Below are 72089 nucleotides of genomic sequence, written 5' to 3' on the forward strand. Positions count from 1 at the left end.
AAATTAGAACAATTCAATTTCATGTTTGTTTGTCGAAAGGGGTTTGAATTTGCCACTTGACAAAGTGGGCTTAAAGTTTGTGAATTTGCCACTACAAAGTGGGCTTAAAACGTACAATCTTTGAATCATTCCAATTTAAGCAACAAGCCTTCATCCACAGACATTCAAACAGTTTATCACTTAAGCAAAGTGTGCGGATCCTCTAGAGTAACTCTCTAGAGTGATCTCCTAAAGTGGATGATCGGACGGCTCTGCTTAAGCCTCACCAAAACGACGTCGTTTTGGTGAGTATATTCAAAAAAAAAAAAAAAAACATTTTTTCCGATTTCAAAATTCCCCCCAGGCTGAAGAGGTATATCAGACGAGCGGGAAGAAGCAGAGCCATGAAAGAAGGAGAGAGGAAAGAAGAGTTAGAGAGGCTGCTCCGTCGTGCATCCCATCGCCCCACCGTCGCTGTCGCCCCGCTGTCGCCGCCGTCCCACAATCACCACTGTCCTACCGTAAGCTTCGGTCTCTCATCTCATTCCCTATTCCTCTCTCTCTCTCTCTCTTTCTCTCTGTTCTATTCTTGTCTACCAACAAGTTAGGGTTTTCTATTTCATGTATTGCTTAAATCATTGATTTGCACCCTTTATACACATATATGTGTGTAGATATATATGTATTTCAATCTTATTTTAGTTTTGCTTGTAGATTTTACACTCAATAATCTCTCGAAAATTGGTATATGAGTTTGTTCTTTGTTTCGTTACCCTCTGTTTGGTTACCTGGAAAACGAAGAAAAAGAAGGAAAACACCAACATTGTTGTCTTACTCACTCAGTTGGAATGCTAACACACCAACTGTTTGATAATTTGCTCCTTCGAACTCTACACACATCACGCCCAATCCAACCTCAGTTTCACTATTTGTTCTAGTCCATTAGCTGTTAAATGAACTCTTCATAGCTCTGCTCAACTTTCGTACCTGACCCAAATGACACTAGTGTTCTTTAGAAAAGGTAGCACCACCTTCACACCAATGGTGAATTCTTGTCCTTTAGAAACTTCCATTCTGTTTTGCATCTTTCTCTTTATAGAAGAAAGAATAGTTTTTATGCAATACAGCTATAGTCCTACTCTCTTTCTATTTTCTTGTATTGGAATTGTCAAGTTTGGGTATCTGAAAAGATAAAAAGAAAAAAGAAAAAAGAAAAAAGAAAAACCAGATTCAGATTCCTTTTTCCTTCAAAATTGTCCTCTCATGTGTTCTTGAAAAGATAGATTACCTCCTCCTTCTTCTTCAACTGTAGTAGCCTGTAAAAAACAAGTAATCACAAGAAGAGGAATAGGATCTAGAAAATTCAAGTAGAATGTCTAAGTTTTGACATTTCTAAATTCTTGAGAAATAAATCGGCAGCCTTTTATTCTTGAGAAAAAAATCTGTTTTGATTTTTTATGCAGACAAATCAACAGCCTTTAATATGTTGAGTTAATTGTGTATTGAGATAACATTTAAACCTGCAGATGGACTTATTTACATATTGATTAACATTAAAGCCTATGTAGTAGAAGATAACTATGTAGATGGTTGTTCCTATCTCTATTGTCTATTTAATCCAATGATTAACATTCTATAATTGTTTGTTATTGCCATTATATATAGCATGGCATCTGAACTTAGTGGGAACCTTGAAAGCATCCCCATTCATATTTTGAGAAAGCAAGACTTACAAAATGGTATCCCTTTAATTTTCTAGCTATTGATCTACTTTTAGAAATGGAGGTTTCAACTATTCTCAAGGAGTAATAATTTCAACTAGAGCAAAAATCAACTTCAGTAAGTTGAGACTAAGGGCTAGTATGCTCTCTAGACAGGATCTCCGTAGCATTGGATTCTTTAATGTGATTATATTATGCTTCAAATTGTATGATCATGTTCCTTCTTTAATGCTGTTTGATGTGATTATATTATGCTTCAAATTGTATATGTAGATATGTAATGAGTTGATTAATTGAGCCCTTGAGTAGCAACTCAATAAGATTACTATACATTAAACAGTGTGCAATAAAGGGACCAATAAAGGGACCAAAACTAAGTAACTAGTGTGAAAAAAGTATACCAAAACAAGTAATCACAAGAAGAGGAATAGGCTCTAGAAAATTCAAGTAGAATGTCTAAGTTTTGACATTTCTGAATTCTTGAGAAATAAACCAGCAACCTTTAATTCTTGAGAAAAAAATCTGTTTTGATTTTTTATGCAAACAAATCAGCAACCTTTAATTCTTGACATTTCAGAAATATGTTGGTATTTTTAATGCAGAAAAAAATGGCTTTATCTTCTATTGATAATACGAACTTAAGATTCAAGGCAAGGTTTTGTAATTGTGGAAGAATAGCCTCCGTGCGTACTGTACAAACCAATGCGAATGGAAATCAAGGATGTGCCTATTTTGTTTGCCCAAGAAAATATGTAAGTACCTGTTATATAAATGAATCTGTTACTTTTTACAAATTTCATTTGTCCTTTATTGATTAACTGATTCTTGTCCAATGTAGACTACGAATGACCACTGCAATTACTTCAAGTGGTTCGCAGATGATGACGACGATGACGATGACATTACCTTATCAATCCGTGCCAATGCTAGACCTCCGACAGATTCAAGAACAGAAGAAATTAATGATCTAAGGAGAAGGGTTCAAAGGATTGAGAAGATTTTCAAGGCAATGACTTATGTCATTGTATTTTGTGTATTTTGGTACTTTATCATGTAAATGACTCAGTTCTTAGGTTTTGGAATTTTTTTTTGGTGCTTCAAAATCTGATGGTTTGCAAAAACAAGTGTGTAACATGTTTGATTGAGATTATATGTTGAATAAACAGTTTGTGAAATCTATTACTTCAGGTTGAATGTTGTATAACAAGTTTCTGAAATGTTGTATAATGTTGAATATTGAAATGTTGAATAATGTTGAAATATTGTATAACAGGTTTCTGAAATCTATTGAAAATGTTGAAATGTTGAATGTTGTATAACAGTGTGTATTATATGTGATGGTTTGAAAAAAAACAGGTATATTGATTAACAGGTTGAACATGAGCTATTGAAATGTGTTCAATGAACAAGTTTGTGTAGGAAGTTCTATGTGAATAAATGTCATGCAGAATGGGTATCTACAGAAGACATGATTCTCATTTCGTGGTTCTGTTTTTATATTAGCTACTTGCATAGATCATTGCGCAAAACAACCATTAAATCACCCAAAAAAGCAAATACATACCAAATGTAACCTACAAGACTTGACAACATACTGCATATATGATTCCAATGCAAAATTATGATGCTGATAACATAATAAAATGAACAAATGAGTTCCATAACAAATCCCCATAGGTCAAATGAACAAATCCCCATACATAATAAAATGAGTTCCAGAACACAGAGCGAGGTCCAAAACAGAAAGCTATCAACTTTGCTTATATTGAACCCAAATTTCAGCATAAATTCAGCATTATTTTGCAAGAGTGTGCAGCAATTTCAGCATTATTCAGCATAAATTCAGCATTATTCTGCAACATTTCAACATTTCAGCATTTCAAAATTTCAGCAAATAACTTCAGCAACATTTCATCAAACTCAAACAGCAGCATTTCAGCATTATTCAAGCAACATTTGAACAGAAATTTCAGCAAAATTTAAGCAACAATTGAACCCAAATTTTTAGCAACAATTCAACATTTCAGGGATGGTATCAGCAAATTTTTAGCAACAGTTTAATGAAAGGTTTTGAATATTACATATCCAACAAAAAATTCACAAAAATTTCCAAAACAAAATAACGCTAAGATGTTGGCGTGTGATCCACATCCCCATGCCCACGGCCACGCCCACGACCATGACCATATAGTACCTACAAAAAAAATAATAATATTATTACATCAAAGGAACCATAAAATAAAATGGAACTTTAAATGAATGAATGACAAAATAAAAGAGGAAAGGTAAAAAAATAAATTACTTCACTACATGCGGGACTATTTGAAGCTTGCTAGTGATAACTACTTGCATTGTTAAGCAATGCTTGATAGGTTCCATGGACGGAATACATCGATGGCATTGAAAAATGCATATTGTGATGAAGAAAACTTGGCTGCAACAATAACAAACACATATCACTTGCAACAATAACAAACACATATCACTTTAAAATGATAATAGTCACCTACAAATCCCTACTAAAACTTTTTATTAAACCAACTTACATCATAGGCGGGATACATAAATTGAGACGAAGAAGTTCTAACTTGAGGAACACTCGGCGAGAATGGACGAAGTTGAGGAGCACTTGAAAATAAAGGAGCCGACTCAGGAAATAAGGGAGGTGCTTTAGGAGCACTTGCCGAAAATAAGGGAGGAGTTTGAGGAGTAACAAACATAGAAGTTTGAGAAGCATTATGTGAACTTGTTTTATTTTTCTTTGCCAAGGCAAGCTCCAAACCACCTTTTGTCCGCCTTCGTCCCTTGCTAGTGCACTCTTTTCTCTTGAGTCCTTTTGCTTGGACTATATTTTTATCCGCTACACCATCCACTTCAAAGCTTTCAGGGCATGTGTTGGGGAGGGTTTCTTGTTGAATAGTATCTGAACAAGGCATATTGAATTTTGCGCTTAACATGGTTTCAATATCTGCAATTAATTCATCCACTTTCTCGACCGTCAAATTATATGTTTCCTCACTTTCAGAAGCTCTACACGCCACTGATCTGAATATTGCCATCAATGACCTATAACGTGAAGTTTGATGCAATCTTACATCAACCTGAATATCATGCCCACACTTATCTTTCACATTTTCAGATCTTGCTTTTTTAGTCCATCTGTTCAGAATATATTGTAAAGGAATCTCTTTCAATTTGAGTCTTTCTCTAAGGATCTTCAAACAATGACTATAAAAAATGCCCTTCATTTCAAACTTCCTACAATTGCAAGTGACCGAATCATCACACTCCTGCCTCACCTTCCTCACCTTTATACCATCACTATCAAGAACCGTATAAACAGTACTCTCACCATCATTTTCAATTTCTTCAATGTTGACTTCAAGGGACTTGACATACTCATCCTGAAATTCTTCAAAAATTTTATTTGTGTAAACATCTGCAGCTTGCTCCATAATCTTCACTTTAATATTCACCCTTGGAAACTTTTGGCAGAGAGCATATTCGGCTTGTAACTCTTTGTACCTTTTCTCAGACAGAACTCGATCAAAATGCATGAAAAATTGCATTAAGTTATGATCAGACTGAATGAAATCCTTCAAGAAAGCATTAAAGAATTCACTAAGTTGGGTGCTACTCATGCCCGCACCCCATGCATTTCTAACATATGGCCAACCCCATTTTTCCTTGACCCCAAATGTTAACTTCAACCAATGATTATCTCTTACTTCATACTTGTCAAGCATTTCCTTCCATTTTAACATAAACTCTTCCTCATCCTCAATGTCGTACATAAACGTGTATAAAACACTCTTCATCCCCTTATCCTTCATCGCCTTATCCTTGAAGATAGAATTTGCATGCCTTAATGCATTTTGCATCAAATGCCAAGTGCAAAGGCGGTGGGTTGTGTTAGGCATGACAATAGGTATGGCCTTAGCCATTGCAGCATCCTGATCCGTAAAAATTGTTTTTAGAGCCTTACTTGACATTGCCTCCAAGAATCTTCTAAAAAGCCATACGAAAGAATCGGCGGTCTCATCATATATCAAAGCTGCACCAAATATCACAGTTTCCCTATGATGGTTAAATCCAACAAAAGACACAAATGGTCTATGTGCACTATTTAACTTGTAAGTAGTGTCGAAAGTGACAACATCACCAAATTGCCCATAATCCATGATCATCTGAGCATCGGCCCAAAATATGTTCGTAATCTGCTCCTCGTTATCTAATTGGACCGAGTAAAAAAAAGATAGATTCTTCAATGATTTGTCACGAAAATATTGCAAAATGCTACCTGCCTCCCCATATGCTAAACTGTTTTGCCTCTTCGTTCTCAAATAATTTTTTTGGTCAAGTTTTGTAAACCCAAGCGACTCCCTTCCACCAACTTCATTACCCATGAGCTCAAATGCAGCATTAAGACGGATTCCAGATTTTTCGACTAAATCTATTTCGGTTGCCTGTGATACAAACATCTCCCTTTGGGATGGTAACATATGCGTACATTCTACTGGTACGAAGATATGATTATGTTGTTCAAAAAAATCACTAACAAAAAATTTCTGAATATTCCTATCCCACTTAATGACAAGTCGAGCTTAACAACCAGTCCTCACTTCCTGCCTAGGATTTTTTGTTAATGGATCTCGCTTGTCGACAACCCGAAATCCCTCCTTATTACAAACAAATTGCCTTGAAGTGATTTGCCCCTCTTTGCTCTTGTTTACATAACCCCTTCTAATACTAAATCCCAACCTTCCTCCATAAGTATTATAGAAATCATATGCTTCTTGTTCTGTATCAAATGTCATGCGAGCTCTAGGCTTCCAATCACACTCACCCCCGTCATTCTCATGATTGTCAGGTTCCATATCAATGTGCCAAGTCACTTAAAAAATAAAGAAGTGCTCAATATTAGCATAAAAACTGTAAATTATGTTTGCAAAATAATACAAACTGAATAAGATAATCAACGAATAACAAACTGAATAATACAAACTAAATTATGGTCTTTGTTATGTATGACAGTGTGGTTTTCATTAAGATGTTCACTACAGTAGGTATTCATTGTTATGACAGTGTGGTTTTCATGAAGCAGATAAATTCACTAGTAAAGCATTAGCTACCTTTCCATATTTCTAACTAGTCATTTTCTATAATCTGAAATCCCATGTTAGCTAACTAAGATTTCAAAGGAAAATAAGTGCAACAAAACTAAAATTTTGAGCTAAAACATTATATGCCACCTTAATTGCCATGAATTTTACAGCTTAAAAAGCTAATATGATTGAACTCAGTCAAGTAAATGAGCTGGTATATGACTGTCCACAGTCAAGTAAATGAGCTGGTATATGAGCAACTATAGAAATTTTCAAGATTTCGCGAAGTTTACACAAAACCCAAACAAGTTCAACGATCAATTTCTGTCTAAAGTAAAACCAGTGGCCCAATTTATCGAACACTCCAACTGCAATCACAAAACACTTTCCAGAGCAAAACCCAGTCCACCAAACACAATTTTGAGCAAAACCCAGATCACCAAACACTTCTAGAGAAGAACCCAAATCGCTAATCACGTTCACTGAACAGGTTTGCTGCAAGAACCCCAAATCAACAAGCCACGCTTTGAGCAAATATACCAAAACTCCAAAATTTGGCAAGAATGTTGAAAAAGAACTCACTCAAAATTCATGTAGAGACACTTCTAAGGCTAATCCTAATCCTTTTCAATTTAGACAGATCAAGAAACTTCCAGTAATTGCAAAGAAAAAAATAAAATCAAATAAAAATTAATCAAATCAAATCTGCAGATAAACTAAAAAACACTACTCAGATAAACATACATACATACATACATACATACATACATAGATTTATGGAAAGAGAAGATCTTTGTACCTATTCTGTTCTATGGAGTTCAACCGGATGCACGACGGCGGCGACAGCGGGGCGACTGCAACGGTGGGGTGACGGGATGCACGACGGAGCAGCCTCTCTAACTCTTGTTCCCTCTCTCCTTCTTTCGCATCTCTGCTTCTTCTCGCTCGTCTGATATACCTCTTCAGCCTGGGGGGAATTTTGAAATCGGAAAAAATGTTTTTTTTTTTTTTTTTTTTTGAAAATACTCACCAAAACGACGTCGTTTTGGTGAGGCTTAAGCAGAGTCGTCCGATCATCCACTTTAGGAGATCACTCTAGAGAGTTACTCTAGAGGATCCGCACGCTTATGCAAATAGCTACATGGTAGGATGCTAAACATAATAAGAAAATTATGTACAAGCGGGATGCTAAAGCATAAAAACTCACATATTTACCGACGTCCCGCGAACAGCTACAAGACAAAGTTAGTAAAATATGCATGATCCTATATACAGAATCCTAATGCAATTCATACATAAGATGCACTAAAGACTCGGCTTCTAAAATAGGACATGTGAAACATTGCAAAATATGTGATAGCGCACATAATCACGTAAAAATTGATTAAATCCACAAATACAAATTTAACCGAATCAAGATGCATGAAACATGGATGTAAACTATGGATATGCATGGCATATCAGATATATACATATGTTCAATTAGGGAAAGCGATTAAAAAATAGAATAGAAAGGAGCGGGGTGGGGTGGGGGATTATTACAACAAATAAATTATTACATATTCAAACGAGAGAGAGATAAGGGAATAATAAAATAAATGAAACCTCACAAACACTCAAAAAAAAAAAAAAAAAAAAGATAAAAGCCTTCATCACTGGCACAGTCCACTGTCCACTCCTTTTTTCCACTGGAAATGAAGCCCAACGTTTCAAACCCCCCGGCCACTCAGCCCATGTAAACTCATCTTCAATGGAGGCCCCCACCTCAGCAGCATCACCGCATGATCTCAAATGATTGTATAATTCCAACACGTGGCACTAGCAAAGAATTTGCCCAAATTCATATAACAAGCCCATGTAGCTAAACTCAATACCAGCCCATGATTTAACAAAATTACCGTGGGCCCATTCACCCCATTTTCCACTCACCAGCATATGATAATACGCACAAACCTCAGCCCATGTAAACCCACGTTAAGCATCCATTGAAGGGCCCACCTTTGCAACACCCATGATTGTGCTTCACTTCCTTTTCTGCCATTGACCCATTTTCACCACCATATCTATAGCCATCTCTCTCTCTAGGCAGAAAAATCGCAGAGTGTCTTCAGAGAGGGAGCCAAATTGAGTTGTCCCTGTATCTCTGTGTTTTTACTTCATGGCCGTGAAAACCGAGAGCTAGAGAGTGGTCTCCATGCATGTGTGTATCTGTGTGTGATAGATGAGAAAGAGAGAGAGAGAGCTGTCTTGTTTTTCCATCTGTGTATATTCAGCCCGACTTTGGTTGTGACGGTTAGTAATTCGGCACCTGATGGAGTTGTCACAATGGGCCAAGTCACTAGTAGCTTGTTGAATGAAGAAACTAGAAGAAAATCAACGGGTTCCTCTCATTCGGAAGCAATTGTTGTGAGAGGCCGAAGCAAAACAAGGGGGGGAGTAAGACTCCTCATGGTCGTGATCAAAGCCGTGACAAATCAAAAGATGGTTCTTTTTCAAAGAAAGACATTGAGTGTCATTATTGCCATGAGAAAGGGCACATGAAGCGGGAATGCCGAAAGCTCAAGAATAAGGAGAAAAGGCGTGACAAAAAGTGTGGACAAGAAGCAAGAAGACACGATGGCAGTTACTACCAATGATCTCATAGTCGTTTGTGAAAATGATTGTATCAATTTTGTGGGCCAAGAGAGCAATTGGGTGATTGATTCCGGTGCTTCTTTTCATGTGACTTCTCGAGTTAATTTCTTCACTACCTACACCGAAGGAGATTATGGTTTTGTGCGAATAGGTAATGAAGGTTTGTCCAAGATTATTGGTATGGGTGATATTTGCTTGGAAACAAATTTGGGCTGCAAGTTGTTGCTTAAAGATGTGAGGCATGTTCGCAACATTCGCCTCAATTTGATCTCTACTGGGAAGCTAGATGATAAAGGCTTCAATAACAAATTTGGTGATGGAATATGGAAGCTCACAAAAGGTTCTTTGATGGTGGCTAAGTGCAAGAAGACTCATACACTTTATTCGATGCAAGAAAAAATTTGTAAAGGTGTTGTCAATGCACTTAAAGATGATACTTCTACCGAATTGTGGCACAAGCGGCTTGGCCACATGAGTGAAAAGGGGCTGCAAGTATTGTTCAAGAAAGAGCTTCTACCCGGTTTGAAAGGTACACATCTTAAAACATATGTTCATTGTTTGGCAGGTAAACAACATAGAGTTTCTTTTCATAAAAATGTTGCTTCTAGAAAAGAAAATGTTTTGGAGTTGATTCATTCGGATGTTTGTGGTCCTTTAAAAGTGTGAACACATTGTGGTGCACGTTATTTTGTTACTTTCATTGATGATTATTCAAGGAAAGTTTGGGCTTTTCTACTAAAAACTAAAGATCAAGTTCTAGAAGTATTTAAGCTTTTTCAAGCCATGGTTGAAAGAGAAACAGGGCAGAAATTGAAGTGCATCCGATCTGACAATGGTGGTGAATACATTGGGCCATTTGATGAGTATTGTCGCAGCCAAGGTATTCGACACCAAAAGACAGTTAAGAAGACTCCTCAACAAAATGGCATTGCCGAGAGAATGAACCACACAATTGTAGAAAGAACAAGGTGTTTGCTTTCACAAGCTAAATTGCCAAGATCCTTTTGGGGTGAGGCAATGAAGACAGCGGTTGACGTGATCAATTTGTCTCCTTGCTATCCTTTGAATGGTGATGTTTCTAAAAGAGTTTGGACTGGCAAAGATGTGCCTTATGAGCACTTAAGAGTGTTTGGTTGCCGAGTTTTTGTTCACATTCCAAAGGATGAGAGGTCCAAGCTTGATAGTAAGTCAAGACAATGTATTTTTCTTGGCTATGGGCGTGATGAATTTGGGTATAGATTGTGGGATCCGGTCGACAAGAAAGTCATTCGAAACCGTGATGTTGTGTTTCTTGAAGACCAAACAATTGAAGACTTTGGCAAAGGTGATCAACCGGAGCCAAAAACTAGTGATCTCATTGACATGGATCCATCTCCTTCATCTTCAGTTGATGATGAAAATGGGAGAGATATGCAGCCACCTATTGAAGATGTGGAGGATGATACTAATCCTAATGAAGTTGAGCCAGAAATTGAGGAAGAGCATCAAACTCAAGAACCACCACCACAACTTGAGTTGAGGAAATCTACAAGGGACCGACAACCTTCAAGAAAGTATCCTTCCAATGAATTTATGTTGATTTCCGATCAAGGGGAGCCTGAGAGCTACCAAAAAGCAGTTAAGCATGCAAAGAAAGGTGATTAGAAAAAGGCCATGGAAGAGGAGATGAACTCCTTAGTTGAAAATCACACTTATGATTTAGTGAAGTTGTCTAAGGGAAGGAAAATTCTGAAAAATAAGTGGGTCTTCAAATTGAAGAATGATGGCAAGAATCTGAGGTACAAGGCACATCTTGTTATGAAAGGCTTTGGGCAAAAGAAAGGTATTAACTTTGACGAGATTTTCTCACCGGTTGTAAAGATGTCTTCTATTCGGGTTGTACTTGGCATGGCTGCAAGTATGAACCTTGAAGTTGAGAAACTTGATGTGAAGACTGCATTTCTTCATGGTGATCTTGAAGAAGAAATTTACATGGAGCAACCGGAAGGTTTTGTGGAAAAAGGAAAAGAAAAATTTGTTTGTAAATTGAAGAAAAGTTTGTAAGCAAGCCCCGTGGCAATGGTACAAAAAATTTGACTCTTTCATGATGAATAATGATTTTTCTAAAACCACTTCGGACCACTGTGTGTTTGTGAAAAATTTCTCATATGACAAATTTATTATTCTTTTGCTTTATGTTGATGACATGTTAATTGTGGGTCAAGATTCTACCATGATAAACACGTTGAAATTGGAGTTGAGCAAGTCTTTTGCTATAAAAGATTTGGAACCGGCAAAGCAAATACTTGGTATGAAAATTGTTCATGATCGCAAAGAGGGGTTGATTTGGTTGTCTCAAGAAAGCTACATTGAGAAAGTTCTTGAGAGGTTCAACATGAATAAAGCAAAGCCGGTTGGTTGTCCACTTGCGGGTCACTTCAAGCTTAGTTTGAATCAATGTCCTATAAGTGAGAAAGACAAGGAAGAGATGTTGAAAGTTCATTATGCTTCAGCAGTTGGTTCTTTAATGTATGCCATGGTTTGTACAAGGCCGGATATTGCTCACGCCGTTGGTGTGGTGAGTCGTTTTCTCTCTAATCCGGGTAAAGAACATTGGGCAGCAGTAAAATGGATTCTAAGGTATCTTCGAGAGACTTCAAAGGTGTGTTTGTGTTTTGGGGATGGTAAGCCGATACTTGATGGGTTCACAGATTCTGACATGGCTGATGATGTTGATTTTAGGAAATCTACTTCGGGGTATTTGATGACTTTTGCAGGGGGAGCTGTGGCATGGCAATCTAAATTACAAAAATGTGGTGCTCTCTCAACTACCGAAGCTAAATTTATTGCTATTACAGAAGCTTGCAAAGAAGAGTTATGGTTGAAGGAATTTTTGCAAGAGTTGGGTTTGAAGCAAGAAAAGTATGTGCTTTATTGTGATAGTCAAAGTGCTATTCACTTGAGTAAAAATTCTACTTTTCATTCGAGATCGAAATACATTGATGTGAGATACCATTGGACTCGTGATGTGTTAGATTCGAAATTGTTGCAACTCGAAAAGGTTCACACGGATGATAATATTTCGGATATGTTAACTAAGACTTTGTCGAGGGATAAACATTTGAAGTGTCGAACTTTGGCAGGTATGGTTGAAATCTCCACCTAAGTCAGTAGGGGGAGAATTGTTGGGTATACCTCCTTATTGGAGTGTGGGACCCAATTGATTTTGAAAAAAGAGTTTAATTTGGTTTAGTATTAATTATAATATATTTTTATATATTATAATTAATTTGTGGAGACCCAATCCAATTTGGAAACAACTAAGGTTTGATAATAAACCCTAGATTCACAATATTGTTTTTCTGAAGAGAAAAAGTGGGCGGCTGCTATAGACACAAAAATTTGATTATTTGGTGACTTTGGTTTTTGTGGGTGAGCAGCAGGTTTTGATCAAATCTTTTGGTGGGTTTGGTTTTAGGCAACACCATAGAACTTTGGAAAAGTTTAATTGGTTCTTTGTTTCAGTTTCGGTGTTGATTTGGTTCGTTATTTTGGATCTTTTACAACTCTGGTTCTGAAGATTTTTGTTCATCTATTTGGTGAGGTCTTTCCTCTTGTTTATTTGTGATTATTTAGAATTCACCTAAGGGTGGTTTTGTGAGATCATTAGTGTCTCGTTTGTAATTGTTTGGAACTTATTTGGTTGATAGTGGAATCAGATTTCGATCCGGTGGACGTACCTCACATTGAGAGAACCACGTAAAAATTCTTGTGTTGCTTCTGATTTAATTTTTTCGCATTAGTTTTTATTCCCACTGATTGATTTACTTGTGGGGAATCACATGTTTTCCCTAACATTTCAGAGAGGGAAGAGTTGTACTCTCACAAGCTCTCTTACATTATTCACTCACGAGAGAGACCTTTGCATTTTTTTCTCTGTCATTCTCACATGCTCTCCTCTCCTACATTATTCATCCACGAGAGAGAGACTCCAGCTACATGTGTCTCCCCTTTTTCGAAATTCTATCTCACCCAACCCAATCAAAAGAGAAAAGTTAGGGATTATGAAAAAAATTTCATGAAAATGATCATGAAAGATTTATGATCCTTAAATTATCTTGATTAGTGTGTGGTGCTTTATTTTAAGTGTAATTCAAGAGTCATAAATCTTTCATGATCATTTTCATGAAAGTTTTTTCATGACTTCTCCCCAAAAATACCCGACCACACTCTTAACTTTTCTTTTTTTGTTTTTTTTTTATTATTTTCTCTTTTTTTTATTTTTATTTTCTAATTTATAAAATATACCAAAAAAATACCTAAAAATATGTACAAACACCTAACATTATATAAAATTATAAAATACTACAAATTAAAAATATTTTAATGATATAAAAATAATTTGGCCAAAATGGGTGAGGTTTGGGATTAAAACTTCAATCTGATTTTTCTACTAAGAAATTCATAAAAGAGCATATTCCAATTTTCATCAGGGGGTGTGCAAAAGAAAGTGCATAAGTCTTAAGGCCGGTCAAAATAGGGTATCTACAATGACGTTAACTTATATGCAGATACGCTAAAATGGGTCTTAGCACAATACACAGACAGTACAGAAACTTGTTTAAACAAATAAATAAAATAAAATAAAAAACAAAAGTCTTAAATATGGCTCACCAAACTTGACCACTTCTTAATTTGGGAACCTCCTCGGGAGGCATGGTGGTTGGCTGACCAAAAAAGAACCCCGAGCTAGCAACTTAAGCCTCGTCCCGTGCCTAATCACTTACATACATAAATAATACAGTAAGCTGGAGCCCAGTGAATAACAACAGAGTAAAGGAATTTATGAATGATGTCCAAAACAGATTCAGAAAACAGATTTCATATCAAAAATAGATTTAGATTCACATGCTTATACAGATTTCATAAACAGTTATACGTGGTACATCCATTAACTAACAGATCATTTGGCCATAAAGACCCATGTGCAAAGTAGGTGGTCATTAAGACCATAGTCAGTATCGACGACCATAAAGGTCAACATCTATGTGCACATATAGCCATGGTATAGTTACCTCCAGGCGAGGGCCATGTGAACATAGACCTCAGTATTGTTACCCCCGGGCAAGGACCACATGAACATAGACCATGGTATTGTTACCCCCAGACAAGGGCCACATAAACATATTGGCCACGGTATTGTTACCACAAGCGAAGGCCACATGATCATAAGGATGCCACAAATACGTTTTAGAAAAATGGACATTCATTCATGATTCATAAAATAGCAATTCAAAAAATAAATCATATCATTTCAATTAGAAAATACTTATAATCAAACATAACTTAATAGAGTTGTTACTCATAGATAACTTTAGTAACAGAATAGATCACTTGGACAAAATAGATCGATCAAGTGGGTGCTGACACGTGACCTACGCAAACACATGACAGATACACTTCAACATTTGTCCCAAAAGTGCTTAACTTATCATTTTTCTTTCTTAAGGTGTGTTTTTAACTCTTATCCTCATTATCATGTCTTAATTAAGACTTAAGAATGCCTAGGATGCAATAAGGATGCCAAAATGGACCTTGAAAACACTTGTCAAAATTTTTGAAATAAGGCAGTTCGCTCGAACGCAACTTTATTCGCTCGAGCGGGCCCCTTAGCCTGCAAAAGTTCTAAGAGCTCTTATTTTACGCCCGAGCGCAACTTCTGGTCGCTCGAGCCAAGAATGAAAACAACAAATTGATCGCTTGAGCATAGATTATGTCGCTCGAGCAGAGTGGTCATGTCTACAAAACTTCTGGGAGCTTGCATTCTTCGCTCGAGCGCAGCTTCCACCACTCGAGCGAAGAATGTGAATTCTAGAATTTCCAAATTGCTCTCTAAGCTCCAAAACTCAATTTCAAAGCATCAAAACACATTCTTTTGAACCCAAAACTTGAAAAAACATATAGAAAATCATAAAGCTTCATGAATTACAAATCATTTCGCAATATCAAGCCCAAAAGCATGCCAATTGTATAAAATCAAACTTAAATTATATATATATATATATATATGACATGCATATAATGACTTGGATGCAAAACTTTGAAAGCATGATTAAGTGAGATATTTGCTTAAGAACATGTTGAATTTTCAAAATTATACTAGAAAAACCGCATGCATGTAGAAATTCTTGGTGATTAAGCTCAAAATGTAAGGAAATATGTATGCATGCATAGGTGCTCTTCTTTACTTCTTTTTTAAGTTTAATTCATGCATTGATTCACTTAATTCTCTTGAATTCTTTCACTAGTCAAGTCAATTATAGCTAAAGGATTGAATTCTCACTTTAGATGTTCAATGTGCTCTAGATGCTAAATTCTTTGAGTCTCCTAGTCAAATTTCCCAAATCTCCTTATATTTCCTCTCTAAATTGTTGAGTTCATCCTCTAGCTTCCCTTCTACTCCTCTCTCACATTTTTTAGGCTTAGAAGATGAGGAAATGGAGGAGTATGTAATGTTCTAGAGTCAACTTAGCCTTATATAGGCTTGTTTAGGTTGCCTTAATTAAGCTTGGTTTAGGACTAATCAATTGGTATTAATTTATTTTAATTATTTGATTTCGTATCAGTTTTCAATTAAACCTACCATAAAATTTCAAAAATCCCAAACAACATATAAACCTAAGCAATTTTATATTCGGTGGCCGATAAGGCTTTCAATTCACATACTGAAACAAAAATTAAAAAAGATCTTTCTACAACAGACAGATATAAGTGCAAATAACACATATAACACGCAATTAACACTTAATTTCTTATTAGGAATTCTTAATGATGGTTTATCCGTTAATTACAGGTCGGGGTTGTTACATGCACACAATACAATTCCGTTCAAATATTTCTCTTTCCCGTTAAACTATGGAGTTTGTTTGCAAAACAATTACAAAATATATGTCCATGTTTAGTGAGCTAGAGAATATTACAAAACTACTACATTGAGACACTCAAAGCAAATTACAAAACTCAAAACAAAATAGAAAAGGAATTCCATGAGTTCTTTACAACTTCAAGACTACAAAAGATTAGACTTCTAAAATAAATAAATATATATATATATATATCTTTTCCTTCTTCTTCTTCATAGACGGGTTTGGGGCTCTTCACTTCTTGAAATGTTAGTAAAATAGGAATGAGCAATGTTTCCCAGTAAAGAATAACTTTATCCAAGTATATAAACATTTTATTTAAATATGCATGACCATTATTAACACCCAAGAGTTCATATGTGTTTGAAACTTTATTTTACAACACACAATTCACAATCAACCTCCATACCTTTTCTGTCCTCACACGAATGGCATGTGGACCCCTCAAAGCTTTCCACTTTCATCGTCCTCACACGAATCGGTCAGTGGACGCCTCACAACATCCCCACATTCGCCGTCCTTACGCGGACCAAGCAAGTGGGCACCTTAAACACAACCCCATATTTGTCGTCCTTACAAGAACCGAGCAATTGGGCACCTCAAACACATTCCAAAACATGAACATTTTACATACAACACTAACAACTACAAGGATTCTCAAATTTCACTTATCAATTTTTCATTTCATTAAAATCTTGAACAAACACTTAGGGTTCATGAAAAATTTAGGGCTTTTCCTTTCAATTGTTTATTTACCTTGATTCAAGTATGTTTATTCCCTATTTCATAGCTGAAAACATAATCCATCATCAATTTCAAACAAATACTTTATCACACAAAACCCATATATATATAAATATATCTCATTCATCTCAATAGTCCTATTCATCACAAGATTCACACCTATTTGGACCAAAATATAAATATACATGGGTAAAGGTAATCTTACCTCAAGATTGTGCGGCGAAAGATGAAGGTCCACTCGATGAACTTTCGAAACATGACGATCTATTTGGTTCAAAATGTAGCTCTTGACGAGTAGAACAACTTTAATAAAGACCCAATGATCAATTTTTGTTCTTTCTAGATGAAATCTAGAGTTTTCTTCTAGGGTTTTGAGAAGAGAGTTGTTAGAGAAAGAAGGAGAGTGAAAGAAATGATTTGGAAAAGTATTTGGAGTGCAATATAGCTCAATTGCCCCGACCAGACCGCGTGAGCGAAGTACCAAGATTCAAAGGGACCGCTTGAGCGAACCTTCCACCGCTCAAGCAGTAAACATAAGGTCTCAGAAGATTTGCAGAGTTACAATGAAAATACTGAGAGCTTATATTTTACGCTCGAGCGACCAATTCTTTGCTTGAGCGATCTCGCATTCAAACCTGCGAGATACTAGAAGCTGCAAATCTCCGCTCGAGTGACCAAATGACCCCTTGACCAGTCACCCAAAAACAACTGTTACAGCTTACCCCCTTAAGGAATTTCGTCCCCGAAATTTGCATAATTCCAGCCAAAACAATTCCAAAAATTCCCAAGAAAGATTGATATCACCATAACAATAATTTCAACCATCACCATTTCTCAATCAAAACAAAATCAAAGCTAATCTCGAACAATAACCTGGAAATTTAGATTTCTTTCATTTATCTCCTTTTACAACCTCTCTTACAATGATCCAAAAATTACAAACAACAATTTTACATGTCATTAAATAAATCTGAGTATTTTTCACGAACTTCAGCTTGTCGCTCTCAAGTGGCCTCTTCTACCCCATGGTGGTGCCATAACACCTTGACTAAGGAAATAACCTTGCCTCTCACGACTTGTTCTCATGCATCTAAGATTTTCATCAGTCTTTCTTCATATGAAGCGTTCTCATCCACCTCTAAATTCGTTCAATCCAAAACATGGAAAGGATCAAGTTCATACTTGCGAAGCATGGAGACATGAAACACATCATGCACTCTGGATAATTGCAGGGGCAATGCAAGGCTATAAGCTACATCTCCTACCTATTCTATAATATCAAAGGGGCCAATAAACCTTGGTGACAACTTACCGCTTCGCCTAAATCTCATTAAATCCTTTCTAGGTGATATCTTCAAGAATACGTGATCGCCTACATCAAAAGAGATGGGTCTTCTTCTCCTATCAGCATAGCTCTTTTGTCAACTTTGAGCCGTAACTAACCATTTTCGAATGAGAGCTATTTTATGTCTAGATGTGGTAGGGGTCATGGTAGGTCTCGTTAAAGTGGTTGGGATATCCCGGCTCAACCAGAGATCCCTCCTCAAGAAGAAGGAGTAGGTCAAAACAATGTGGCCGCCCCACCGGCCCAAGACGCTATGGGAGTGCTGGCTCGATAGATGGCCAGAGCCCTTAGGGAGTCAATGGATATTCTTAAAGATGAACAAGCTGCTAGAACAATTGAAGGGGAGACTAGAGTTTCATTCCTGAAAAAGAAATATTTCCACTCAAATCCTGCCGAATTCCTTAGGGGTACTGAACCATTAAAGACGGATGACTGGCTTGAGCAAATCACCAAATCTTTTAAGATCTTAGATAGTCAGGATAGTGAACTCTAGATGGCACTTACTAGTTATCAGTTAAAGGGGGATGCCGACTGTCACGACCCAAACCCGCCCCTATGGGTTTAGCATCGTAACCAGCCAGTAATCCGTGATTACCAAAAGCCTGCTTAACAGTAACAACAATAATACAGAGTAAGGGGCTGGCGGAAGCCAAACAGTAAATAAAAGATATCCAATGAGCTGTGAAAACCAGAATGCAAAAACACTTTTATGCACAAGCCACATACATAACCAAAAAACATATATACATACGTCATATACACATAACATCCGGGTTAGGGACCAAATCCCTTCAACATTACTGTACAGTCGGAAAGTTTTATTTATCTATTACAAAACAGAGACAAAATGGTGAATCGGAAACACCCCAAAACAGCCTTGGCTTGAACAGACTTGGAACCTCGAAGTGAGGCACAACGGTTGGCTTGACAAAACATAAGCTTACCTCGACACTCCTAGCTCCGATCCGGTGTCTGGACACCTACATACATATATAAACAGTGAGTTAAAGCCCAGTGAATAACAACTGTGTAAAGGGGTTAAGAATGAATGTCCTTTCATTAATTAAAACAGTCATTTGCATCAGTGAATCAGTTATTCAATCAGTGGCTCATATTTCATGCCATATCAGTCATTTAGAAATCATAACAGTCATGCGTGGTACGTCCAATAGCAAAACAGCCCAGTGAATAACAACTGTGTAAAAGGGTTAAGAATGAATGTCCTTTCATTAATTAAAACAGTCATTTGCATCAGTGAATCAGTTATTCAATCAGTGGCTCATATTTCATGTCATATCAGTCATTTAGAAATCATAACATTCATACGTGGTACGTCCAATAGCAAAACAATATAGTAGGTCTTAATAGACCAAACAATCAATTGATAGCCATCAATACAGTAACAGTAGTTCCAAGGAAAAGAACTGACAGAGATCTCTGGAACAGTAGTAGTAACAGTAACAGTAACAGTAGCAGTAACAGTAACAATAATAGTCAGTTGCTATGGATGCCACGAGTACAGTTCATAAAATAGGACAAACATTCATTCAGTAAACAATGTCATTTCAGGAAGCCGTACAGTTAAGCATTCAGAAAATAATTATAATTTAACATAGCTTTACAACATTGTTACTCACAGATTACTGGGCTACAGACAGGCTAGTCAGCGTCCTCAGGTGCCAACCCTACACAGTTACAGAACGAACACATACTAAGTTACACACTTCGAATTTAATAACTTGGCCCCTATCTTGACTTGGTGTGGTTCTATAACATTAACCTCATTAAGATGCCTTAAACATGGCCTAGGAATGCCTAGGATGGGGTGAGGATGCAAAAATTGCACTTTAAAACACTTTTCAAAATTTGCTGAAAACAGGGGTCTCGCTCGAGCCTGGTTTTTCCCGCTCGAGCGGACATGCAAACAAAGAGGATTCGCTCGAGCTTGACTTTCCTCACTCGAGCAGATTGCAAACTCATGAAAAAGTACTGGTTGCACGTTGTTCATGCTCGATGGACGCTCGACCCACGATCGAGCGTGAGACTCAGACCCTCGTTCGAACGCAGATTACCTCGCTCGAGCAGACTGCAAATCACATGAACTTCTGGGCATATCATTTCAAGCTCAAGTGTGACTTCCTACGCTCGAGCAGAAGTGCATGTACTCAGAGTGTACACTCGAGCGTGAAGTCCTCTGCTCGAGCGTGGATCAAAAATCTAGAATTTTCAGATTGATCCCCAAGCACAAAACTCAACCTCTAAAGCTTTAAATTCAATTCTTTTGGGCTAATTTTCTAGAAAACACTTAGAAACCCATAATACAACATGTTTCAATGATCATTTTATAAAATCAAGCCCAATGGTGTGACCATTGAACACAATTTTGAATGAAACTTTATGAACATAGCAAGAGCACAACATGCGTGAGTCCTTAAGAACTCCAATGCTCCAAAACATAACCAAATGCAAGATTGAGCTCAAAAACATGGTGGATTTCTAGAATATGACCAAACTATGAACACGCATGTGGAAATTCTTATGAAAATGACCTCAAACTCAATGAGATGGACATGCATACACACATTGCTTCTCAATACAACATTTAAACTAATTCTAGACTCTAATCACTACTTCTTCCAAGAACCATACGAAATTCCTACCTTAAGTCTTTAATTCCAAGTATGGAAGTCTAATTTTGCAAATCTTCTTCAATTCCTCTAATTTTCCAAGCCAATTCTTGATGAAATCAATTTTCTCCTACTCTTCCTCTCTCTCACGGTTTTCTCAAGAAGATGGATGAAGAAATGATGTAAAAACAAGTTCCAAACAATGACTCTTAAGGTGGCCCACTTACTGGTAAAGATGTAATTACCTAAGTTCAATTAGTTTAACATTATTTAATCTAATTTAACCATTCCAAATCAAATTTTAATTAAACCTACCATAAAATCCTATAAATCCTAATTAGCATATAACATTAGTCAATTTCTGAATCGGTCGCCGATAAGACTTTCAATTTGCAATTCGAAATTAAAACACGAACAGATCATTCAGTAATCAAACAGATAGAAATGCATTTAAAACAATACATTCATGCAATCAATTCAGGATTTCATCGTAATCAATTACTTATCATGCTTGATCACAGTTTAACACTAATCAAAAGTGAGGGTTGTCACACCGACCAATGGTGGAAATATGCCAATGGTCAAATTGAACATACCTGAAAGGCGTTTTCTCATGCCTTTCAAGAGAAGTACCTCCCTTCCACTGCGAGGGAACATTTACAGAGAGAGTTTGAGGAACTTGAACAATCTGACTCCACAGTGGTGAAGTTGAGGCTACTTTTACGAGTCTGTCTCGTTTTGCACTCGACTTGGTGGCTACTGAAGAGCGTAGATGCCTAGAGTTTGATAAAAGGCTGAGGCTAGGAATCTTAATGAATGTGATGGAAAATATGATCCGGGTTTATGACAGATTGGTGAAGTCTGCTGCACATGTGGAGATTATGCTTGAAGGTGAGGAAAAGAAGCGGAGATATAAGAGATAAGGGTTTACCAAATCTTGAGGGGGTTTTATGGCATCAAAGATATAGAAGAGTTCTACATCTTCTCATCAACCACTGTTACCGGCCGCATCATTAAATCCCATGTCGGGAAAGAGTACGAATAGTACGGGACAAAGTGGAACATAACCCACATTTGTCGTTCTCACACGAACCGGGCATGTGGGCATCTCAAACACATTCCAAAACATGAACATTTTACACACAACACTAACAACTACAAGGATTCTCAAATGTCACTTATCAATTTTTCATTTCATCAAAATCTTGAACAAACCCTTAGGGTTCATGTAAAAATTTGGGGTTTTTCCTTTCAATTGTTTATTTCCCTTGACTCAAGTATGTTTATTCACTATTTCATAGTTGTAAGCATAATCCATCATCAATTACAAATAAATACTTTATCACACAAAATCCATATATATATAAATACATCTCATTCATCTTAATAGTCCTATTTATCACAAGATTCACAGCTATTTAGACCAAAATATAAATATACAATGGTGAAGGTATTCCTACTTCAAGATTGTGTAGCAAAAGATGAAGGTCCACTCGATAAACTTTCGAAGCACCACATTCTATTTGATTCAAAGCGTAGCTCTTGACGAGTAGAACAACTTTAATGAAGACCTAATGATCAATTCTTGCTCTTTCTAGATGAAAAAAATTACACTAAGGAGTTTTTGTGTATATTACATTAGGAGTTTTTTTAGAGTATTATATTAAAGTGTTACGTTTAGAAAAAATATACTAAGGAATTTTTGTGTGTGTTACATTAGAGTATTACAGTGAAGAATTTTTTTGTGTTACATTAGAATGTTACACTAAGTTTTTTTTTTTTAGTGTTATATTAGAGTGTTATGCTTCAAAAAAGTGCATTAAGGAGTTTTTTTTGCGCGTTACATTAGGGTGTTGCACTAAAAAAATTTTGGGAGTGTTACATTGAAGTATTACAATTTGAAACTATACATTTGGCCAAAACTTATTAATTAATTTTTGCACTCCTTTTGAAATGTTTAAAGAATCCCACATCCTTTTGGAATGTTTGAAAAATCTCATATTTCAAGTCATTTTTGTACTCCTTTTAAAACGTTTTCCAAATAAAAAAGATTTTCATATAAAAATTCATCCAAATTTGATTCCCATTTATTGTTTACCATACCTTCCGAACACAAAAGAAAAAAAAAAGAAGAAACATAATAGAAATAAGGGTATAATCATAAATCTAATTTTTAAATAATATATGAAATCTACCTTTCCAAAATCAATGGGACTAATTGGTCTATAAGAAAATCCTTAGGATTAACTGGATCAGCATTCCAAACGATGAGATTTATAGGTAAATTTTTCAAATTATTTCTACCTATTAAACATAAAATTATATAAAAATGATAAATCTTTTACATTTTTATATTTTTGCTAAATTAATGTTTAAAACATGTTTAGATGATGATCGTGTTATGGGTGGGTTATGTTCGTTGATTTTTTGGATGATTATCATGTAATAGATAGTTGTTTTTGTTGTTAAAAGATATTTTTAGATTATTATCATGTAATGGATAGTTATCATGTAATTGATAGTTATTAGGTTTTTAATCTGTAATTGATATGTTCAATATATGAAATATTTTTAGTTTTGAATTTTTTGATTTAATAGATTGGTTTAATAGTGACATCAAAATTGTCAACATGTTTGACTTTTCAAAAAATAGAAAACTAATTTAACAAAAATAAATATCAAAAAAATTAATTTTAAAAAATTATTTCTACCATTCCAAAAGATAAAATTATATAAAAATAATGTGTTTTTAATTTATTTTTTTTCACCAATTTAATTTTTAGTTTCCTAGAAAAAAAAATTTTAAAATAGATTCTGAAAATCAAATCAAACAGAACTTTATAACTAAGAAAATGCCAAAATTATTCATTAAAAATAAGGTCATTACATTTCAAAAATTATTTAAAATAAGGTTATTTATAGTATCAAATTTTTTAAAAAAAGTTCCCTTATTATATTTAACAAATTAAAATCTATTTATCTATCTATATCTAAAGCAAAGGCTTGAGGCCTGAGTCGGTGTTAAACGCTCTAAACCAAGACCTTCATTCTGATAAACAAGATCCTTAGCGATCATTTGATAGACAAGATCAATTTGATAAACAAGACAAGACCTTAACCGCTTAAGTGACACGTGTTTTCAAATCAAAATAAAAATTTATATATTTCATATTTAACGCCATATCCATTGTAGACACCTTAGCCTCCGTTTGGAAAGTGGGTTGACTTTTTGACTTTTTTGACTATTTTAGCCTGGGCTAAAAAGCTTGGTTTGGGAAGGGCTTTTTGGCTTTTTGGCTTTTTTGACTTTTTTTGTGAGAGAAGAATGTAATGATTATGGGTTGGATGTGATGTTTTGTTTGTTATGGCTAAAATAGCCTATTTTGTTTTTTGTGGCTAAAATAGCCAAAAAAGCCTGAAAAAGTCCTTGCCAAACAGAGGCTAATTATTATTATACAAAGAGAAAGTCCAACTTGATATTTACGTCTCACTTTTTTAATTTTGCCAATCTACCCCTATATAATGTCACTTGTTTAATTTTGCTAAAGTACCCCTATAACAATTAAGTGGGGGTAGTTATAACCTAAATCTAGGTTTTTTGTTTTTTGTTTTTTTTTTTTTTTTTTTGAAGTTTCTGATCTTATTTCAAATTTTGAATTCAATCATACCATTTATAATTTTTTGTTTCTTAAATAAATTGATCATATACACGCATGTGACACCACTTCTAAGTATATATTTGTACATACAATAATTAATTAATACTAATTGGAACTAAGGCAGAAAAAACAAGGCAAAGAAAGCAAATGGAACTCCATTTTCATGTCGGTGGGTTGAGATAGCCACATAAGTGAGAACAATCCAACCACACTGCTAGCAGATATACTACTATTAATGTATGCCAATATATACTATGCAATCAGTTCACAGAAATTATGAAAGCTCCACATCAGGGGACTCCGGAGATTCTTGATCAAGGTTCGACCAAACTAAGAAAAACACCACCGAAACCTCATCACAAGGGAAAAGGGCACAGAGGATCCGTACTCGGTTCGCCTCTTTTCCCCAATTACCAAATTGACTTCAAGCTAAACATCAATGTAATTAGAGAACAAGAGAAGAGAAAGTATTGGAGTGGATGTTTGTCATCATATCATTGGAGTAGGACCCTCTTCCATTCCAGTATCAACTTGGGTAACTCCCAACATGATTCCAGTCAGCATAAGCTTGCCAGCGTCAGGGAAATCCTTGTGCTGCATCAAGATTGCTTCAACAGAACAACCCGTATCCTTCAGAGTTTGTAGCTCCAAATTTTCTTGCCTCAGTGGCAGCACTTTGTCAAAGCCACCTTCAAAAGCCTCTGCTTCAGGTCCATAACACCTGCTCGAAGCTTGGAAAAGCATTGTTTCTCTCAGAACTTGTAAGCACTCGTCATCGCTCCACCCCTCGGCTATAGATGTTTGATAGATTTTTTCCCAATCGTCCTGATTGGCTACATTCCTCCAGCACTCCTCCAAAAGGCTTCTGTTACATTTGAGAAAGGAGGAACTGGTCCATGCAAACAAATCGAAAGGCTGTAATGAGAGCTCTCTATTTTGACTTTTTAGGCACAGCTCAATAAGGTCTACTGGTGGAAGAAGCCGATTTCCAATGTTTTTCTTTTCTTCATCATCAGGAAGAAGTTCTAAAATCTGTTCCTGCAAGGAGAGTAACACAACAAATTACACGGAAAAATGATCAAAATTTGGAATAAAATAATTTCCTGCATTCTAATCAATAGCCTTTTATTATCCATAACATTCAGAGTTCTTCACTGATAATTAGAACCCTCAAAAACAAGATAACAGCCAACAACATAATTGCTGAATTAGACAGATTCATTGCTAGAGAAAAATGTACAATCAATTGTAGAATGTACTAGAAGCTACTTGTATAGTATAGATTATAATCAAAAATATTTTCCAAATTTTAGAAGATTTTGAGCTGTTCGCATTTACAAGGTGGAGTTTGTTTTGGCTGCCACAACTACTACTAAAAAATAGGAATTTGGCGATTTTCTCTTCTTTTTTTTCTTTCTTTTCTTTTCTTTATTAAAGCTTCCAACCTCAACTAGCAAGCATCTGAAGGTTTGGCATCTGAAGGTTTGGCATCTGAAGCTAGATGCTTCTGCACTTATGCCAAACCAACCGAAATAAAACAAAACGCACTAATGTAGTTTACAAGAATCAAACTCAACCAAACATAGTCTTAAGTTCCATCAAATGGGGTCGGCAACATGAATCCTTCTTCTCCACTCAACTCTATCAATGGCCATTTGGTTAGTCAAGTTAAGGAGATTCATATCTCTATTTACTACACTAGCCAACACTATTTGAATAGAGATGCACAACTAAATTTCATCAGTAATAAAATTTTCCAGACAAATTTAGAAACACCAATCACCAAAGAAGAAAATTATTTCGAAACACCAATTACAAAGGGGGAAAAAGGAATAATCCCCAACATGGAAATGTTATTCAATAGAAAGTTTGTGTGATTATCAATGCCACACACATTGATAGTGAATTTTAGTTTACTTGACCAAAATAGAAATTCCATGATGGTTTGAAATTCACTACTTCTAATGAGCCAAGTTTAACCAAACCATAATGATTGAAGGTACCTAAGTCAAAGGAGAACTGGTCTAGAAGTTTTTCTATATGGCTAACAGCTAAGAAAAGACTTCCAAGGGAAGCATTCAAGCCAATTCATAAATGCTCAACACAAGTAAAACCCTAAAAAATGGCCAGCAAGTCCATTGATTAAATTGATAAATGAGTCATGCACATTCAAACAACATTGGTGATTGTGATGGGAAAATCAAATTATATTGCGTAAGTTTATAATTACAAAAAAAAGATTAATAAATCAGACAGCACAATCACAGATAAGGTTCCAGTGAAAAAAACAACGCAAATACTTATTCCATTTCAACATACCTGCAATTTCAGAATCCTCAAATCAGCTTCAATGCGCTTCAACTTTTCGTCACAATCAGCATTCTTTCCTGCAAAATATTAAATAACCATCATTCTCTTCTAAATGAAATGTACAAATACAAAAACAAAATCAAAATGATAAAATAAAAATTATACTGGGCAGGAGTGAAAGATATTGACAGGTTCAAACCCCAAAATAAACATTTCAGTCTGCCAAAAAAATAACAAAATATTCGGAGCTATCTGGTGAAAAAGGAATAACCTATAGACACAGGTACTTCAAATTCAAAATCCTCTTGCAAATAAGACACCACTCTAACCCCCAAAAAAACAAAGGAAACCATGTAAAAAAATATTTATGTTCTATATAGCACCGTCCTTCACTGCTATAAGTGAGCATCACAACATTGACTCTGTTTGTAAATATATCTTGATCCATAAAATCTCTAATTACATGCAGTAACATCCTAATATTAGCCAACCAAGCAATGCAACACTTGTACAACAAGAGAATATAGGGAAACAAATATTATAAAAAAAATAAAAAAGAACATGCCCCAACCAACCAACCAACCAACCAACAATAACTATTAGTAATGATACACGTTTCTAATTTGTTTCCCCAACAAACTGATACCCTAAGAAACACGAACACCTCTAAGAAGGTGACGTATCCATGTTGTGTGCATGTCGGATACGGACACTCTTTGGACACTCTTAAGGCACGTGTCCGACACTCTTAAGGCACGTGTCCGACACTCTTCAAAACGTGTCTTATTTTTTAAATTTCTTTAAAGACTCGGACACTCTTTGGACACTTGGAGGACATATGTGTCAATCGCTTAAACACACGTGTCTATCAATTAGACACATGTGAAACTATTTATAAGTTTGAACAAAACAACTTAAGATACAATAATAAAATAAAACCCATATAAATTTATAGAAATTAGTGTTATATTACATTTTTATTATCTTTGAGTGACATATTTATATATATAACATATAATAAATATATAAAATTATATATTTCATGTGTGTCCCCCATGTGTCATGTCCTACATTTTTTGAAAATTCACCTGTCGGTGTGTTTATATCGTATCTGTGTCGTGTCACGTGTCCATATCCAGGCTTCTTAGCTGATACCAAATGGGAACTAAGATTGATTCACTTAAGTAGTAATATCAGCAGCCATTCCAATCATCTTATGTGGACAAGTTCCATCTTTCCAACTAGCATCAATTTTCCAATAGAAGTCTCCAGAAACAACTTTAAATTAGCTAAAGATTAATGTTCATCTTGCAGGGCAACTTTGATAAGACTTTGATGAAAAACAGTTCACCGATGGTTGAAAAGGATCACAAATTCATGTGCAACTTCAACAACTCCGACAATTCACTGAATTAAATGCAATAAACTGAATTTGAAACGACCAACAGCATACAAAACTTGTAGGTGACCTAGGAAGCCTATATTAATTTTTTAAAACAAGTTCATACAATTCATCATTCATCATGAACTCGTCTGTGTTTGCACATCCACCGCTATTATGGCCCACTCACCCCACCAATATCAACTTCGGGCAATTAGCACGCTCATTTCTCTAGTTTATTATTTGGCAAGTCCAAGAATAATTTGATGCTGCTACCAAGACCATTCAAAATAATATCTTACCATTCGAAGTCATGCTTCAACAAAACAGAACACAGATGACCAATCACTGAATATTAAGGTTCATGGGAGGATGTTGATTATTACTTTGTTCATTGGAAGTTGGTCATGCAGCTTTCTAGGCTTTTCTTCTTCTTCTTTTTTATCTTCTTCTAAACTTTATAGGCTTCAAGGTCTGGTTTTCAGAGGTAGGATTTGGCTATCCTTTGCTTTTGTGCTTTCGTGGGTATATGCTAATGACTATCTTTTTACTTTCAAACAGCATGTGTCAAACAGCAATGCTTACAAACAAAGTTTCAAGGATGATCTCATGGCTTTTAAACAGAATCAAAATCAAAGCAACACAGCTCTTTCATGCTGAATTAAGAAGCCCCAAACAAAAGATGGTGCACAAGCATAATGAAGTGCATGAAAGCAATTCTTGATCAAGGATAAGTTGGCAAAGAACTGGAACAACAGAAAAAGGTGCTACAGTTATATCTGGCAGGGGTAAGTCTTGGAGCTAGACAGTATAAATGAAAACCTGCCACTGCAGCAATCTTTGAGAGTTGCAGAAAACGCTTTCTTTCTGCTAAAGTTGGCTCCATTTTTGTGCCGTAAGACTCAATCCCCTCTACAGCTTCCGCAATTGAGTTATCATCTTGAGAAAGAGCCAGTGCATGAAGGTTTTCGGAAGCTGAGCAAAACTGATGAAGGAACACTTCATGAAGCCATAGGAGATCCCGGTGCTGCTTTAGAAAAGTAGCTAGCTCTTCCTGGAACTCTTCCCCAAGTCTTAGAAGCTTGGAAAACTGTTTGCTGTCATACAATTGTTTGAACACAAAATAACTGAACCCTCCTTTGGGTCCCATGCTCTCATGCTGCAAAGTAAGTCATTAGAATTGTCAAGGCAAGTGGGCCCATAAAATAAGCCAAGGAAAGGCAGACAAGGATATACATGCATAGATAGTGTCCAAGTGATAAGAGAAAAAGAAAATGTTCAAAGAATAAGGACATCATACTTTATCATCCAGAAACCTTAACTACTAAAAATAAAGAACAAAAGTATAATTTTCTTTCTTACCATAAGGTTTCTAAGGAGTTCTGAATCATTTAGATCACAGCATATATTCCACATAGTTTGATATCCTTCATGCCGTTTTGCAATAGACAACAAATGTAATGAAAGCTTTCTAAGATTTGCTTCACTTTGCTCTTCAGTTCCTTCACTTGAGTCCTGCAAAGACAAGAAGGCTATACTTAATAAGAATACCTTAGAGTTCCCAATCTTCAACAATAAAGCACCCACTCATGAGTTTCCTTTTTGTGAATTGACTCCACCTCAATCTGCTTAGAGTTGATTGCAATTAAAATAGGTTACGTGCAATACTGATTTTCTTTTCTTTTTTCATGGATAAGCAGGTTTCAATAGCTAGATGCGCATAGGAGGTACTCGAAACTTTACCCAACTGCCTGTACAATAGCAGTTAATGGCAATTTATAAAGAGCCAGGAGGAAACATCAGTCTTGCTTGAGCAAAGCATAATAGACAATGCAAAGCTTGCTGACATGCGGATGGCATACTAACAATGAAACATATGTACAGTATTTATGTGATGACAGCTACTGACATGTCATGCAGCAAGTGGCCATTCTGACTAGTGGCACTGGACAAACTCAGCCAGTGGCAATAGCAGGCACCAACTTTGAAATGGTCATGCCTTGAATAGAATATTACAATCCTAGGAGTTTTATTTTATTTTTATTTTATTTTTATTTTTTTTTGATAAATAAAATTACCATCCTAAGAGATGACTTCAAGCAACACAATAAAAATATACATCCTCCCAGTTAATGGCAGTCAAAGCATAAAGTAACTACTTGTGAAAGAACAGAAGCAGACAAAGTTTGTGCCTACTGCTTTGAGGGGATGAATAGGTCAAGCTCAAAGAAAAACTATGTCAATTTAAAATTCAAAAGCAGCAGCTTATTAAATCAATTTGCTCAATGTACATATATCGATTGACCAATCACTCAAAAGCAAGCCACACAATAACAAATAAGAACAAGACAAAACAATATACGTGGAAAACATTAGTAACAATCCCTAAGGAAAAACCTCAGCCACCTTAACAATCAAGAACAACACTCACAAAATAATGATTTACAACCCAACTGAGATGCATTCAAATCTTGTCATCTTGACCATGAAGTTCAACTTTCACCCACTGGTGGCTCCAACCCCATTGGCCTTCTCTTAATGGCTCGTCCATAGAATGATAAAGCCTTAGCACCTTGCAGCTATAACTGTCATCAACCTACCAACGAACTCCACACATTGACCTCCATTATATGCGGCTCTAATCACAGTCAGCCAATAGCAAGGATGCAGTGCAAGTGAGTGTGTGGGTTTTTTTTTTTTGACAACTAAAAGGTAAAATTTATTAAAAGCCAAGCATCAAGACGATGGAAACAAATAACACCCACCCCTAAACATGTAAAGAATCTATAAAATCACAAAAGAAAATAAATCCATAACCACTCTTCCCAAAGCCCAACTATACAAAACTACCAAGAACCTATTCTTCAAAAGAGGATCTCCACCCCCCGCTCCAACCAAAGCAGCCACATCAAGCACAAAGGTACAAGATCACAGACCTTATGGAGTTCGGAGTTCCTTCTATGGGATTAATATAGCAACAATTTCTTGATAGGCTAGGGATTCCAAAGTGACTAAGGCCTCTAAACAAAGTTTCACTAGGGTTAGAACAAAAAAACCACAACCCTTTATATAATCAGATATAGAAAAGGATTTCACACATTTTCCAAATAACAGTGTGCCCACTTGTGTGCCCTTCGGGTGAGTATTGAGCAGCTCTCTCTGCATCCGCAGTACCCGTGTGGGTGCCTTTCAAGAAGGTATCAAACTGGAGTCTATGGACTGCTGCAAAGAGCTGCACGTGGCACCCACACAAGTGACCTTCCAGTGGGGCTCCCAAATTTGTCTAACGGATGGATAAGTGTAGCAGAAAAGAAAATACAGGGTCATTGCCTTCGATACTATAAAAATATAACCCAACCAGTCTAACCTCAGGGGCAGACCCCAACCAAAATGCGGGGTGGGGCAATAATAGTTTTGAACTTTTTTACGATATAATACTCACAAGACGAAGTATAGGTCAATAAAGATGAATTTTATAAAGTAAAAACTATGCCCTAGACTAATTGCAACATGCTCAATGCAAATATACATGACGAACGCTTGGAGCCACTGTTGCATTGTCTCTGAAAATCTTTAATCTTTAGAACTCATATACTCTACTCTCAACCAAGACACCCTCGCACGTGTTTTTTGTTGACAGAAATTGCTATAACGCTATCATGTAACAATAACAACTTGACTTGACTACAATACTCATATCATGCCAATGATGCCACAAAAGAAATAAACATACCAATCCATGTAACCGTCACTACATCTTAAAGTGAGTTCTACTTTTGAAAATATATTTCAGTATTTTGGTGCTTGGACCTTTATCTTCACTACCGTTACTAAGCAGTTGCACTACGAGATTTTTTTTTAATATGTTCCTATTATTTACCTCTAAAATACGAAAATAAGTTATAAAATATGCATTCAAACAGCCCCTAGGGTAAACGCCTCATTTTGACTGACGTTAAAACTTTAGGCGCTTGAAAACTTTCCAATAATGAAACGGTAAATACTTTATGCCAAGAGATATTTGAAGTTGTTACGAGCTGCTGTATCACCCCTTTTTAAGCCAAAACCATCTTTTTGCGAAAACGACCATTTTTCCCTTGAACCCATTTTAGCCAAAACCTAACTCTTTGGTCCCACTTAGAAGAAAAGGAGAGGGGAAGGTCCGATTGAGTCTGAATTGATGATATTTTCAAAAGCATTGACCTATTTTTCATCTAAAAACGCCGATTGAGAATTAATGGTGCTTACTTAGGCAACAAGCATCCCCAGAAGACGAAAGGTTGACTTGGGACCTTGTGGACCAATGGGTTGACCAACACACAGTACATCGGGAGAGTCAATTTGCACGTCGTATGGAAAATCCACACGTTGCATGCAAAATCCGCACATGGAAACCCCACACGTTTGCATGGAAATCCGCACCTCATTTGCACATGTCCCTGAGCTAGGCACATGCATGGTGTGCCCGCACATGCTTTGTGTAGTTGCACAAGCCTAGTATGCCTGCATATGATCCCGACACCCTAGAATTCTATTTCGCTTTAGACTGTTGTTGCGTTTTGGACATGATCCCGAAAGCGATAAAGCAACCCTAGCAACTCCTTGCTTGGCCCCCAAACCTCTCCTTGCCTATAAATAGACCACCACCACCCCTTCTCTCTTGAAGGGGATCAAGAGTTTGAGCTTCTTGAAATGTTTTACGAGAATTAGAAGTGTAAGCCTTGCACCCTTAGTCTCAGTTCTGAAATTCCTAACCCTAAACAGTAGCTCTACAACTAAAAGTAGTCTAGGTTTTGAAGAAAAGTTTATCAAAGCAAAGCCAAAGCTCTAAGGAAGCTTTCAAGCAAGGATTTTTACTTTTTCAATTGTGTTCTTCAGTTTGTTTCAAACCAGTGGGTAAGTCCTCTGATTTTGTTTATTTTAAGTATGATTAAATCATGTTTTTATTATTAGATCATGGTTAGGGTGTTAGCATGCATATGTGAACATGTAGGCTATTAGAGTTGCATATTTTTCGCTTTGTTTTGCATGTTTTAGTTAGATATGTTGTTAAAATTGATGTCTAAAAAGAAATAGAGAATTGTATTATTGATTGATATTGTGTTGTTCTGTCTATTACAAATGGTTCCTTATATAGATGTAGGTGTAGTGGATGGTGGTAGTGGTGTAGTGGGTTAGGTTTAGTGGAGTAGGTGAGGTGGTAGTGGTGGTAGGTGATGGTAAATTCTAACAGCCCCCCGCAAACTCAAGGAGGATAGAAACTAACCAACTTGAGTTTGGAGAGAGTAACAAAACAAGAAAATACATAAAAATAAAAGAGGATAAGAGACACTGTATGGTCGTGTCAGACCATTGGTGAAGACACTGGATGGTGGTGTCATAACGTTGTAGAGGACACTGTATGGGGGTGTCATAACCATGTAGAGGACACTGTATGGTGGTGTCATAACGATGTAGAAGACAGTTTATAGGGTCATGTCGGACCGTTGTAGCAGACAATGTTGTGACAGTTTACGGAGTCTTGCTGGACCCTTGTAGAAACTAACCGGAATCAATGTCGGGACAGTTTACAGAGTCTTGTCGGACCCATGAAGGAGCTAACCGGAATCAATGTCGGAACAGTTTACAGAGTCTTGTCGGACCCATAAAGGAGCTAACCGGAATCAATGTCGGGACAGTTTATAGGGTCATGTCGGACCGTTGTAAAAGGCTAACCGGAATCAAATGTCGGGACAGTTTATAGGGTCATGTCGGACCGTTGTAAAAGTTGCACCCTCAAAAGGTGTGCCCAATCTTTCAAAAGGCGTGCCATCAAAAGGCGTGCCCAATTCATCAAAAGGCGTGCCATCAAAAGGCGTGCCATCAAAAGACGTGCCATCAAAAGGCGCGCCCATATTGTCGGCGAGCGTCGAGCGGCGCATGATGCGCGTGTCTGCCGCTTCGTCATGTTCTATATAAATCAATGCGGAGGCTGAGGCAGAAAACCTGCTAAAATCTTCTGAAAAACTCTTCCTTGCCTGAGAGAGAAACTCTGTAATACGCTGTAACCAACCCGTCTCTGAAACACTCAGCAACATGGCCTCTTCTTCCCATCCAGCTACCCAAAACATGGTCTCCTCTTCCCGTGGTCTGCTCACGCTCTTTCCAGAACTGAACGAGCCCACAAGAGAAATAACTGGTGCGGTGGCCAGTGAACCTCAACCAAACACCTCTGGTTTTGCTCCGTTGAACTTTCCGATGCGGTCGGTGGAGCAAAAAATGGCGGTGCAAACTGATATTGAGGCCAATCAGTATACTCTGAAGTCATGTGTGGAAACCATGACTGCGGTCACAAACTTGTCGCACCGGCTGCAGAGCAGGACAAATGAGGTGCAACAGTTAAACTCCCAACTGGCTCTGCTCCAACGCATGTATAAGGATGCGCGAGCAGAGATAAGTGTGCTAAAGGCAGAAAACAAGGAGCTGAAGCGGAAGGCCACCGTGATGTTCCGATTCGGAGGTCCACCATATGCGGCAGTGGAGGAGTATGAGGGAGTGAACGTGCTCGGTGGACAAGGAAACACGGAGGCAACACCGGCAAGGGCCGTCCAAGACGGAGGCAAAAAGAAGAGACCGGCTGCAGAGTAGAGAAGAAAAAATCCCACTGTGGGTGGGGTGGTTTTGTTTGTGTGTTTTTTGTTTTTTTTTTTGTTTTGTTTTGTTTTTTTTTTTTTTTTTTTTTTTTTTTTTTTTTTTTTTTTTATGTAAAATGGTGAACGGGGGGAGCCCCGACATGAATAAAAGGAGTGTGGTGTGCAAGTTCGTCTTCTGCCTGGTTGGTTTTTTTTTTTTTTTTTTTTTTTGGGTGGTTGTGCAAAAATAAAAAAAGAAAAAAATAAATAAAAATAATAATAATAATAAGAATACAATAAAATAGAGAAAGAAAACAGAGAATATTTGTGGGGGGAGGATGTGCAGGCGGTGGAATATATTAAAGAGGTTTGGATGAGTAGGTGCAGAGAGGAAGATTAGTTTAAAAAATAAAAAAATAAATAAAAAAGGGGTACATGATGATGATGATAAAATGAATTATATATATATAGATAAAAGAGAAAGAAGGTTTGGGCGGTTGATTAAAAAAAAAACAAAAAGAAAGATGGGTTTGATGATTATGCTTGTTAAAAAAGACTAAAAAAGACACCACTATCGTGAGCCTCCACAGATGAAGCAGAAGGGGCCCCACGGTCAAGAACATCTTCCCAAGTAGGAAAAACAGATGTGAGAGAAGCAAAAGCCCTGTGAGAGTTAACGGCTGTGGTGTGCTGCGAGAGAACAGTACTTACTAAACCATCCAGAACACTTTCATTGGAACCAGAGGAGGACTGATCGTCTTCCTCCTTCAGGCACACCCAAGCTTCAATCCCACCACCATCAAAGCGATCCAAGAAATATGTACAATGCTATGGCTGTGGGAATCCTGAAACTGAGATAATCATCACTAAGGAGGAGGGCTGAAAAAGAGAGGCTCAAGGAAGGGGCAGTGGCAGATTGACACATCTGCGGAGGCTGCTCGCCTGCGGATTCAGGAACAACTGAGTGCTGTTACAGCTGGTATGGTGATGCTTTCAACCAATGAAGAGAAGCTGAATTCGGCTAAAAACTCTCCCGAGCGTGAAGAGCAATCCAAGGTTAGCACATTTGCGAACGGAGGCAGATCGGAACATGTCTTGCCATGGTGGAGAAGCTGAGGTTGATTTGGGGTCTGAATATGGCGCAAGTGGCGAAGCCGGACTTGGCGAAGAGGACGGAGGTGAGCTGAATGAGCCAGCTCGACTCGCCGGTGACGCCGTGGACGACGGCGATTATTCCGATGATTCAGTTATGGGATTTGTGGCAGCGAATGGAAGGTATGTGTAGAGGTCCGGCGGGCGGCCAAAGCGAGACTGCCGCCCGTCGGTGAAGCAGAATGACTAAGTTGTTAACCTTGCTCTGATACCATGTTAAAATTGATGTCTAAAAAGAAATAGAGAATTGTATTATTGATTGATATTGTGTTGTTCTGTCTATTACAAATAGTTCCTTATATAGATGTAGGTGTAGTGGATGGTGGTAGTGGTGTAGTGGGTTAGGTTTAGTGGAGTAGGTGAGGTGGTGTAGTGGGTTAGGTTTAGTGGAGTAGGTGAGGTGGTAGTGGTGGTAGGTGATGGTAAATTCTAACATATGTATAAACAGCATGTTTAGGATGGTTAAACCTTTATATTAGCATGCACATAGCCCAGTTTAATCATCATGTAATATTCAGCATGTTAGATTTGTTATGTGTTAGTTGTTTATTTGCTTTGAATCATGTTAGTAACACCTAAACCGGGTTTAGGTTTGCATTGTGTATGTTTAGTAGCATGTTTAGGATCATTGTACATTATTTCATACATATTTTGCATATTTGTTGCTTTGCGGTGGAATTCGGGTTAAGTTTCCTTGTCTTTCATAGCATATTGCTTGTTTGGTGCATTGTTCCTCAATAATGCAAGTTTACGTGTTTTTGGTGCTCAATTGTGTATTTTGAATGATTTTTAATGATGTCGCTTGAGTTGATTTGTATTTATAACCATATGAAATAAAAGTCTTATCTTATGTAAGAAAATCATTGTTTTGTGAAAAATCTTTGGCTTGATGTGGTTGTATTCATTAAATCCAACTTGAATGATGTCTTATTTATTCAATCACCTAGTTGTTAGATTAGTAAAGGATTTAGGTTAACAATTGACTTTATGGAATTATTTGACCATATTATCTCATAAAATAAAGGATTAGTAGAGGCCAATCACTTGAATTATATGAAAGGGGGTGCATCAATTAATAACCTTCCCTTTTTGTACCTAAGTTCCCAAACCGAGATGTTTGGTTATGACGGATTAGTGCCTATATTATGTTTTCAGAGTCCTAAGGATTTTTAGTTTCCCATAAAAATTAAGTGGGGACTCTTTCGATGTGGGATTTAGGTTTGGTACAACATGTGTGGAAACACGCCTAATACCCAAAAAAGAAGGCATTGCACTTGGTATTTTAGCATGATGAGGAAGAAGAAGAAACAATTACGAAATAATGAATACTCACAAAAATTGAGGGGACAAAAATGATATCAAAGAACCTTAACAGTAAGACAAGTTTTCTAGCACAGTGAAGTATCCAATGTACTTGCATAACTTTCTCAACTCAAGGTTGAATCACATTAAGAATTAAGTTCTAAAAGCATAGTCCCAACTACCACAAACAATCAATGAACCTAAATGACTATTATAGAAGCAAGTTGATTTTATGAGGAAGTGCCAAAGTATCCAGCAAAAAGAAGTCTGAAGTCCACACATGCACTAATGTTGTGTTTGGTTGGGGGATTTGGAAAGAGAAATGAAAAAGGCAAGTGAAATGGGAATAAAATATACCTATATTTCACATAGTTTCACACACCTTTTTCCTTTCCTTTTCCAAATTCCTTTCCAAATCCCCCAACTAAACACAGCGTAAAAGAAATTAAACCATATAATATTTATACACAAGGTCATTTTTTTAATGTAGATGAATACACAGCCAGGATAACAAAAGTAAACACATAAGAGCACAAGATTAACCTGGTATCTGGTTTCAACCAATCTTTTCACCAGCTGGTAAAGAGAGTCAAGAAGAGCATCTCTCCTTTTCCAGTATTCATCCAATAATCCTCTGTATTCATCTTCACGCTCAACTTTTGCCGTAATAGCACCAGAATATGCCTCAAGTAATACTTCAGCCAGTACTTCTAAATTAGAATAAAAATCTGATTTTCTAGACATATCAAGATGAGACATTTCATTCAACAGCTGAAGCATGAAAGAGGCAATGCTCCACAGGCCACTTCTTACCACTGGTTGACTATACCATGGTGTTAAACCCTCAGGAGCGGGATACCACATGTGATACTCATTTTTGTATTGCGATGCTGTGCGAAGCAAAGTCACGCATGCATTTGACAGTTCACAAGCTCTTTGAATCTGAACCACAAGTGGCATCTCTGTGCTGATCAAATAACCTAGTTGTTTTTCTAAGCAATAAAACAATTCTTCAAGATCTGAAACCTTACTGTAGAATACTTCAATGTTGTCCCTATCCATAAGAAGAACAGTATTCCGACGGGCTCGCTCACCAACTAATTGAAGCAGATCCCAAAGGGAACCAGAAATTTCACTTTCTGAACTAGAATAGGGGGAACCAACTCCAGTTGAACGGTTCTGGCTAATCAAGTTTTGCAGTTCCCTGAGCTGAATCATGGCAGCAAGCTTTTCACCATGTTCCATGATAGTATGCAGCGATTGTCCTGACAACAAAAAACAATACCCTAGGCTTAATGGATGCATCAGAAAGCAATCATAACAATTATATAATTGAGCACAATAGAGAATAAGCAGCTGCTCGCATGATTTACACAAGAATCTTACAAAACAGAAACCATATTCATTACTTGACAATTAAAAAAGTTGGTCATTGACTCATTTCTGTTCCAAAGATGATAACAATTATATAATTTGAGCACAATAGAGAATAAGAAGCTGCTCGCATGATTTACACAAGAATCTAATGAAACAGCAACCATATTCATTACTTGACAATTAAAAAAGTAGGTCATTGACTCATTTCTGTTCCAAAGATGACATTTTGTTGCTCTTATATTACAACATGGCCTAATAATAACAATACTAAATCTAGATAAAGTCACACTCAGCACACCTACAGAAGTGATCATGTTCAAACACCAATGACTTTGCTTCTGCAATTCCTACATTACTAACCAGCAACAAGAACCATTAGACTAATAAGCATTTCTTAGGCCTAAAGGTTCAATACATATGAAATATATGCTAAAGATAAAAGCTTCATTAAACAAGAGCTTTCAAGGTTAACAAACACCAGATGTGAAAAAATAATAATATTAATAGCATATATATATATAACAAACATGGATGCAACAGGCAATAAAATGGACAAAAGATCGTACTCTGTCTTGAACACAATTCCTCATGGCACTTGGATAAAGCAAGAAACTGGAGAAACTTTTGATGCTTCTGCTGCTTATCCATGAGTTGAGTGGACACAATAGCCAGAGCCACAATCTCGGTACCTCTGGTTGTTGTCCAATGTTTAGCTAGGGTGTCAACAATTGATTTGCTTATCCGAGCAAAAACATTTGTTTCTCCATCCCTTTCGAATGCCCCAGAACTTCGAAGCTTATCAAGTGAGCCATCAACCTTCCCAGATAAAAGAAAATCATGGAAAAGATTATTCAATAAAGCTTCTGACTCTTCATCTTGAGCAGTCCGACGTGCAATTCCAGTGAGAACTGCCCTTTGTCTGTCTCCAGCATCCCATGCTTCTGAACTAGCCCTTCTAGGTGCAATATTGCCTGCAAATGTAAAGTTTCTTCTCTCCTCCTGTGCAGATCCTTCATTAGAGCTCCCTTTACGTGACAAGCTTCGCTCAGGTGGTTCAACTCCACCAAGTAAAACAGCCTTCTCAGGAATTGCCCAAACTCCAGCTTTCTCGGTGAGCACAGCCCATGCCCCATCTTCATCATCCTCTGAGGAAGGGAAAACTGAAGCATCTAGAACTTTTCCAGCATCATAAGGTAGATCAAATTGATAGAGTCGGGTGGAATTTCTCCAGTAATGAGAGACTGTAGCAGTTCCATCACCAGAGAGTATAATAGCAGATCCAGAAGGCTTTCCCCCAACCCGCAATCTCAAGGAAAATAAGAAGTCCTCCTCTTCTACTCTTGCTTTGGGGATTATCACTTGGATGGGAGCTTTTTTCTCCAAAACCCTCTCTTGTATTGGCACAATATTTTCGGGGGAGATATTTACCCCAGACCTATATTGCATGGTCAGAAGTGAGTACTCTATGTAGCTTGAACTGCTTAACCGGTCTTTGCAGAATGTGGCAATGAGAATGGTAATTACTTTGCCATGGTTGTCAACCTGCAGATCCAGAGGCCAGATCCGTTTCTGACCAGCCAAATTCTTCTGGATGCCCAAATCACCATCAGCTCCTATAATTTCATGAGACCAGAGTTTCAACACAGTTGTATCAGGAGCAAGTGTAATAGTGAAACACTGTATCTCATGATCCGTTAGTAAGAAAAACTGCCTACTAGTTTCCTCTGCATAATGACGTGAAGAACGCCAAATCAATGACCTTGGATACCCCTTGCTCCCTACAAGCTGACTGCTATCACTGCCTTGAGAAGCTGAACTCAAAAGGTCCGAATAAATCTTTTTCCTGTGAATGCCAGCGGGGCTGCAGAAGAATTGCCAAAGCTCACCATTGGAACCACATGCAAGAGCAACACAGATGTGTCTGCTACCAGGGATCGCGGAAGCAATCAAAGAGTTTAAACAACCTGATCCAGCTGAACTGCTTCCTGGCTTGCTGTGCTGCCGTTTTGGGGTGGTCTTCCCATCAGTAGGTGAATATGTCATCTCTAATTCATCAATAGATGCAAGACTTGTAATTGGAGAACTCCCACCTTCAGAATATATGTCTGGCCAGTATATAAGAGTTCGAGTTCTCTGATTACACATAACAATACCAGCAGAGTTAAACTGTTGAACAACTTTGTCTATGTTCCTACGTGTGCTATGCCAATTGACAATGAAGAGCATCCAACTGTTACCGGTACTAGAATTTTTTCCAATCCCTCCGTCTTCCAAAATGCTCGGAGGAAGATCAAGAACAATACATTTTCTTGAAGATGCAGGTGACAAGTAACTCCAAACAAAGAGCCTATTCCCACAAACAATCCATGCAAGGGAAGATTCCTTGTCCATTCCACCAGAGATGCACAATTCACCTGCCGAGGAAATACAATTATCCCACCACATAAGAAAGTAGCCTTTAAAATTACTAAGAATGTTGAGAAAATACTGAAGCTAACTGCACTAACCAGGAATACGCTTCTGCAAGAGATTGGCTTGTTCATCACGAACCATTTGGGGAAACTCTCCAACAAAAACAGGTTGAACTGGATCTGAATCATCCACTTTCTCACTTTTCTTGACTGGTGGAATTCTGAATCAAGTTAACAACAAAAATATAACAATTAGTCACCAAATTAGTGAACATAACTTGACACTGAACCTTTGTCATTTCTCCAGTAATGAGAGCCTGTCGTAGTTTCATCACCAAAGAGTATAATGGCATTAAAATAGCTCATGGACTTTGCTTTGGTATTGATATTGTTGAATTATGATTGGTTTTTTGGTTTAGTAATTTCTCTTTCTAGATATGGCGTTAAACTTTGATTTGTAAGTTGAATCTCTAACTATAAATCATTGTAAATAAATAAAAAATCAGCGTACCCCAGCCGTACCCATATCCTATTTTTTTAAGGTTCTGCCGTATCGGTGTACCGACACCCATGCTTCATAGGTAGCATATCATACCATACTATGGGTATTTGAATAACAAATCAATGGCCTATTCAATACTATTATGATCAAAAGGTTAAAAATAAATCAATTATATTCTTTTTAAGCAAACAATAAAAAATATGAAAAAAATGTGTTCTTTAGCTTATTAGAAAAGTGCACTTTTGTGCGCTTCACTTAACAATTAAAATTGCTTTTGTTGTTGCGCTTTACGCTATGTAAGTCGTGCTCCCAAGAATGTCGAACATTGTTGCTATTAAGAGATTCAGCAAAGAAGTTGTCTGTGAGACTGTGACGGTTCAATAAGTGTCACGTCACCACAAAGTGTCCACAAAGTATCCGTAATTATTAAATTTTACTTTCAAAGTAGGCACATTGAAGAAGTGCTAGGCAAGTTTCTGGGAGTGTCTGAGAAGTGTCTGTCAAATATGCACATGGCTCCTCCTTAGAAGTTTATGTGCTATTATGTTAGGTTTATCTTCTTAAGAATGAGTTTCTTAAAACCTAGATTTAAGAAAGCATACTATTAATTACTTAATCTTCTTGAGTCTTTATTTTTATCTTGAGAAATCACTTATATTAACACAAATAAATCAACATCATGCCAATAAGTATTACCCATTCAAGGAAGTTTGTCATTTAGAGTTATATGCTCTTTACAACTCGTTGGGCCATAAGTTGTCAAATTAGAATACCAACTATTGCTTCATTGAATTTTTGGAGTGGTACTCCTATCCACTATTGAAAGCAAGATTAAACCTTCGGAAACATAACCAAACAGCAACTACTTTATCAGAAGTTATTGAAGAAGGCAGAACAAATAATATGAAGAATTTTCAGATACCATGCGATCATCTTTCTGCCAAGTGATGAGCTAATCATGCAAGTAAACCACTTCACACCAAATGAAGGAGTGTATAATATATACTAATCGAAAAAAAAAAAAAATGTGCACGTGTCTGCAAGTGTACAAAACAAAAAATGGTTTATACAAACAAAATTCTGGGCATCATCACGCAACCGGATAATTCAAACATTTCCTTCCCAAGCACAAACCATCCAAAACAAAGCCATGAGTAAGTCCATATTCACTAAATTTCTAAAGCTCTCTCACATAAAATACGGAGACTCCTGGTTTCCTTCAATTGTCAATGAACAGAAATAAAATACAACAAAACTATGGACCCAGAGCCAACAACATAAACCAAATCTGGCCATACATATCAGATGGCAAGGCAAAGGCCCATTATAAAAATACAATTTCACCCATATTGCTCCTCCTATATTTAATATAGTTGGTTTTGTGGTCGGTTCTGTGTGTCCGTAGAGCTACTGATAAAAATCAGTCAACAAAACTCAAAGCAGAACACTTAAATTAAACCAATTCACCGATTCCATAATAGCAATTCATTTCATTACTCAGCTACCTAACTTCAACTCGAAACCCTAAAAATCAAATCAACAACACCAAACACACAACAAAATGCATTACCACAAAATTCCAATTCCCGGCGCAATCTTATTAATCTCATAGCGGAACACTTAAATTAAACCAATTCACCAATTCCATAATCGCAATTCATTTCATTACTCACATAACTTCAACTTGAAACCCACACTGTATTTTGTTGGAGATTTGAGAAGGAATTTAGAAAGGGATAAAGAAAAGGTGTGTGAAACTAACGCTGTGTTTGGTTGGGTGATTTGAGAAGAGATTCAGAAAGAAAAACGAAAACCTATATTTTCCCATTTCCTTTCCAAATCCCTCTATTTTATTCACATTTCACCAACTTTTCCTTTCCCTTTCCAAATTACTCCTCAAATCTCCAACCAAGCACAAATCTCCAACCAAACACAGCATAACCAAACACAGTGTAAGGTTGTGTGTAGATCAGGGACAAGGAAAATGTATGTAAAATATGAAATATAACTACATTTCCAAATCCATGATCCAAACACACAGCCTAAAAATCAAATCAACAACACAGAACACACAACAAAATGCATTACCGCGAATTCCAATTCCCATCACAATCTTATTAATCTCATGCCTATCTAACAAAACCAAACCAACAACTTCAACAATTAAAAAGCATTTGTGATGAAATGTACATTATTATAGTTTGTTTGAGCATATGTGAGTGGTGGTGGTAGTACCTGGCGAGAACAGATAAGCGAGGAGCCCATGGAGCAGGAGTGCCGGTGGAGGGGCGGTTAGGGATTGAATTGTCGTGAAGAGATATGCGATTCTCTGCAAGAGGAGTGATCGGTGAATCAGGAGGGTGACCTAGACGACTAGTACGGTCTTTGCGACCGCTGATATTGGATTTCTTTGTCCCCGGAGAGAACATTGCTGCGCCAGTTGAGTGTCAAAAGTTGGAGAGAGAGAGAGGGAGGAGGGGGTTAGGGTTTAAGAGGTACAGTGTATCGTGAAAATGGAGGTCAGGGTTTTTAGAATGAGAGAGGGGGAGAATTTGAATTTGGAATCGACGTTCACGATCGCTAACAACAGAGGAAGAGTGAGAGAGAGAGAGATGAGAAAATGAGGGAGTGGTAAAGTTCAGGAATTGGGGAGTTGGCGGCAGTTCATTGGTTTGACTCAAGGAAAGTCAGTGGAGTGGACTAAGTGGAGAGAGCATGGTTTCGTTTGGATAGATTTTTTTAGTTTGATTTTTTATTTTTTTAATTATGTTAGTTTAGTTTAAAAAAATAAAAAAAAAAAATTGTTTCAAAATAAATTCTTAATTTTTTTTAATTGATTTAATGATTATAAGAAAAAAATAAAATGATTATAATCTATACGTGATATTTTATCTTATTAATTAAATTAATTTATTTTATTTTTTTCGCTAAGTTAACCACTTTAACTTGTGCTAAACGACCACTAATGTGTCTCAATTTTTTTTGTTAGGTCAAAAATAGTGTTAGTATGTTAATATAATTAGAAAAAATCAATTTTTTTTGTTAGGTCAAATATAGTGTTAGTATGTTAATATAATTAGAAAAAATCTACTATTACTCTAATAGTTCAAACTGCTGTTCTCTCGCACTTATTATATCTTAAGATGTGACAACTAAACCATTGGACGCACCCAATGCAAATATATCCCGAATTCTAGAGCATTTTAATTTCAAATATCAAAATCAAACAAAAAATAAATGATAAATTACAATCACTTTCCTTAAGGCTTCTATAATTACAATGGCGTCCTCTCCTTTTTCCAAAATTACACTAACCTCCTATGAGGTTTATTTTTACAGTCACGCTACGTAGCTCAAAAGCTACGTAGCTCGAATCCCCCTAATCGAAAACGTTGTCGTTTTTTTTTTTTTTCTCAAAAGCAGAAATCAGGAGGAATAAGGAGAGGAGAGGAGAGGAGAGGAGGAGTCAGGGCCGGAGGCGGAGGCGGAGACGGCGGCCGAGCTAGAGTTGGAGCTGCTGCTGCGACGAGCTGGCGGCGAGGCGATGACGGCGGGCCGGAGCTGCGACGACGACGGGGAGCTGCTCCGACCACCAGCTGCTCCTCTTTCCCTCTTCTTCTCTCCCTCTCCCTCTCCCTCTCCCTCTCCCTCTTCCCCTCTTCTTCTCAGATCGGTTTCAAATCGAAAATGAAAAAAAAAAAAAAAAAACTAATGCCCAAAACGGTCGTTTTGGGCATTAGGGGGATTCGGGGGGCAAAATCCTCGAGCTACCAAACATTATTCTTATTTTTATTTTGCAGATTCTCTCTTTTTGTTAGTTAACATTTCTTTTTTCTTTCCTTTTTTTATAAAAGTTAATGATTAGTTGTTAAATTATCACATGAAGGAATTTTAGTTTGGAATGTATAACATTTGAAGTGATTATCTATAAATTAAAAATAAAATAAATCAATTAATCATTTTTTAATTAAACAAATTAGTATGAATTATTGGAACCAAATGAGGAATATAAGAACTTGTATGTATGTCATGCAATAAATTACATATATTTATAGTCAAACCATGTGAGTATTTAGAAATATTATTTAATATGGTATCCCAATTTGATTTTTATTAATTTAGATAATGAAACGCTCATCAATTTTATCTTATTTTTTTGAAGACAACCGAACTATATGATGCTAAGTATTGATTAAAAATTACCAAATAACTTCTCTTATATTTATGTAATTAAATTTTTAATTTGTTTTATCATCACTTTTGTCATAACAATAAGTTATTCTAAAATACACATTATTTTATGTATACCATATACAAGTTATAACATTTGTGATATTGATTACCACAACTATCATAACTAAATTTTTTTCAATCATGACTAAAAAAAATGAATCATAACCAAATAACACATAAGATATAATCGAAATAATAATCACACATTTAATGGTTACCGCCAAAAATATATCTAATGTTAAAATTATTAAACTAACCCTTTCATTAATATCATTAGTCACAAGGGAGGTCAATAATATCAGAAAAATGAGAAAAAGCCAGTATAATTGTCAGGAACCTCAAGGGAATTGACTATAATTTACCCAAAAAGGAAACCTCAATATATGTTTCTTTTAATTTAATTAAAGAAATTAAAATAATTTTATTCTTATTTCACAAAATATGTGAAAATATATTATTACTAAATATATTTTTTAAATAAAAAAGGCATAAAAATTGACATATTTTCACACACAAAAAAAGTACTTTTAGTTTTATTGAAGAGTTGAACTACTCTTGATGGATCCATGATTATGACTTTGGAAAGACAACTCTACAGTTTAAAAAATTAGGAACTGATACGAAATTGGGAGAAAAAACTGATGGAAAAATTGAAGTACTTAGCTACTTAAATAGTAGATTACATGAACTAACACAGCAACAAATAAGGAACTAACTGACTGTGGAAAAACAAATTTAGGAACTGACTAACCACAGTTGTGACAGACTCCTATGGACTTGGTAAACTAACAGACTCCTAAAAACTTGGACAAGCAAAGACTTAATCAAATTAAACTTTTAACACCCTCCCTTAAACTAAGTGCTCTTTTGACATTCAGTTTATTTAGAGAACTTCACCAGCTTATTTAGTCGCCTCCCTCAAATTGTATTCTCCATTGAACAAACACCAAGCAATCTCCGCAGCTTCACGAAAATGACCAATTTGAGGGGTTTGGTTAGAATATCAGCAACTTGATCTTCACTTCTGCAGTAGATCAGATCAATGGTTTCATCCTTTGTGAGATCCCGTAAGAAATGATACCGTACATCAATATGTTTGCTTCTCCCATGTAGAACAGGATTTTTTGACAGTTTGATTGCTAAACTACTATCACAATACACTGGAGTGGGACCTTGTTGATTATAATGTAATTATTCAAGTAGTCTCCTCAACCAAATTGCTTGACAAGCACACGACGCAGCAACAACAAACCCTGTTTCGGTAGTAGACAAAGTAACAATTTGTTGTTTCTTTGATGACCAAGAAACAGCACCTGAGCCCATCATAAAGACATAACCTAAGGTGCTTCTTCTATCATCTGGATCACCTGCATAGTCACTATCAGTGAAGCCAAGTAACCCAAAATTTCCTTCATTTCTATAAAGAATACCAAAATTAATCGTCCCAACCAAGTATTTAAAAATTCTTTTGGCAGCAAGGAGATGCAACTACGTAGGATTTTCCATATATCTGCTGATAAGACTTATTGCGTACATAATGTCTAGCCTGGTTGTAGTCAAATACATAAGACTTCCGATGATTTGCTTGTAAAGAGTGTTGTCTACTTTCCTTCCTTCATGGTCTTTGATTAGCTTAAAACCATGTTCAACTGGTGTAGTAACTGAATTACAATTCACCATTTAAAACTTGTCCAGCATTTCTCGAACATATTTCTTCTGTGAAATAAAGATTCCAGCAGAAGATTGTGCTACTTCAATGCCATGAAAGTAGTGCATCAGTCCAAGATCTGACATTTCAAACTCAATCATCATTGATTGCTTGAAATCATCAAACATAGCACTATTGTTTCCAGTGTAGATTATATCGTCCACATATAAACACACAATTAAAATCTCACCAGTAGATTTAGATTTGATAAACAAAGTATGCTCATATGGACATTGTTGAAAGCCTGATTTGGAAAAATATGTAGCTATGCGACTATACCAAGCTCGAGGAGCTTGTTTTAGCCCATACAAGGCTTTTTTTAGCTTGTATACCTTTTTCACATTCCCATGTTGCACATACCCCAGAGGCTGATCAACATATACTTGCTCTTGCAAATCACCGTGTAGGAACGCAGATTTTACATCCATCTGAAAGATTGGCCATGAGTTTTTTGCTGCCAATGCAAGTACCAATCGAATGGTATCATGCCTCGCAACTGGAGCAAAAACCTCTTTGTAGTCGATGCCAAATTCTTGCTTATAACATTTTACCACTAGGCGAGCTTTGTACTTGTCAACTTCTCCTCCTTGATTCAGCTTTGTTTTGTAGACCTACTTCACACCAATTGACTTTTGTCCTTTAGGAAAATCTGTCAATTCCCAAGTGTTGTTTTTCTCAATGGCTGCAATTTCCTCATCCATGGCTTTCTGCCATTTTTGATCTTTAACAGCATCTTGGAAAGTAACAGGATCACAATTTGAGAATAAAGCAAAATGTACAAGTGGGTCATCAGATTGATCAACACCACTTACCTCATAATCTTGCATCCATGCTGGTTTCTTTTTGGTACGTTCAAGCCGGATTGTGGTTGAAGTTTCAGAGTGATCTTCTTCAAGTGTTGCTGTTGGTTGACTTGAAGAGCTAGAATGCAATGGTTGGTGTTCACCAACCGTAGGCTGCGGATGTCTTTCTTCTTCTTTATTATCATCAAAGTTTATAGGAATGCTCTAGCTTGAACTATTGACAACATTTGTTAATGTTTTCTCTTCATCAAAGATCACATCTCGACTGATGACGATTTTCTTGGTGATGGGATTATACAATTTATAAGCCTTTAAGTGCTCACTAACCCCTAGAAAAATACACTTTTCTCCTTTATCATCAAGTTTCTTCATTTTCTCATCTGGAATGTGTGCATATGCAATGCACCCAAAAATCCGTAAGTGGCCGACACTCGGTTTTCTACCACTCCAAGCTTCTTCAGGAGTCCGATTACGAACTGCCATGGTTGGACTTCTGTTTAGGAGATGTATACTCCACAAGACTGCCTCGGGCCAGAAACTCTTCGAAAGAGGACTTCTATTCAGCATACTCTGCACCATATTTAAGATTGTACGATTTTTCCTCTCCGTAACACCGTTTTGTTGTGGTGTGTAGGATGTTGTAAGTTGTCTTTTGATTCCATGCATCTCACAGAAATTTGCAAATTCCCGTGAGTTGTATTCCCCACCACGATCAGTTCGAAGAGTTTTGATAGATTTCCCAACATCTTTCTCAAAAAGAGCTTTGTAATTTTTGAATGCCAAGAAAGCTTCAGATTTTTCCTGCAAGAAATAGACCTATGTTTTTCTACTAAAGTCGTCAATAAAGGTAATAAAGTACCTTTTGTTACCATTGGATGGTGGATTAATAGGTCCACAAATATCAAAATGAACCAATTTTAGCACCATCTTGGCTCTCCATGCTTGTCCTTTTGGGAAATGTTCACGATGTTGTTTGCCAATGATACACTCTTCACAAACTTGCTGAGGATGATCAATCTGTGGAAGACCAATCACCATATTCTTTTGATGGAGCAACTTTAAACTAGAGAAGTTCAGATGCCCATAGCGAAAATGACATAGCCAAGCTAAATCTTTCACCATAGCAGAAAAGCAAGGAAGGATATCATTCTGGATGTATAGAGGAAACATCCGATTTGTTGTCATATTCACTTGAGTGATCAGACCCATCTTTGGATCATGAATTCTGCATGTTCCTTTTTTAATGATGATCTCATATCCCTTTTCTTGAAATTGACCTACACTCAATAGATTAGTTTTCAAACCTGGTGCATAAAACACATTTGAAATAGTCTGTTTAGCACTTTTGGAAGTTTGAATTTGAATGGTGCCCTTCCCCATAACAGAGATAGTAGAATCATCTCCAAATTTGATAGTGGAATGGAATGACTCATCTAATTCAAAGAATATAGACTTGTTTCCACACATATGATTACTAGATCCCGTGTCCAAGTCCCACATTCTTTTATGGGTATCTTCAGTTATGTTGCAAGCCATAAGAAGAGAAACCTCTTATTCCTTCTCCACAAAATTTGATTTTGCTCCCATTTATTGATACAATTTAGTCCTACATTTAGAACGATAATGACCATACCTTTGACATCTGTAGCATTTGACTTTAGATTTGTCAAATGGTTTTGATTCTTGGTTTCCACTTTGATGATTATCTCGTCCTTTACCTCTATCTTTGGGGTCATGAACTTGATTGCCATGTGTGGAGTGATCATTGTTACTGCTGCTGCTTCTTCCCCTTCATTGACCGTATCCCTTCTTTTGGAAAGATTGGTTGTTGGATGAGTGTTGTAGCCACAATGCTTGCTCCACTGCTACATGCTGATTAATCCGTTGCTCGTGGACTCTCAGCGAACTCATCAAATCTTCAATGGAAAGGGCATCAAGATCCTTTGATTCCTCAATCGAGCAGACCACGTGTTCAAACTTCAAGGTCATCGATCGAAGAATCTTCTCGATTATGGTAATGTCTTCCATCTTGTCTCCGCTAGTTCTCATCTTGTTTGCGATGGACATGGTTCTGGAGAAGTATTCCTCAATTGACTCTGTCGGTTGCATGCGAAGAGTCTCAAATTCCACACGAAGTGCTTGAAGGTGTGCTCGTTTCACCTTTGCAGTACCTTGATACTTCTGCTTCATTACGTCCCATATTTGTTTTGAAGTATTTTTGGTGAGAATCGTCTCCAAGATTGTTCGATCAATTGCTTGGAACAAGTAATTCTTTACCTTCAGGTCCTTCAATCTCTGTTCCTCCAGCTTTGTTTTTTGAGTATCCGTCAAGGCGCTAGACTCTGTTTCTGGAAAACCAGTTTCAACGAGATGCCAATATTCTTTGGATCTCAAGAAATTTTCCATCAGCATGCTCCAATGGTCATAGTGACCATCAAATCTAGGTATAGCAGATTGCACAAAAGTCTCTGATGCCATTAAGAGAGATTGACTGCTATTGCTCAGAAATAAAATAAAAAAAAACACACCAGAGAGTAGATAAGAGCTTCAGCTCTGAGTACACTGTCTACTTTCCAATTCAGAGTATTTGGCTCTGATACCATTGATATGAAATTGGGAGCAAAAACTGATGGAAAAATTAAAGTACTTTATTCACTGTAATCAGCTACTTAAATAGTAGAGTACATGAACTAACACAACAACAAATAAGGAACTAACTGACTGTGAAAAAACAAATTTAGGAACTGACTAACCACAATTGTAACAGACTCCTATGGACTTGGTAAACTAACAGACTCCTAAAAACTTGGACAAGCAAAGACTTAATCAAATTAAACTTTAACAGGAACTACTCTATAATTTTAAAATTATTTACAAAAAAATTAGAGATGCAAACTCTTATAAGTTTAGATTATTTTAAAATTTTTAGTATAATATATGATATTTTTTAAACTTTTAAAAATGCGGCCGCCCATCTCTCCCTCCCTCTTCCCTTCTCCCTATATCCATCATTGCCCTTGCATGGTCTTCCATACTGGAGATGGGTGACTCGCCCTTGATTAGGGTTGTTTTGAAAATTAAATTTTTAGTGATTTATTATTATTATTATTATTTTATCAAAAACATTGATTTATCAGTTCGGTTGATTTTTTTTCAATATTCCTAATTGGAGGATAGATTTGAGCTGAAGTTAGGTTGAATAACTCCACAGCCCAACTAAGAATGCTCGAGTTGAATTCTTATCTCAGGTTTCGTTCAACTAAGAATGCTCGAGTTGAATTCTTATCTTAGGCCTCGTTTGAAAAGTTAACTATTTTAATAAGTTATTTTTGTTTTACATTATTTTAGTAGGTTAAAATATTTATATTTATATTTGTAAAGATGGTTAAATTTTTTTGTAGTTGAATGTGATATTTGTGAGAAAAAAAAATAAAATGATTATGAGTTTGGTATGACATTTTATCTTATTAACTAATTTAATCTATTTTATCTGAATTTTAACCAAAAAATAAATAAAATAAAGTTTTGACTTCCCAAACACACCCCTATTAAATCCAATGTCTTTGTCTGCCCAAACCTTCTTCACTAGAAATTCTTTGTAATACTTATTGATTCCTAATATAAGGTGATGTTTTGGAAAATTGGTAAAAAGTTAATTTTTTGATTTTTTGTGACTTTTTAACTTTTTTGTGCTAAAAAAGTTAGTTTTTTTGTGACTTTTTAGTGAATTTTTTAGCTAAAAAAAGTTAAAATATCAAAAAAATACTTTTTACGGTATACCCAAAACACCTCAAAGACAATTGGAAATAGTATAGAACAAGTTCATAGGCCTATTCAGGCCCTTTCTATCCAGTTTCAAGCAAAGGAATACTACAATCACACAAAGTAGGAATACCTTCCACCATATTATGTGGCATTTTGAGAAGATGATAAAAAATTAATTTTTTTACTTTTTGATTTTTTGTCTAAAAAAATAAAGCGGTTATGTGAACTAAAAAAATCAAAAAGTTAAAAAATGATAAAAAGTCAATCTTCCCAAATTGCCCCTATATTTTCTGTACACACTCGCCTATTTTGAAAAGTAAAGTTAGTCCCAGTTTGGCATTTGTCGTGGGCTAAATAATCACATATAGACAAAAAAAAAAAAAAAAAAAAAAAAAAAAAAAACCTTAAAATGCCAATACACTTGAGTTGAGATGCAAAATTACCAAACTGACTCATATACAAACAAAAAGTCAAAAAAACATCATTTTCAAGTGGAGGGTAATTTTGTCGTTTCACTTTGGGAACATCATTTCCAATGCAAAAAAACTAAAAAAGCCAAACAAGAAAACCAAACAAATAAAAAAGTCTCATGCTAAAAAAGTCAAAAAAAAAACAAAAAATTAACTAAAAAAGTCATTGTCAAACGAACCCTTAAAAGTTTATTTTTAAATTTTTATTTTTCTTTTTTTTAAAAAAAAATATACCAAAAAAATAGAGGAATAATGTGACTAAAAAAAATCACAAAAGTCAAAAATTAACCATGTTGCCAAAATAGGCTAATATTTTGTGGGTCTAGTATGAGACCATAATGATGATTACAACCCAATAAAATAAATAAATAAATAAATAACTCTTTACAATCAATCGCTATAATATATAAGAGTTTGAAGACTAAATTTTTTATCTCAAAAAGTATAATTTTATTGCACAAAATATTTTAAGACTAATTCATTTCGTCGCAAGAGTCTCCAAATGACAAAAATAGGCTTTTAGTGATTTTTTTTTAAATGTCACTAATAAGTGCATTTTTATGGACAAAACAAATTGATGTAAAAATCTACTTTTTGACATAGAAATCTTGGTTTCAAGAGAATAACAATTCATCACTGTCAACCTTCGTCACTAAAAATACCATAAAGATACTTTTAACAATTAAAATATTTCATTCTTAAAAAATAATTATTTTTATCGTATCTAAAAATTTTAATTTGTTATAGGAATAATGTTTGAGAGCTCGAAATTCTTCCCCCCTAATCCCCCTAATGCCCAAAATGACGTCGTTTTGGGCATTTTTTTTTCCTTTTTCCTTTGTCTTCTTCATGTAGCTCTGACACCGGGAGAGGGAGAGGGAGAGGGAGAGAAAGAGAGAGGGAGAAGGAGAGGCAGGTCGCAGCTCGTCGCCGTCGCAGGGAAGAGCTCGTCGCCGGGATGTCGCAGCTCGTCGTCCCCGTCGTCGTCTAGCCCAGCTCGATCGCCGCCCAGCCCCGCCGTCGCAGCCCCGCCTCTGCCCAGCCCCACCTCCGCTCCCCTGTGATTATGGCCCCCTCCAGTTCCTCTCCTCCTCCTCCTCCTTCCTCCTTCCTTCTCTTCTCCTTTTTCCTTCTGATTTTCTGCTTTTGAAACAAAAAAAAAAAAATTAGGGGGATTCGGGGAGCTCATTTTCGAGCTCCCTAGCACGATCGTTGTTATAGGGAGTTTAAGAAATATTTGAAATTATTCCATGTATGTTTCTATTTGTTAATAAATATTAATCATTGGTGTTCGCGGTTCGGTTGCGGCCGGAAAACCTCTAATCCGTCAGCCGTCATCCGTCTGCCGAATTAGCGAATTAAAAAAAATCAATCTACATCCGTCTACCGGATTGACAAATGCGAATTGACGGATGGATGCGAATTGGTTTGGCGGTTTAAACTTTTACAAATTTTGAACATAATACAACAACTTATCAACATTTTTTTTTTGGATAACAATCCAACCCAACATAACCGAAACATTATCAAGTAAATTGTCAAATACCAATAATAAATAGATATAAGAAAATCATGCATTGTCAAAATTATTTCATTACTTTTTTTATATTAAAAAACTATTTAATTTGATTTTTTTTAAAAATAAAAAAATTAAGCCTTATATTTTCCACACAAAAATACCAAATATTAACATTTGTCATTTGATAAAAGGATTTCCAAATTGAAAATACAACAGAATATTTAAATTATTTTTCAATTGAAAACACAAACAAAATATCTAAACAAATTGAAAAAACAAAATATCTAAACAAATTGAAAACACAAAATCTTATAGATTACTAGGAGTGCTTGCGGTTTGGCGGTTCGGTTGCGGCCAAAAAAATTTTAAATCCGTCATCCGTCCAAAATAGGCAGATTGAAAACAATCATTCCGCAACCGTCCGCTCGTCATCACACATCGGTCAAAAATGTGGCAAATCGGTTCAGTTAGATCGATTTTGAAGGATTGGAATATCCGCTAGTCACCCCTAACTGACAATGATAAGGGTAGAAAATAGCTGCCAACAATGAGGAAGAAAAAAATTGCTTAAATTGTCTAAATTTGCCTTGCTCCATTAGTAATATAATTAAAAATTTGAATTGAAATATAATTTTTTTTAAAAAGGATTAATTTGTTGCTAATGTCAAACCTGTTTTTTTTAATAATAAATTTTCCTTAATTTTTTGAACCAATTTAAATAAATATTTTTTAAATCATAAACTATATGAATTGCCAACTCTCAATTTAAAAAAATAAAATAATAATAAAATAATAAAAATAAAAGCCACACCTAATAGACACACCTATTTGGTAGCATCATTATTGGGCCCAAAAAATTGAAAAGCAAGACAACAGTTAAATAGGTTATTTTAGTAATTTTTTAATTTTTGATTAAAATACGAGATCAAAAAAATTAGTATATTTAAAATAATTTTTTAGATTTTTACGAAAATAAGTGCAGAAAGTAGAGAAAAAATAAATTTTTTAATTTTTTTGTATAAATTATAGACTTTTCAATTTTTTAAATAATTTTTTAATTTTTAAACTAAAATTATTACCTGCCAAATGAGACATTATAGTTTATGAAACTGTACGGGAAAGAAATACACCTTCTCGTATAATCCTGTTGACCAAGTCTACTCTCCTCCGTACGTCGTCGCTTTATCACCTGAAAACACAAACGTAAGCTAGCCGGCGGGGGTGTGCCGGAAATCTCCCTGATGCCTAAGTCAGTAAACTTGACAAATAGACAAAAGCTCTGTGTATTCAGAAAGCAAAGTTGTGTATTACCTTTCCAAAGGTGATATTTATGAGCTTTTATAGGTTTCGTGTGGCACAATCCTAGTAGGACTTCTACTCCTCCATGCAGAGTCCTCCTAGGATTCTTACTCCTGAAAGATAATGCTTGTCCTTCAACACCCCCCTCACTGCTTGAACCAAGTGAGATGGTTTTTACCATGGCCGAACTCCAACATGACCGAAATAATTATGGCTATGCCAAGCCTCAGAGTAGGCCGAACTAGCTCTTCCTTTTACTTCTCGTACGTCGGCTTCTCATGCACAACACACGGCGTGGTTAGGCCGAACTAACAAGTCGCAACCGGTATAACTCCAAGACCGGTCTAACGCAAAGGTACTGTTAGACCGATCTAACTTCGTTCTTACGTCGGACCGGACTAGCTTCGCAGTCTTAGGACCGGACTCACTTCGGAATATCCATATGACCAGAGTGACTTACGTGGCCCCTTTACTTGGCCCTTTATACTGTGGCTCATAACGGCCCATTACCCAGCACGGCCCAATTTTTACATAAATTACCCTCTCAGAAACCATCCTTGGTGAAGAGGGAATAAGTTTCCCTTCAATTATTAAAGTTTAGTGGACCATTCAATGCGATGTTTTCACTTCCTGTACGGGAAAGAAATAATTCTCCTCGTATAATCCTGTTGACTAAATCCACGCTCCTCCGTACGATGTCGCTTTGTTACCTGAAAACACAAACGTGAGCTAGCCGGCGGGTGTGTGCCGGAAACCTATCCGATGCCTAAGTCAGCAAACTTGACAAATAGACAAAGCTCAATGTATTCAGAAAGCAAAAATTGTATGTTGTGTTTTTTGTGTTACCTCCTCCAAGGTGATGTTTGTGAGCTTTTATAGGTTTCGAGTGGCACAATCCTAGTAGGACTCTTATTTTTCCATGCAGAGTCCTCCTAGGATTCATACTCCTATAGGATAATGCTTATCCTTTTACACCCCCCCCCACTGCTTAAACCAAGTGGGATGGTTTTCACCATGGCCGAACTACCATACGACCGAGATAAACCTGGCTATGCTGAGCCACAGAGTAGGCCGAACTATCCTCAGTTCGGTTCTTCCGTTTACTCTTTCCTATCTCGGTTTTCCATGTAGAACTCATGGTACGGTTTAGACCGAACCAACGACTCGCGACCGGTATAGCTCCAAGACCGGTATAACTTCAAGACCGGTATAACTCCAAGACCGGTCTAACTTCAAATTGCTTCCGGACCGAAGTAGCTTTACAATTCCTGAGCCGAAGTAACTTCATATCTTTTGGCCGGAGTAACCTCATCTCTCTTGGGCCGGAGAAACTTCTCGGCCCTTTTTTACCCAGTCCTTCGTACTTTGGGCCATAAAGTCCATCTCATAGCTCGGCCCAATTTTCACCAAAAATTACCCTCTCAATTGCCCCTTAATTCCATCTGCACAGCATGATTGGGATTACCTGGTGACTAGCCGAGCTAACGCTTTTAAGCCTTTCCAGCCGGGCTAAAAAACCATGTAGCCTCTCCACCCGAGCTTATTTCACTCCGGCTCTACTCGTTCGGTCAAAACGTCTCTTCAATCACAGTGACTGTAACGCTTCACTTTCTAATCACACGTGGCAGGCTCTGATAGGCTGAGGACGGCTGTCACGCCGTCTTCGTACTTCGTGAAATTTGAACAGTCCCGCCCTTTTTTCCTTTCGTCCTTTTCACAAAACAACCCCTTCTATATTTTGGATTACCACTCGACTATCTCTCTTCTCTCTCCTTCCTGTGTTCTTGCTGTTCTTCCGTTGCACTTGAAGAGGCTGTGACTTTGCTGCCATTTTTCCCTCTTTAGCTTCATTTTCCTCTGGTAAGTTTCAAGAAACCTGCTTTGCTTTTCTTCTTTCTGCTTTCTATGTTTTTACGAAACATGCTTGTACATTTTTGTTTTTGCTTCTGAACTTCCATGGAAAAACATTAGCAGAACCCATGTGTGTGAACTATTCTGTAGAAAACAAGTTTTGGATCCAAAATCATGTAGCAACCGAACTAGGATACTGTTTGTCCTACATAGGTAGATCACTTTAGATAATAACCGAACTAGAACTCGTAGAAATAACAGCAGTTTCAGTAGGTTGTCAACTCCCGAATCACTCTGGCCGAGATAAGCTCATTGAACGACGTTTGAACCCATTAAAATAGGAACCTCGGTCTTAAACCGAGCTAGGCCTTGGGGCTAAACCAGCTTTCCTAGTTTCTAAACCAAACTTAGAAAGCTGCCCCTAGAGGCTCAATCAGAGTAACAAAACTCATAGTTCAACTGATTTATGCCTTTGGGGCTAAACCAGCTTTCTTAGTCTTTTAGACCGAACTCAGAAAGCTGCCCTTAGACGATGAACCGGTCTAAAAATTGATTCCAAAGCCAATATGCTGAGATATTTGCCAAGGTCTGTCTAATAAGAACCCTGCTCAAACCGAGCTACCAATCAATTTTGCTGAACCGAGATAGAACCTGTCCATAAAACAGAAGTAGGGCTTTTTTACCTTGCTTTTAATTTGTAGCACGGTCCTATGATCTGTGCTTAACCCCTTTGTTTTCTACTTTGCAGACTTAGGTTGCCCAGGCACTCCTCCGTGTGCTCAACCGAGCTACTGAGCACAACTTTTCCACCGATATAACTTATTCTTAACTTATTCCTTAAATGGGGAAGTATAGGTATCTTGTAGACACTCCAGGTGGCTTAGCCGAATTCAGGAAGGACTATAACATACCTGATGATGTCCATCTGTCTTTAGCCGAAAAAGATGTCATTCCCTGGGATAACGAAGGCTTTGTCCCCTTTACCCTTTTATCCATTATAGAAACCAGACTACGGTTTCCAGTCCAACCATTGATCTGTGAATTTCTTAGGCAGACTAGATTATGCCCTACCCAACTGTCCACTAATTCATACCGCATCATTATGGGAATAGCCGAACTGAACCGTCAAGCCGGACTAAACCTTGGCCTGGCCGAAATCTTTCATCAATATTCCATTGGCTCAAAAGAAGATGGGTGGGTCTATTATCTTAGGATACGCCGCCGCCGAGAGAAGATAATTAAATATACACCGGACAAAGACTTAAACGACGACGATTTTCTCTGGGTCTCTGGGAACTTTGAGGATTTTTAAGCCCAAATTCCTGGCCGACCTATAAATTGAAAAAAAGGAGAGCCCGGTAATTTAGCTTCGGTCTTCTTCCTTGCACATTTTTTTTTCTTTTTTTATTTCGGTTTGCTAGCTTATTAACCGAACTAACAGTTCTTCTTTCGCAGATTCTGCCCACCTTCATTCCTTATACAGTTATCTAAACCTTGCAACTTTGCGAGCCGCACTACGATATCCTGAACGTAGTTGGGCCAAATTGCTGAAATTCAAGCTGACCTACTGATACAGTGGTCGCCGGAAAGCCAGAGTAACTGACTTTCTTCTTGAAGAGGCCCCAAAACCGGACCCGTCATTGCCCGAGATTAGACTGATCCCACTGACAGCTGAAGAAGAGATGGTAAAAAAGAACAGAGTCAGGGCGCTTTTAACCGAGACAACCAGGCCCGAAGTAACGCCACCCAGCCAATCGCAGCCTGCTGTTGTGGCCCTCCCTTCTCAACAGCCGTCCTCTTCCCGCCGAACCAAGCGAGCTCGGACTGCCGAAACCGAACAAATTTTGGTTGATGAAGAAGAACCTGCTCTTCCACCGAGCTTACCATCGAGCCCCCAACCGGAGCCTTCCGACCGAACTACCGGTTGCTGGGCACCAAAACTTACTTTCAACAACCGAGACATCCAAGACTCAGACTCGATTGTTGCTGAGAAAGACCATCAGTTGGCCTTCAACCTGGCCAAGAGTGTGTGCCTCCCCAAAGACATGGAGCACCACCAAAAACAACTGAACACCGAACTGAAGGCCATCCGGTCTTCGACAAAATCCATGATTCTGGTAAGTAACTTCGGTCGTCTCTCTGTCTACTTTCTTTTTTCAATTTTTACTTCGGCTAAAGGGAAATCTTTGCTTTGTTAGGCCATTCAGAAAAACCAAATCACTCATAGGAAAGTGCTGGAGTTTAGGAAAATAACAAGGCAAGCCGCGGCAGAAGCTGAAGCAAAAACGATCGAGCTAGAGGAGGCCAGAAAGCAAATGGCCGAGCTCCGAGCTGAGAACGGCCGACTGGCCGGATTGGTTGGTTCAGCCGAGGCAGAAAGGCAGAAGGCTGCCATTGCTCTAAAAGACAAGTACCTGCGCGAGCTGGTGAAGCTTGAAAGGAAGAAAGATGCCGAAATATCCCAAGTGAAGGAGAGCGCAAAAGAAGCCGAAAAGAAAGGCTTCAAGAAGGCAGAGGATGTATATGTCAAGCAGTGTGAGGCCGCCAAGGAACTGTTCTTTAAGTGCAGCTGGAGGGGAGCCGTTGAGAAGCTCGGTCATGATCCACTGACCGAGGTTTTCAACCCTCCAACCTACTTCATACCGAACTCCCTTGTGGAGTATGCTAATGCCATGCAACAGCAGTTTCTTGAGGGCTTAGACTCTGATGAAGACTCTGCTTCTGAGGATACTCCGGTTGTTAATATGGATCAGACAGTTCAGCCGGAGCCCACGGTGGAAGACCTAACTATTAAACAACCAGGTGAAACTGTGGTTCCGACCGAAACCACCCTTGCGACCGAGAACGAGCTCCCGTCAGAAACCGGTCTTCATGTCGATGCAGATGTTGCCTTTGATGCCGAAATTGAAGATCTTTTCTCTTGATTTTGTTCTTTCTCTCTTTGTTGTTACCTTTTGTCTTTGTAACCGGGCTATGCCCCTCTGTAATTGCTTTTCAATGAATGAAAATTTTGCTTGAACTCTTATTCCAGTTTTGATTTGTATGCTTGCACTTTGATATGTCCAACGTTTATCTCGGTTTTTGCTTGTTCGAACTAACTTATGCTTACCAGCCAACCACTCCTTAGCTGACATAATTACTTCGGCTGAGGAGTACACAGATTTGGTTTAATCCAGCCAACCATTTTTCAGCCATACCCTTACTTCGGCTGAAGAGTAACAGGAGTTGGTTTATTCCAGCCAACCACTCCTTAGCCGACATAATTACTTCGGCTGAGGAGTACAGTGAGTTGGTTTTAATCCGGTCAACCACTCTTCAGCCATACCCATACTTCGGCTGAAGAGTTCAAAGAGTTGGTTTAATCCAGCCAACCACTCTTCAGCCATTCTCATACTTCGGCTGAAGAGTACTAAGAGTTGGTTTATTCTAGCTAACCTCTAAGTTAGTTTTTTCCAGCTAACTTAGAACAATGTTTGGTTATTCCGACAAAAACGTCCTGCAGCCTGGATCCTTATCCTAGGCTTAGGAAGGGTGTTGGTTTATTCCAGCCAACCTCTCTTTAGCCATACTCATACTTCGGCTGAAGAGTTTCAAAGAGTTGGTTTAATCCAGCCAACCATTCTTCAGCCATACCCATACTTCGGCTGAAGAGTTTCAAAGAGTTGGTTTATTCCAGCCAACCTCTAAGTTAGTTTTTTCCAGCTAACTTAGAACAATGTTTGGTTATTCCGACCAAACGTCCTGCAGCCTGGATCCTTATCCTAGGCTTAGGAAGGGTGTTGGTTTATTCCAGCCAACCTCTAAATTAGTTTTTTCCAGCTAACTTAGAATAAAAGGTTTGTAATGTTCCTAACTTTACTAAAGTTAATTTTTACAGAGAAAGAATCATGCTGAAAAGAATTGATTGTCTTATTGAAGAAAAAGAAAATTACATATGTTTGAAAGAGAAAAAGCTAAAAATAAAACAACTTGAGATTGGCCGTGTTCCATAGCCTAGGGATTGCTTTGCCGTCCTTGTCTTCTAGGTGGTATGCCCCTTTGCCTGCTAACCCAACCACTTTGTAAGGACCTTCCCAGTTCGGCCCTAACTTGTCATCTCCTGGTATCAAGGTGTTTCCCATTACTTTGCGCAGTACCCAATCGCCGATCTTGAATTGTCTTGGATGCACCTTTTTGTTGTATTTTCTAATTAACTCTCATTGGTATGAAGCAATGTGAACCAGTGCTCTTTCTCTTCTTTCTTCTGCAAGGTCGAGTTCCAATGTTATGGCTTCTCCATTTAAGTCTGGATCAAAGTTTTTGCTTTGAATTGTGGGGAGGCCAACTTCCAGTGGGATTACTGCTTCCATTCCGTAGGCTAAGGAGAATGGTGTTTCTCCTATTGATCGTCGAAGTGTGGTGCGGTAAGCCCATAAAACATGAGGAAGTTCGTCCGCCCATTTGCCTTTTGCCTTTTCTAACCTTTTCTTTAGTCCATCCAAGACAACTTTATTTGATGCTTCTGCTTGGCCATTTGCTTGAGGATATGCCGGTGTAGAATTGTAGAACTCTATCTTGTATTCTTCACAAAAGCTTCTAAAGATTCTGCCGTCAAACTGAGTACCATTGTCTGAGATTAGGGCTTTTGGTATGCCAAACCGAGTGATGACATTCTGCCAAACGAACTTCTTTACATCTTTTTCTTTGATTGATGCCAATGCTTCTGCTTCCACCCACTTTGTGAAGTAGTCAGTTGCTACGAGAAAGAACTTCCTGTTGCCGGGTGCTGTTGGAAGTGGTCCTACTATGTCCAGGCCCCACATTGCGAAAGGCCATGGGCTAGTTAATGGTAGGAGTTCTCTTGCCGGTTGATGTATTTGGTGTGCGAATTTTTGGCATTTCTCACACTTCTTTACATATTTTTCTGAGTCTGCCTGCATGTATGGCCACCAGTATCCTTGTGAAATGGCCCTGAAAACTAGCGATCTTCCTCCTTGATGGCTTCCGCACACCCCTTCGTGTATCTCGTACAAGAATGCTTCTACTTTGCTGGGATGTACACACTTTAGGTAGGGTCCTGAGAATGACTTTTTGTATAATGCCATGGATGGGGAGAGCTAAAATCGCTGCGATTTCGCTCTTATTTTGTTGGCTTCTTTTTTCTCTCCTGGGAGGATGCCGTCTTTTAAGAACAGGATGATGGGATCCATCCAAGAGTGGCCTAGTTCTGTGCAACATACTTCTTCTACTTCGGGGTCTTCTATGCTTGGTCTAGGTAGGTAGTCGATTAGTAGTGGATGAGGTATGGAGGAATCTGCCATTGAGGCGAAGCCTGCTAGTTCGTCTGCTCTGCTATTTTCCTCCCTGCCGATTTGCTCTATCCTTACTACTTCAAATTTCTTGATTTCTGTTCTGACCAACTCTTGGTACTTGGCCATCCTATCATCTTTTGCTTCGTAGTCGCCAGAAATTTAATTTACCACCAGCTGTGAGTCGCTGTAGACCATAAGTTCGGTGGCCTTCATGTAGTATGCTGATTTGAGTCCTGCGAGAAGCGCTTCGTATTCTGCTTCATTGTTTGATGCTGGGAAGCCAAGGTTAATTGCTTGCTCTACAACCAGGCCATCTGGTGAGATGAGGACAATGCCAAGTCCTGCACCATGCCAGTTGGATGCTCCATCCACAAAGAGTTTCCACATCTCACCAACGAACAACTTCCAGCAAGTGGAGGGGTCAGATGATGTCGTGGGGTCAAGAATGGTGTTTTCTTCAAGGTCTATGCTTGCTGTCTGCCCCTCGCCATCTGATTGTACTGTTGGTGAGCCTTGGTTTGTTTCTTCCTTGTTGTCCTTAGTCTGGTCTGCCTTGGGGTCTGACTGAGTATCCTCTACTAGGGGTTGTGCTATTCCGGCGTCAACTTCTGTCCCTAGTTCGGTTGTGTCAGTTAGGTCGACTGGGCAGATGTGATGACTTCCAGGAGAAAACTCTGCGACGAAGTCTGCCAAAGATTGGGCTTTTATTGCGATCCTGGGTTGGAACTTGATGTCGAATTGTCCCAAATCTATTGCCCACTTCAAAATTCGCCCAGAAAAGTTTGCCCTCTCAAACAAAGCTTTTAGTGGGAAAGCTGTAAGGACGACTATGGTGTGGGCGTGAAAGTAGTGTGCCAATTTTCTGGAGGCCATCATCAAGGCTAATGCCAGTTTTTCCAGTGGCAAATACCTTGTTTCGGCTCCCAGCAATGTCTTGCTGACATAATAGATGGGCAAGTGTTGGATTCCTTCTGCACGAACCAACACTGCGCTAACTGCGTGCTGAGAGACTACCAGGTACAAGAAGAGTTCTTCACCAGGTACTGGGGTAACAAGCAGTGGTGGGGAAGACATATACTCCTTCAAGTTTTCCAGAGCTAGGTCGCATTCTTCATCCCACTCGAACTTGGCTTTTAAGGCATGAAAAAATGGTCGTAGTCTGTCTGACGACCAGCTGATAAATCGGTTGAGTGCAGCCGCTGTAACAACCCTCATACTGTTTACCGATTACTGACTGATTGATTACCGATAAACACCGATTACCGTTAAACTGAATTGATTATGACTGATAATTGGACTGATTAAAGTACTGAACTGACTGATTGAAATTGGAAACCGAATTGATTGAGTATATGTTAGTTAAATTGCATTTTATCTGTTTGACCGTATGATTATCTGTTCATGCTTATATGTTTAAACTGCTAATTGAAGGCCATATCGGCGGCCGAATTAGAAATTGATTGATGTTTTATGATCCACATAATTAATGTGATTTTATGGTATATTTATCTGAAAACTGATTAGGTATGATTAAATTAGATAAAATAAGCTAATTAAAGAGTTTGTTTTATTTACCATATTGCCACCCTTAGTGGCCCACTCAACATACATGTTTGAGCCTCATTACACCTTGTATCAAAACACATTTCCATCAGCCATTTCTCCTGAGCTTAGCCGACCTTGAGAGGAGAGTTAGAGAGAGAGAGAATTGTTCTTGTTGATTTGGCTTGAATTGCTTGGAATTGATGTGTAGATTGCTATATTGAACCTCTAGACTTGCATTCGAGGAACCTAGGTATGAATTTCATCTTTTGATTTTGTCTTTAAGTTGATTCATGCATGGTTCATGTTAATTTGTAGAGCTAAGTCATGATTTGGTTCATTAATGGCAGATTGAAGCTCATCTCTTGCATGCATGTTAGTATTGTTGCATTTTGAGGTTGATTACATGGACATTAGTACATGCATGCTCATATTGTTGTTACAGACCATGTTTTCATCTGGTTTTGAAAAGAAATGAGCTCATTTGAGCAAGCTTTAGAGCTTTAATTTGGTTTAAAACTCATCCATGCATGTTTGAATGTTGTTCTTGAAAATGGGTTTGATTATGGTTTTAATTGACTCACCTTGGGCTTTGATTTCTTAAAATTGATCTTTGAAACATGATATTCTATGTGTTTATAAGAGTTTTCCAGAAAATGAGCCCAAGGGGATCGGTTTTGAGTTGTTAACAACTTGGTTTTGAACTTGGAGGTGCAATCTGGGTTTTCCAGATTTTGCACTTCCGCTCGAGCGGAGGAAGTGCCGCTCGAGCGTAGAATTCGAGCATCCAGTATCTCTGCACTGTTTTACCTTACGCGCGAGCAGAGGATTGGGCGCCCGAGCGGAGTCAGGTCTCACGCTCGAGCGGGCATCGAGCGGAGATTTCACCCATCCAGTACTTTTACAGTACGCTCGAGCGGGAAAGTTTACGCTCGAGCGTGTACCTTTGTTGCATTACCGCTCGAGCGGGGAAACGTGCGCTCGAGCGGGACTCTGTTTTTCTGAAAATGCTTTTAAATGTGCATCTTTGCATCCTCATCCCGTTCTAGGCATTCTTAGGCCTAGTTTAAGGCATCTTGTTGAGGATATAGATGTAGAACACACCGAGGCATTAGGGATTAAGTTATGAGATTTCCCAACTGTGTAGCTTAGTGTGTTCAACCTGTTAACTGTGTAGGGTTGGCAACTGGGGAGACGCGCTCTAGCATACTGTAGCCCAGAACTCTGTGAGTAACAATTGTGTAAAGATATGTTCAACTGATTATCTTTTGAATATTGAACTAAACTGTTTACTGAACTGGTATTATTTACTGAATGAATGTATGTCCTTTATTTCTGAACTGTACTGTGGCATCCTTAGTACCTACTGTTTACTGTTACTGTTACTGCGACAGAATTCTCTGTCGGTTCCCTCGTGGAACCACTACTGTTTACTGACTGATGGCCATCATTACTGTTCGGTCTTTTAAGACCTACTGTTACTGTTATACTAATGGATGTACCACATATGACTGTTTACTGTACTGAACAACTGAAATACTGATTGAATTGAACTGTTTTCATTACTGTAAGGACATTCATCCTAAACCCCTTTACGCTTTATGTTATTCACTGGGCTTTAGCTCACTGCTCATATATATATGTAGGTGTACAGGCACCAGATCGGAGCTAGGAGCGTCAGGGTTAGACTCCAGTTTTGTCAAGCCAGCCTTTGTGCCTCACTGCGAGGTTCCGAGTTGCCATGCTATGGCTTGGGGGTGTTTTGTTTGTTTTCCCCCTTCTGTACTGTTTTACTGTTCTGTACAGACCGGGTGTTACTGTACTGTTACCAAGGGATTAGGTCCCTGTACTGTGTGACTGTAAATTTTGTACAGACGGAATGTTTTCTGTACTGTTATGTAGGGTTGAGTCCCTAGTTTGAATGGATGTAAGTATTGTACATACTGTTCTGTACTGTTTATGTATGAACGCATGGAAAAATCTTTTGCATACAGACTGTCACAGCTCATTGGACATTGTTTAATTACTGTATTGGCTTCCGCCAGGCCCTGTACTCTATTTTACTGTATTACTGTATCTGCAGGCCTTCGGTAATCTCGGATTACTAGCCGGTTACGGTGCTAAACCCATAGGGCCGGGTTTGGGTCGTGACAGCCGCCATGCCGGTGAGATGCTGCACTTCTTTTATAGAGTTGGGTCTCTCCAAATCTTGGATTGCTTTGATTTGGGAGGGGTCTGCTTCTATACCTCGGTTGGTTACCAGGAAGCCCAAAAATTTGCCAGATACTACACCGAATGCGCACTTGGATGCGTTAAGGCGCAACTTGTGCTTCTTTAGGATTTCAAACATCTCACCTAGATCCTTGAGATGGTTATTCTCGTCTTTGCTTTTGACCACCATGTCGTCAATGTAAGCCTCCATTGTTCTTCTTAACAATGGTTCAAACATCTTGGTGACCATTCGTTGGAATGTTGCCCCTGCGTTCTTCAGGCCAAAGGGCATGACCTTGTAATAGTATAGTCCTCTTGGAGTTGTAAAAGATGTGACCTCCTGGTCTGGTTCATGCATGGCGATTTGGTGATAGCCTCTGTATGCATCCAGAAAGCTAAGTCGGTTGTGCCCCGCCGTGAGGTCCACTAGTTGATCTAACCGTGGTAGAGGAAAGCTGTCTTTTGGGCACGCCTTATTGACTGTTTTGTAGTCGACGCAGACATGCCATTTGCCATTCTTCTTTGGCACTACGACCGTGTTGGAGATCCATCTTGGGTAGTGCACTTCTCTAATTGCTCCTGCCTCCAGCAGGTTTCCTACTTCCTCTGCCACTATTTCGGCATGGTGAAGTGCCGATCTGCGTGTACGCTAAATGACTGACCTGGCAGATGGGTGGACGTTGAGTTGGTGACTGATGAAGTTTGGATCAATGCCTGGCATGTCGTAGGGTGTCCAGGCAAACACTTCGATGTTAGAGGTCAAGAATTCCAAGACCTCTAACCTCTCAATGCTGGACAACGACGAGCCGATCAAGAAGAACTTATCCGGGTTCTTCTCATCTATTTTTACCTCCACCAAGTCCTCCACTGCTTTCTGATCAGCCTCTTTGCCGACGTCCGCGAATAGTTCATTGCTCTCAGGTTCTTCCACCGAATGAACGTATCCTTTGGCAGCGCGGCTGCCATTTACCATGGCGAAACATTGTTTTGACATGATCTAATCTCCATAGACTTCTTCAATTATTCTGGTGTCGTTGGGAAACCGCATTACTTGGTGGTAAGATGATGCCACCGATCGCATGGCATGCAGCCATGTCCTGCCCAGGATGGTGTTGTAAGTGGAGGGGACCTTCAATACCCAGAACTCCACTTGTTTTGTTACGCTTCCTGCTCTGACTGGAAGAATTATTTTTCCGATGGGCCATTCTGGCATGGAGTTGAATCCAATTAGAGGAGATACTGCAGGCGCCAAGTCCTTGTCTTGCAGCTTCAGTTGTTTAAATGTTTTGTAGTACATGATTTCACATGAACTACCCTAGTCAATCAGAATCCGCTTGACGTCAAAATCCTTGACTCGGATAGTGACGACCAGGGCATCATTGTGAGGACAGTATATTCGATTCAAGTCTTTATCCGAAAAAGACATGACGTTTGTTGCCTCTGTTTTCCCCTTGTTGATGGCAGGTTGGGCACTTAGCACCTCTCTAAAGTGCTCAGCCTTTTTTATTGATCCCCTGAGCTCGCATACACGCTCAGGTTCAAAGAATCCATGTATCACATTGATAATGCCTTGAGGTGGGGCGTCGATTGGCAGTCCGTTGGGGTTATTGTGATCCTGGGGGGCTGGTTGCGTCCCTCCTTCAATGTATTTGTCCAAGTGACCTGCCGCCACCAACTCGTCCAGGTGCTGTCTTAATGGCGTGCAATTCTCAGTTCGGTGCCCCTTTTCTTTGTGGAAGGTGCTCCGCGATCTTTCGTCATAGTCCTTCTGAGCTTCTCCTAGTTTGGCTAGCCACTTGACGAAAGGTTCATCTCTTATTTCGCTAAGAATCCGATATATCGGTTTCTTGAATACTGTGGTTATGGTAGTGCGGATTCTTAGCCATCTTTTATCTGGGTCTTCTCCGTTATCTCGTCTGCCACGTCCGTTTCTGCTCTGACGATCCATTGCATTGACCTTTGCTGAGGACTTCTTTTCTGGTACTGCGGTCGCACTAGATTTCGCTTTGGCACGTGCGCCATCCTCTTCTACCCTGATGTGCTGATGCACTCTTTCCATCAGGGCTTCCATAGTGAGGGGTGGCGTTATGGTGATCGAGTCTCTTAGTCTATTCCCAACTGGAAGGCCTTTTTTATACTGTGCGATGGCGAGATTGGTGGGGCAGTCCCCAATCTGATTGAATGTCTCCCAGTAGCGACTATTGTACGATCTGAGGGTCTTTTTATCGCCCATGTCGATGGAGAGCAGTTGGTCGATTTCCACCGGGGTTTGAGTGTTTGTTCGGAACCTTGTTACAAAGGCCTCTGCTAATTGCGCCCAAGAGGCTATGCTGCCCTCAGGAAGTTTCTCGAACCAAGTCAAGCCTAGGTCGCCAAGGCTTGATGGGAAGAGTATACACATCAAGGCCTCGTTTCGCCTGTATACAGCCATAACTTGGCGAAAGTGGCTCAAGTGTGAGTAGGGATCCGTCTTCCCTTTCATATGTAGTGAATTTTGGTTGAAGGAAGCCTGATGGTAGGGGCGCGTTTTCAATCGCCGGAACAAACGGTGAAGTCCGTAGCCTTGCTAATGCCTTGTCCGTTGGTTCGTAGGCAGGGCGCGGTATTGGCATTCCAACCTCGACGCTTCCATGCATCCGAGGAGCCAACCGCTGTAAGGCAGAAACTCTGTGCGGATCCCGCGCCCTGGCATCCTCCTTGCATCGTGCTTTCTCTTCGAGCACGGTTTGTAAGTCGGATGATCTGGGTAATTCCGTCTGTCTAGATCTGATTTGGTGCGAATGCGAGGGCCAATACGTGCTTCCTTCAGTGTATGATCTTTCAGATCTCGTCCTTTCAGACCTGGAGTGACGAGTTCTGGAAGACCAGGATTGAGTGTCGCCTGTCCTGAGGCTTCTGCTCTCTTCTTGCGAGGGTGTAGTATTCCTACTACGATTTTCTGAGTGGCGAGGGGGCGTCTTGTTTTTGCGCCCCTCTCCTGTCGCCACTTCTTTTTTCTTCATCTGGCGTTTCAAGGCCTCCATGTCCGCCGCCATCTTTCTTATCAATTCATCTTGCTCTTTTACGCGATCTTCCAGAGCTTGAGGGTCAATCCTCCGCCTTTGCCTGTCAAGACTTTGTGAACGAGAGCGATGGGGGCTGTTATTTCGCCTTCCCCTAGTATCCCTTCTGGAGTTATGCCGTTGGGGCTCCAAGTCCGCCATGGGAGGGACAGAAGGTAATCCTTCACGCCTTGCGCCCCCATCTGGAGTTAGTCCGTCGACGGTGGACTGCGGCAATTCTTCAATGTGTGCCATTGATCGTAAAGGGGAGAAGCTTTAATTAAGAGGTTTTGTTCTGTCTGTTATTCCCACAGACAGCGCCAATTGTACGGGAAAGAAATAATTCTCCTTGTATAATCCTGTTGACTAAGTCCACGCTCCTCCGTATGATGTCGCTTTGTTACCTGAAAACACAAACGTGAGCTAGCCGGCGGGTGTGTGCCAGAAACCTCTCCGATGCCTAAGTCAGCAAACTTGACAAATAGACAAAGCTCAATGTATTCAGAAAGCAAAAATTGTATGTTGTGTTTTTTGTGTTACCTCCTCCAAGGTGATGTTTGTGAGCTTTTATAGATTTCGAGTGGCACAATCCTAGTAGGACTCTTATTTTTCCATGCAGAGTCCTCCTAGGATTCATACTCCTATAGGATAATGCTTATCCTTTTACACCCCCCACTGCTTAAACCAAGTGGGATGGTTTTCACCATGGCCGAACTACCATACGACCGAGATAAACCTGGCTATGCTGAGCCACAGAGTAGACCGAACTATCCTCAGTTCGGTTCTTCCGTTTACTCTTTCCTATCTCGGCTTTCCATGTAGAACTCATGGTACGGTTTAGACCGAACCAACGACTCGCGACCGGTATAACTCCAAGACCGGTATAACTCCAAGACCGGTCTAACTTCAAATTGCTTCCGGACCGAAGTAGCTTTACAATTCCTGAGCCGAAGTAACTTCATATCTTTTGGCCGGAGTAACCTCATCTCTCTTGGGCCGGAGAAACTTCTCGGCCCTTTTTTACCCAGTCCTTCGTACTTTGGGCCATAAAGTCCATCTCATAGCTCGGCCCAATTTTCACCAAAAATTACCCTCACCAAAATAATAAAGTTTAGTGGACCATTCAATGCGATGTTTTCACTTCCTTAATTTAATCACAAAAGAGTTTGTAATCCTCCCCTATCTAAATAAAATAAAATAAAATAATTATTTTAATCCCCTCATTTTATAGATCTTAATTTTACAATGAAATTGATCTATTATGAGACTAGCTTGAATCTAATTCGGTAATCTAAATTATTCATTTTATACGACTAATGAAAAAAATTAATCATGTAAAAAATTAAATTGATCCAGCATCAATTATACTATCAAATTATTTTTTTACGACATTTATATTTTTAATAATAAATCGTCCATTTTATATGCATGTTCTTCTTAATTTGTTATATACTGAGATGGATACAGATTTAAGATTTTCAATTTTAGAAAATCTGAACTTCGATTTTATGCACCACCAAACAAGGCCGGAGGCAGCATGAAACAGGATGGCTTAAAAAGATGACAATGAAGAAAGCATATGGCAATAGTTTGTTTTTGACTTTTTGCTATATTGAAAGAACAATGCTACGTACCTCGAAATATTGAAGGCGCGAATGGCTCGAAATCCCAAAACGACGTCGTTTTAAAGGTTTTTTTTATTCTCTTACCGGTAAGATAATATTTTCCGTACTATTCGCGCCATTCGAGCTCTACACATTCGAGGCCTCAATCTTTAACCTTATTTGAAAACAAATATTTGTTGATTGTCGTAATCTCGCTGTTGTAATGTCTCGTAACCAAACATATAAGCAAGTGTTTTTTAGTCGGATAAGGGTAGCGATGATCACCTTAAATACACGAAGTTCTCGTCCACTCTGTCCTGTTTGGATGTCAAAATTTAGTTAAAATAGTCAATAAAAATAAAAAATAAAGTAATTAATAATTTAAAATATCACGTTTAAATTATAATTATTTTAATTTTTGCTTCACAACTATCAATTCAACTTCAAAAAAAAAAAAAAAATCAACGATCATCTCAAATATAACTTTTTTAATTAGGCTAAAAAAGTCGATTAACTAAAAAACTAATTAAAATAGTTAATTTTTCAAACGGGACTTCTATATAGTGTGGGGATTGTATTTTTTTAATTGGGTATTTAATTGGACAATTTAATCGGACTCATTGTAGGCTCATATCAGCCTCTTCTTAATAATTTAAAATAGTTTATGTTATAGATTCGAGGACATGATGCCTTCTAAAACTTAGATCAATCAAATATTGAGAACTACTCGATCAATTCACTTTTGTCAAAAAAATAATAAATGGACTATTTCCAAAATTATATTGTTCATTAATTATTTTTTAAATAAATGTGATCCGATCGAGTAATTCTTGATATTCGATCGACTTGATTTTTGTATGCATGATCTCTTTAGAAATTTTTACTAAATAAGTTGTTTAGATTGTCAAAACAAACCCAAAATAGACCTATAGTGAGCTAAACTAGACCGTCCAATTATATATCCTAATTGGAGAGGATCCAATCCCTACA

General features: G+C 37.9%; 4 protein-coding genes across 4 annotated transcripts; all 4 read right to left on the reverse strand.

The window, feature by feature from the left end:
- Window positions 1-3825: 3825 nt before the first annotated feature.
- Window positions 3826-6202, reverse strand: LOC145796153 (protein FAR1-RELATED SEQUENCE 5-like). Its single transcript, XM_082881182.1, has 2 exons — window positions 4247-6202; window positions 3826-3894 (listed from the first exon to the last, which is right to left on the reverse strand). The coding sequence occupies exons 1-2, from the start codon at window positions 6200-6202 to the stop codon at window positions 3826-3828; spliced, it is 2025 nt and encodes a 674-aa protein (XP_082737308.1).
- Window positions 6203-24855: 18653 nt separating this feature from the next.
- LOC114298393 (Nucleoporin, Nup133/Nup155-like protein) lies at window positions 24856-44508 on the reverse strand. The gene is made up of 8 exons (XM_028242957.2): window positions 43998-44508; window positions 41357-41481; window positions 39416-41263; window positions 38016-38737; window positions 29770-29922; window positions 29230-29566; window positions 27036-27103; window positions 24856-25754 (listed from the first exon to the last, which is right to left on the reverse strand). The coding sequence occupies exons 1-8, from the start codon at window positions 44189-44191 to the stop codon at window positions 25206-25208; spliced, it is 3996 nt and encodes a 1331-aa protein (XP_028098758.2). The 5' UTR covers window positions 44192-44508; the 3' UTR covers window positions 24856-25205.
- A 2678-nt stretch (window positions 44509-47186) lies between these two features.
- On the reverse strand, window positions 47187-47675 carry LOC145796154 (secreted RxLR effector protein 161-like). The gene is made up of 2 exons (XM_082881183.1): window positions 47530-47675; window positions 47187-47412 (listed from the first exon to the last, which is right to left on the reverse strand). The coding sequence occupies exons 1-2, from the start codon at window positions 47673-47675 to the stop codon at window positions 47187-47189; spliced, it is 372 nt and encodes a 123-aa protein (XP_082737309.1).
- A 2622-nt stretch (window positions 47676-50297) lies between these two features.
- On the reverse strand, window positions 50298-50984 carry LOC145796155 (uncharacterized). Its single transcript, XM_082881184.1, has one exon. It carries the CDS (start codon window positions 50982-50984, stop codon window positions 50298-50300), a length of 687 nt encoding a protein of 228 aa, XP_082737310.1.
- Between the last annotated feature and the right edge of the window lie 21105 nt (window positions 50985-72089).

This window comes from Camellia sinensis, chromosome 7 (assembly GCF_055761805.1).
Source record: "Camellia sinensis isolate YWXY chromosome 7, ASM5576180v1, whole genome shotgun sequence".
In the NCBI taxonomy this organism is placed as follows: Eukaryota; Viridiplantae; Streptophyta; class Magnoliopsida; order Ericales; family Theaceae; genus Camellia; species Camellia sinensis.

Bases quoted from the DNA above. Each gene is read 5' to 3' on its own strand.
- LOC145796153 (XM_082881182.1), bottom strand. From the start codon at position 6,202: ATGTTACCATCCCAAAGGGAGATGTTTGTATCACAGGCAACCGAAATA. The intron at 3,895-4,246 runs GTAAGTTGGTTT...TTTTTTTTGTAG, and splicing joins TTATGTATCCCGCCTATGAT to GTACTATATGGTCATGGTCG.
- LOC114298393 (XM_028242957.2), bottom strand. From the start codon at position 44,191: ATGTTCTCTCCGGGGACAAAGAAATCCAATATCAGCGGTCGCAAAGAC. The intron at 41,482-43,997 runs GTACTACCACCA...AACTTGATTCAG, and splicing joins CGCTTATCTGTTCTCGCCAG to AATTCCACCAGTCAAGAAAA. The intron at 29,567-29,769 runs GTAAGAAAGAAA...CTTACTTTGCAG, and splicing joins AACTCCTTAGAAACCTTATG to CATGAGAGCATGGGACCCAA.
- LOC145796154 (XM_082881183.1), bottom strand. From the start codon at position 47,675: ATGGTGAATTGTAATTCAGTTACTACACCAGTTGAACATGGTTTTAAG. The intron at 47,413-47,529 runs GTACGCAATAAG...TATTCTTTATAG, and splicing joins ACAACCAGGCTAGACATTAT to AAATGAAGGAAATTTTGGGT.
- LOC145796155 (XM_082881184.1), bottom strand. From the start codon at position 50,984: ATGGCATCAGAGACTTTTGTGCAATCTGCTATACCTAGATTTGATGGT.